Source organism: Gossypium raimondii, chromosome 6 (assembly GCF_025698545.1).
Source record: "Gossypium raimondii isolate GPD5lz chromosome 6, ASM2569854v1, whole genome shotgun sequence".
Classification (NCBI taxonomy): Eukaryota; Viridiplantae; Streptophyta; class Magnoliopsida; order Malvales; family Malvaceae; genus Gossypium; species Gossypium raimondii.
In genome coordinates, this window is record NC_068570.1 from 1033866 (window position 1) to 1105954 (window position 72089).

General features: G+C 31.1%; 7 protein-coding genes and 1 non-coding gene across 9 annotated transcripts; 4 read left to right on the plus strand and 4 right to left on the minus strand.

Moving 5' to 3' along the window:
• The first annotated feature begins 1257 nt into the window (after positions 1-1257).
• LOC105773950 (allene oxide synthase 1, chloroplastic) lies at positions 1258-2923 on the plus strand. Its single transcript, XM_012596175.2, has one exon. It carries the CDS (start codon positions 1341-1343, stop codon positions 2826-2828), a length of 1488 nt encoding a protein of 495 aa, XP_012451629.1. The 5' UTR covers positions 1258-1340; the 3' UTR covers positions 2829-2923.
• Positions 2924-7842: 4919 nt separating this feature from the next.
• LOC105774726 (allene oxide synthase 1, chloroplastic) lies at positions 7843-9626 on the plus strand. Its single transcript, XM_012597281.2, has one exon. The coding sequence runs from the start codon at positions 7999-8001 to the stop codon at positions 9487-9489; it is 1491 nt and encodes a 496-aa protein (XP_012452735.1). The 5' UTR covers positions 7843-7998; the 3' UTR covers positions 9490-9626.
• Positions 9627-10001: 375 nt separating this feature from the next.
• On the plus strand, positions 10002-13967 carry LOC105774157 (uncharacterized). The gene is made up of 5 exons (XM_052632614.1): positions 10002-10082; positions 11073-11176; positions 11654-11739; positions 12093-12159; positions 12301-13967. Exons 1-5 carry the CDS (start codon positions 10002-10004, stop codon positions 12368-12370), a joined length of 408 nt encoding a protein of 135 aa, XP_052488574.1. The 3' UTR covers positions 12371-13967.
• A 3222-nt stretch (positions 13968-17189) lies between these two features.
• Positions 17190-21430, minus strand: LOC105774156 (wall-associated receptor kinase-like 14). Its single transcript, XM_012596536.2, has 3 exons — positions 20533-21430; positions 18665-18742; positions 17190-18587 (listed from the first exon to the last, which is right to left on the minus strand). The coding sequence occupies exons 1-3, from the start codon at positions 21263-21265 to the stop codon at positions 17293-17295; spliced, it is 2106 nt and encodes a 701-aa protein (XP_012451990.1). The 5' UTR covers positions 21266-21430; the 3' UTR covers positions 17190-17292.
• Positions 21431-40791: 19361 nt separating this feature from the next.
• LOC105773257 (protein JINGUBANG) lies at positions 40792-42570 on the plus strand. Its single transcript, XM_012594991.2, has one exon. It carries the CDS (start codon positions 40949-40951, stop codon positions 42329-42331), a length of 1383 nt encoding a protein of 460 aa, XP_012450445.1. The 5' UTR covers positions 40792-40948; the 3' UTR covers positions 42332-42570.
• Positions 42571-43483: 913 nt separating this feature from the next.
• LOC105773256 (inactive protein kinase SELMODRAFT_444075) lies at positions 43484-47505 on the minus strand. Of its 2 annotated transcripts, XM_012594987.2 has the most exons (8): positions 47211-47494; positions 47004-47137; positions 46076-46170; positions 44728-45728; positions 44487-44647; positions 44321-44400; positions 43908-44232; positions 43484-43825 (listed from the first exon to the last, which is right to left on the minus strand). In XM_012594987.2, exons 1-8 carry the CDS (start codon positions 47380-47382, stop codon positions 43676-43678), a joined length of 2118 nt encoding a protein of 705 aa, XP_012450441.1. In that variant the 5' UTR covers positions 47383-47494; the 3' UTR covers positions 43484-43675. The 2 variants fall into 2 exon arrangements, with proteins under 2 accessions (XP_012450441.1, XP_052488771.1); XM_052632811.1 differs by lacking the exon at positions 43484-43825 and having other exon boundaries at positions 43975-44209; positions 47211-47505.
• Positions 47506-56275: 8770 nt separating this feature from the next.
• LOC105774603 (cytochrome P450 CYP82D47) lies at positions 56276-58425 on the minus strand. The gene is made up of 2 exons (XR_008196706.1): positions 57420-58425; positions 56276-57009 (listed from the first exon to the last, which is right to left on the minus strand). It is a non-coding gene; the product is annotated as a cytochrome P450 CYP82D47 (transcript).
• An 8442-nt stretch (positions 58426-66867) lies between these two features.
• On the minus strand, positions 66868-69305 carry LOC105772632 (cytochrome P450 CYP82D47). The gene is made up of 2 exons (XM_012594025.2): positions 68293-69305; positions 66868-67576 (listed from the first exon to the last, which is right to left on the minus strand). The coding sequence occupies exons 1-2, from the start codon at positions 69235-69237 to the stop codon at positions 66941-66943; spliced, it is 1581 nt and encodes a 526-aa protein (XP_012449479.1). The 5' UTR covers positions 69238-69305; the 3' UTR covers positions 66868-66940.
• Between the last annotated feature and the right edge of the window lie 2784 nt (positions 69306-72089).

The following is a 72089-nucleotide window of genomic DNA, read 5'->3' on the forward strand; positions in this document are numbered from 1 at the left end:
AAGAAACACATTGTAGGTACGATGGAATTCAAAAAAGGTTGAATCAAATATGATTTCCGTAATGGTAAAAGTTTGAATTGGATGCAAAATAAGTCGAGTAAATTAAATGGTTTTTAAAATTTTCTTTAAAATTACCATTTAGAGCTATAAATAAAAATAAATAGAAACTTGAGTATCATATAAATTAAACACGGTATAGTTCAAACATATGAACAACTACTAACACGTGCATGTGGTGTAAAAGACCTTTGTTTTTCCTCATCAAGATAATCAAGACACCAGTAAAATATGTCATATACTAGTATTATTATTAAAATAGAAAAATATTTTCAAATGCTTATCATAACTTTTGGGTAAATTATACCCAAAGTCACTAAATTATTAGTAAATTTAAGTTTTAGTCTCTCAACTTCAAAAAGTAACAAAATGGTGAATAACCTTCTCTTTTACAATTTTTTTTTTATAAAACAACTTTGAACGTCACAAATCTGTAAACCTGTTATGGTGTTTGCCATTATCGACCCTACCTGATTACCTGACTGGGGTTGACCCGTAGCCTGCATAGTTCTCATATTGGGTCCGCACTTGATGAGTTCGCATCCTCCCATGAACTTGTATGGGGTGGGTTCGCACCATTATGTAAGCAAACTTGTATGTAGAGAACATGTGTCAATCCTAGAATAGAGTACGTGTTGGCATGCATAGGGGTCTACCTACGACGTCACATCTGGAAACCATATCATATAAATAGAGAAATTAACACCCTTTAGAGACAGACAAACAAAAACACTCAACAAAACCAAAATCCAAACAACTTGCTTCTACGATCACCGGCACTAACTGTAAAATCGACCTAGATCTAAGGTACATTCTTCTACTCATTGATGGGTACTAATCTACCGTTTTAATTTTCAAATCGTCGCTTGGAGTTTGTTAGCTAGGCTTTTAGAAGAAAAAAAAACCCTTAACAATCTAGTGACTTAAGTAAAAATTTTCTAATATTTCAATAATCATTTTATAACTTTATAAAATTAAATGACCAAAACGTAAATTTATTTATAATATAATGATTTTAGATGTAATTTAGCTGAAATTCTTTTAATAATCATATATCTACCATGTAGATTTCACAATCCATCATAATTTTAACTCCAAATAATGCACACATTTCCCGAGTGATCAATGTTTTTGTCATTGCTTGGCCCTGCCACTACTATAAGTACATACTAGATTTGGCTCTCTAATTGCAATTCACATCACCTTTCCTAAGCCATATTTGTTTCTTTTAGCTAATTCCATACTTCTCTTTCAAGAAATCAGTAATTCTTTAAACCCTTCTAATGGCTTCACGTGATGCCACTGTTGAGCCAATTACAAGCTCGGTTTCCGATACAATGCTCCCGTCTGAAACCGGAGAAACCAAGCTTCCGGTGAAGAAAATCCCAGGTGATTATGGGTTACCTTTCATTGGTCCAATCAAAGACCGGCTCGATTATTTCTACAACCAAGGTCGGGACAAGTTTTTCAAATCCAAAATTCAAAAATACCAATCGACAGTAATCCGAACCAACATGTCACCAGGTCCATTCATCGCTTCGAACCCTAAAGTTATTGCTTTACTCGACGGAAAGAGCTTTCCAATCCTTTTCGACGTATCAAAAGTCGAAAAAAAAAACCTTTTCACTGGTACTTACATGCCATCAACCAACCTCACCGGCGGGTATCGGATTTTATCCTATCTTGATCCGTCGGAACCCACACACACTAAGCTCAAACAACTACTTTTTTTTCTCTTGAAATCGAGTAGTAACCGAGTTTTCCCTGAGTTTGAAGCGTGTTACACTGAGTTATTCAAAACGGTCGAAAATGAACTCAATGAAAAAGGCCAAAGTAGTTTTGAGAAACCTAATGAACAAGCTGCATTTAATTTCTTAGGTAGAGCTTATTTCGGTTCAAACCCGGTTGATACTAAACTCGGAACCGACGGTCCGAGTTTGATCGCTAAATGGGTATTATTTCAACTTGCTCCGGTTCTTTCCCTTGGTTTACCCAAATATATAGAAGACCTTTTAATTCATACGTTTCCATTACCATCTTTTCTTGTGAAAAAAGACTACAAAAGATTATACGATTTTTTCTACGAATCGGCCGGTTCGGTTCTTGATGAAGCTGAAAAAATGGGCATTTCACGTGAAGAAGCTTGTCATAATCTTTTATTCGCTACGTGCTTTAATACCTTCGGCGGCATGAAAATCTTCTTCCCCAACATGTTGAAATGGATCGGTAATGCCGGACCGGACCTACACCGTTCATTAGCAAAAGAGATCAGGTCGGTGATCAAATCCAATGGTGGAGAATTAAGTTTGGGTGCAATGGAACAAATGCCGTTGATGAAATCGGTGGTGTACGAAGCTTTCCGTATTGAACCACCGGTGCCGGCGCAATATGCAAAAGCAAAGGTGGATTTGTTGATTGAAAGTCACGACGCCGTTTTCGAAGTGAAAAAAGGGGAGATGCTATTCGGGTACCAACCGTTTGCGACCAAAGATCCGATAATATTTGAAAGAGCTGAAGAGTTTGTACCGGAGAGGTTTATGGGTGTTGAAGGGGAGAAATTGTTGAAACATGTGTTTTGGTCGAACGGACCGGAAACGGAGCATCCGACGGTGGAGAATAAACAGTGTGCCGGTAAGGAATTTGTGGTGTTGATTTCTAGGTTGTTTGTGGTGGAACTTTTCCGACGTTATGATACGTTTGAGATTGAAGTTGGGACATCGACGTTGGGGGCTGCCATTACCATAAAGTCGTTAAATAAAACAAGCTTTTAAGTACACTGTAATTTTCGTCAATGCAAGGGCTTTGTCAAATGTGTCATGTTTTTTCTTGAATAAATAATGTATTATCGAGTGTTGAATTTGCACCATATTTCGTGATCAGTTATTTATAATTTCGAAAAACAATCACAGTGAAAAGATTAATTATTACTCTTGACTATAGACATCTTTGTTTCGATAATTAAAATATGTAGCAAATTCTTGTATTATTTGAATAAAATTGGTTAAATTTTACTATTAGTTAATATATTCATTTAATTTGATTTGATTATTTTAAGTTTCTATATATATTTTTTCAATTTTAAAATTTTGGGTAAACTACACTAGTAGTCATCTAATTATTAGTAAATTTTTGTCACAAAAGTTACAAAATTATAACTCAACTATTCAATTTTATTTTTTCTAGTAATTCAATTTTTTGGCACCACTGGTTTAATGGAAAATCTTAGAGGTCTCTAAATTACTCTAGACTTCATTAGAATGTTGATAGATAGTCTTGTTATTGGCTACTTTAGTGGGATTAATATTATAAATAATTTGTATTTCGGCAACTGCAACAATATTTATATATGAGAGACTTGTATAAGTTAACGAGTAACTTAATTTTATAAATTAAGTTTTTAGAGAAAAAAATTAGAGGAGAGTGATTTAAATATTCAATGCAAGTGTGAGGTCGTCACATCGACGAATGGTCGGATTTAAATCCTTCGTTGTACGAAATTAAAAATAATGCATTAACTTTCTAAATAAATTCCCCTAAACATAGATGATTATCGAACTACTTCTACCCATTAAGGTGTACAATTAAACAACTAGTTTTTGGCCATAAGATCATGGATATTTAACTATTAAAATATTACATATTAAAACTATTTTTTTACTAACACATAATGGTTAAAAAAAACTGGTGTAATTTGACTTGAGACATTCAATTTTCTTCGATTTTAGTTAATTCAATAAATTTTACTAAATCGATATAAAGTTAAGTTAAAATGGTTAAATTAATCGATTATTTGTAAATAAAATCCAAAACGGGATTAAACGATTCAATCGACTTTGGTATATATAATTTTATATATTTTAAATTATTATTTGTGTTTAATTTAAATTTGGGGTGAGTTAAGTTGAAACAATTGGCCAAATCTAAAATTAAATAAAATTTAAAAAAACTAAAATTGAAAATCATAAAAATAATTTTAACTACCAAAATATATATCTATAATTAAGAATTATCACAATAATAAAAATAAAATTTAAGATATTATTTGGTACTTAAGTTTGGTTTCAATATTCAATTTAGTACCTAAGTTTTTTATTTTTATGTTGATACTTGAACTTTTTTGTCCCAATTAAATATCTAAGTTCGACTTCAATATTCAATTTAGTACACAAATTTTCTTTTATCTTAATTAAGTGTTTGTGCTTTTTATTACTAGAGCACACGTGTCAAACATTCATTGAACTACGTGATTTTGTTTGAGCTGGATACCAAATTGAACATTGAAACTAAACTCAACTACTAAATTAAAAAAAATATATGTATCAAATTAAACAGTAAAATAAACCTCAAATACCAAATAGGAAATTAATCAAAATAAATAAAAGAGTTGAATATTGTTATAACAACTAAAAATTAGTGCAAGAAATTGAAGAATTGGAAAACTTGTACAGATTGAGTTCTATATTATTCTTATGTTACTTGTAAGACATTAAGACATGTGGGTTTTGTTTGGTTTGAGGCTGTCAAACTTGGACTTCGGGCAAACAATGTCAACTTATAAATCATGCTTTTTTTGGGTTAACAAATAAAAATCAATGTCGTCTACTACTACTGCTTTATCAAAATAAATATTTTCATTTAAAATTAAAAATATTTATCAAAATAAAAATCACTTAATATTAAATATTAATTAATTTTTATTTCTCAAGCATCAAGATATCCATCCGATCCATTAATTTGTCAAAGGGGCGAATGTAAAATTTCAATTTCGTGCTTAATGTAAATATATAAAATATGGTAAATTAAAATTTGTCCACTCTAATTTTTTAAATTTTATTTCCTTTTACCCAAAATTTTAAAATTGACTTCCATATAATATTGTCACATTCAAATATGCATGTAATTGGAATAAATTGGTGTATTAAAAATAGGATTAAATGTCATTATCTCTTGTTTGAATGTTCTGATAATTGCTGCAGAATCTCAAAATTCGAATTCATCGACCAGATTGAGTGAAGAGTATTATAATCGGCCTAACCCGACTTATAATCAACAAGAAGATGTGTCCATTAGCCCATCCATTAACAACACCTCTCCAAATTCTTTCATCATTAATCGAAAGCCCTCACTCTAGCTTTCAATATACATAATCCCATTAACAACAACTCTTCAAGTTCTTTCATTCTAGCTTTCAATATACCTAATCGGTTGCTTCAATCAAGAAAGGTGGTTGTGATATTGAACTCCCGCTAAGTAAAAGATTAATTACGATAAAACCAATTAAGAGTGATGTATAACCTCATGATTCTCTAAGAATATTTACTTTCCTTTTTATGATCATAATCCCATCATGTTAAGATTCTCTAAGGATATTTAGTTTCCTTATTATGATAAAACCAATTAAGAGTGATGTATAACCCCGTGATGTTAAGATTCTCTTTAGAATATTTAATTTCCTTTTACGATATAAATTAACAAGTAGTTAGGTGTAATGGTAATATATATTGTACTCTTAAAAAGAGGACCCAAATTTGAATATTGGGTAAGCTACGCTAGTAGTCACCTAGCTATTAGTAAAATTAATTTTTTGGTCATCCAACTATAAAAAATTATAAAATGATAACTCGATTTTTCAATTTTGTCTTTTTTGGTTACCAGCTAGCTAATGGTGGTAACTTTGAAAATTGACATAAAAGTAACTTTAAGCTTCAAAATTTACACATTTTGCAAATTGGCCCTTTTGCAATTTTGTCTTTCTTTATGACCTTTTACATAAAAAACTAAAAATCAAAATTATCAACTAAATTTGGTTTAAAATATACAAAAAAAAATATAAAACCAAAAATCCAAGATAATAATTTTATTATTTTAAAATTAACCCACAAAATGCAAAAAGGAAAAGGTAAAAAGAAACCAAATTGCACAATGTGTAAATATCGAGGGTCAATTTTTTTTAAAAAAGTCAAGACTAATTTGGCATAATTTATAAATGCTAATGGTTAATGTTGCTATTATTCCAATTTTAAAAGCTATCACCGATAGTCAACTAGTGACAAAAAAAATTGAATGATTGAGTGACCATTTTGTAACTTTTTATAATTGGATAGCCAAACAAAATTTACTAATAGTTAGATGACTACTAATATAATTTATCCTTAATTTTTTGAGGGATTCAATTGATGAAATGTATTGTGTGAAATATTCAACTGGATGCCCTTTATTAATGGTTTAACTTTTTGTCATGGGTTCATTGTACCTTTAGTGGTGTATTTAACAATTATAACTACAAATTCTTGCAAGGACCACAAACAAATAACTTATTCAATTTATAATCATTACGAAATGGAAGGCTTGGAATTTTAATCCAAATTGGGTTTTAACTCATCCTTAAATTATATTTTGCTGACATGCATGCATTTATTTAAAGCATGGTGGTGAGAGTGTTGAAGAGAATGGGAGCTATGTATTTATTTAAAGGGGTTTTGCAGAGTTGATTTTATTGGCTTTGGTAGCAAGCTTTTGAAATTGGAAAGATATTTTATTAGTCAATTGAGTCTTAAATTAATAAAGGTAAACCTAGCAAATTTGTTCTTTTAAAAGTTTCAAATTTCCAAATATAGAAAAAGGAAATTTTACATAATTAGAAGTATGCAAATTAAGAAATTTCCTTTAATACATGTATAAGGAAATATTTTCTCATATAATTGAACCAATTTTGTACTCTTCAACCCATCAAGTTTGAACAGGATAATTTCAACTCTAATTAACTATCTAATTAACCAATAAAAATAAGATCCAAGAACAACCCATACATTAACAAAGAATGCTGAAAATTTTTGAACAAATAAGAAATAACATAAATAAAGAAAATAAAATATTTCAAGGTGAAGGGTTGCTTATCTACTTTATGTTTTACTTAAAATTATAATTAAGATCGTTAATTGAGTCTTAATTTGATTGATAATGGTGTTATTGTTAATACAAAAATATGTAAGTTCGATTATGTTAAAGTACATTATCCTCAAATTTAAAAATCAAAGAGAGATGTAAATAATTTTAGACATTATATCTACTATATATATATACTTTTGGTCGTCAAGATAAGTACTACAAGACATCATTAAAATAATATATAAATAAAGAAGACTTACGTAACATGATTGTGCTAATAGTACTGCTAATATTTAGCTCAAAATAAATAGGTGCCAAACATTAATTAATGAAAATGTATGAGAGCACTTGCTGTTATATAAAAAGTTTGGATAAATTATCTATTAGTCCTTATATTTTGCAAAAGTTATAGATTTAGTCTTTGTATTTTAATTTGGTCATTTTAATCCTCACCAATCGTTAACTATTAAATTCATTCATTCAATTGCGTTATGTTATTTCCAAATGCGGCAAACATATTATCATTTGTGTAATGATATGTCAGCTTGTTATTTCCACATATTACTCACTAAAATTCAATTAATGGATTAATGATTGACATTTGCATCAAGATTAAAATGTTCAAATTCGAAAAGTATAAGAACTTATAATGATCTAATTGCATAATATGGAATTAAAATTATAATTCTACGCGGAGTACAAGACTCGTAGTTGACTTTAACCAAATGGGTTTAATTGCTACTGTTTAAATCAAGACTAAAATTTTAAAATTTGAAAAGTATAAGGACTAAAAGAATAAATTTAACCAAAAAGTTTGTAATGAAGATAAAAATGACAGCAAATAGAGAATAAATTTCAAAAGCCCATATGTAGAATTCAACTCAAAGACATTGTACAACGTTGGCGCCTGAATAGTTTATTTATCGTTGTCGGCCGGCCATGCCATTGTGCTATAAATAAAGAGACTTATGGCTCTCTTTTTTGCAATCCATTCCATCTTTTCAAAGCTATATTTATCTTTTGAAGAAATTTTATCACTATTAAACCCTCCTAATGGCTTCTAGTGCTACATTATCTTCTCGACGTGCTAATGTTCGCAGTCGGCTGTCAGTGACGGTTTCCGAGCTTGAAAAACCCGAGCTTCCTTTGAAGTCAATTCCCGGTGATTATGGACTTCCTTTCATCGGTGCAATCAAAGACCGGCTTGATTATTTCTACAACCAAGGTCGAGACGAATTTTTCAAATTCAAAATCCAAAAATACCAATCGACTGTACTTCGAACAAACATGCCACCAGGTCCATTCATTTCTTCCAACCCAAAAGTTGTCGCTTTACTTGACGGAAAGAGCTTTCCAATTCTTTTCGACATATCGAAAGTTGAAAAGAAAGACCTTTTCACTGGCACTTACATGTCTTCAACTTACCTCACCGGAGGGTATCGAATTTTATCATATCTTGACCCATCAGAACCCAAACATGCCAAACTCAAACAACTTCTCTTTTTTCTCTTGAAATCAAGTAGAGACCGAGTGTTGCCGGAGTTCAAAGCGTGTTACACCGAGTTATTCAAAACGGTGGAATATGAACTCGCGGAGAAAGGTAAATGTAGCTTCCAAACACCTAGTGAACAAGCTGCTTTTAATTTCTTAGCTCGGGCTTTCTTTGACTCGAATCCAGTTGATTCTAAACTCGGAAGTGACGGTCCAAGTTTGGCTAACAAATGGGTTTTGTTTCAACTCGGTCCGATTTTCACCCTTGGTGTACCCAAATATATAGAAGATCTTTTACTCCATACATTTCCATTACCATCTTTTCTCGTTAAAAAAGATTACAAAAAATTATACGATTTCTTCTACGAATCGGCCGGTTTAGTTCTTGATGAAGCTGAAAAAATGGGTATTTCACGTGACGAAGCTTGTCATAATCTTGTATTCGCTACGTGCTTTAATTCTTTCGGCGGTATTAAAGTGTTCTTCCCGATTATGCTTAAATGGATTGGTTTAGCCGGAGAAAACCTACACCTTTCATTAGCAAAAGAGATCAGGTCGGTCATTAAATCAAACGGCGGAGAACTAAGCTTGTCCGCAATGGAACAAATGCCATTGATGAAATCCGTGGTGTATGAATCGTTTCGTATCGACCCGCCAGTTCAGTTTCAATACGGAAAGGCGAAGAAAGATCTTTTGATTGGAAGTCACCATGCCGTATACGAAGTGAAAGAAGGGGAGATGTTGTTCGGATACCAACCGTTTGCGACGAAGGATCCGAACATATTTGACAGAGCCGAGGAGTTTGTACCCGACCGGTTCATGGGTGTCGACGAGGAGAAGTTGTTGAAGTATGTGCTTTGGTCTAATGGACCGGAGACTGAGCATCCTACGGTGGCGGATAAACAATGTGCCGGTAAAGATTTCGTGATGTTGGTGTCTAGGCTTTTTGTGGTGGAATTTTTCAGACGTTACGATACGTTTGAAGTCGAAGTCGGACCGGCACCGGTGGGGGTGGCCGTCACTATAACGTCGTTGAAAGCTGCAAGCTTTTAGAGACGATAAAACTTGTTAATGCAAATGCTAACATTTAAGATATTATTGTAATTTCTTTTTATCGTTCGTATGATATTATTGTAATATGTCAAATCATTTCTAACGTAGATTTATTAAAAGTCAATATTATAACATAAGTTGGTTTGATTTATTATTACATAATATATTTCTTCGGATAAATTTTAAAATTATATATGAATTTTGATTCAATATTTAATTTAATACATGAACTTTGATTCGATGTAACTATACATATAAAATTTTAATTTTGGTTCAAATGAATACATAAAATTTTTTTGGTGTAAAGAAAACAAAAGTTACACTAACTTAAAACATATGAAATCGATCCATGGGGAGCTGCAAGTAATACCAAACCCTCCTCTCTATCAAAAGCCATTTTTGTTATGTAATCAACATCATTATTTCTTTCTCTAGAGATATGCTATATAGCAGCCATTGACCAACCTTCTTCAGGAGTGAATGAATCCACGTAGTTAAAACAAAGTTCGAGGATGACAAGAAAAGGTCTTGAATGGCCTTCACAACCTCCACAATATTGGTCTGAATCAACACTCTCTCATAATTCCAACTCTGTAGCATGTTCAAACCATCAAATGTTCCTCATAGTTCAGCAAAAAAACTGAGCACTTTCCCAAGCACCTATTAAAGCCTAAAATCTACTTTCCTACATGATCTCGCAAAACTCCTCTTGAAGCAGCGACTTCGGTTTCCATCTTGACAGCATCGTCTGTATTTAATTGAACCCATCCATCCTTCCAAGGGATTGCCTCCCTTACTTTTTGCCACATGAAAATTTAATTTTCATTCAACTATACACATTTAACGAATAAATGCATCACTTTCTTTTCATATTAGATAAATATAATTATTTATATATGCAATATGTAAATGTAAAATAGTGTTATATTGATAATTGTTTTAGTGATTTGTAAAATTGAATCAAATAAAAATTCCATATATAAAATTACACAAAATCATAATACAATATATAATTTTAAGATTTATCTTCTTTCTAGGCTGGTGGGTGAATTTTTGACCTTCCAAACTCTCTTTAAATATAATAAATTTAACTTGATGAGAAAGAAATTAAAGTTATTTAATTTATAATATTTTATTTTGAAGAGTTGGAATCTTAGTTCTATCTACTTGTATGAAATAGAAGTAAAAGTATCATAAAACTTTTGTATTATATATTAATGTAACAACCCAATTTCGATCTTAATCGGAATAGTGATTTTGAAACCACAAATTCGAGTCAAAAATTTTTTTAAATATTATTTTCTGTATTTATAATTTGTGAATTAATATGTGTGAAAATTTCGTGATTTAATTTTACTGTTTGTGTGCTTAATTTGAAAAAAAAGGACTAAATCGCATAAAGTGTGAAAGTTCTATTTTACAAGCTAAACGTGTCTAAAAGCTATAGAATGTTAATTGGAGGTCCCTAATGTGCAATTAGGCCTTGTTTAGGGTGGTGGCTGGCCATAGGGACAAAGAAAATATTTGGTCAATTGGTTAGGTAAAAATTTGGTGACTAAATTGATTTTTATCATAAAATAAAGAAAAGAGTGATACCATCTTTTCTTCTCCACCTTCACCACCGAAAATTAGCAGCAAAAGAGGGGTTTGAGAGCTCAAAAATTTCAGCAAGCTTTTCTCCCTACAAGTAAGTGTTTTGATGATCATTCTTTGATAATTTTTGTATTTTTGGAACCCTTGTAGCTTGAGCTAGCTAATGAGGGGACTATTTTGCAAAATGGTTGGAAGTCTAGGGTTTTGCCATGTGAACCTTTATGTTGGTTTCTGCATTTTTATGGAAGAAAATGAGTCTTAGTTGTTAAATAAACAACTTTTGTGAAAGGTGTTACCATGAAAACACCTAAAAGGACCTTTTTTTGTAAAGGTTATAAAATTGGTGTTAAATATGTGAAATAAATGACATGTATGGACTTATATGAGTCTAAGGAATATTCGGCCAAGCTATAGTGTGGTCAAATATGAAATATTTTGTATTTTGTGAAATAGGGACTAAACTGTGAAAAATGTGAAATGTCAGGGGAAAAAGTGAAATTTACTTATTTATGCGTTTTTGACTGAATTGAATGAAATTATGTTTGAATGAGTTTAATTTGAATATGTTTAGATCAAGAATTAAAGAAATCAGACTTGGATCGGGGGAAAACAAAAGTCGTCGATTAATTATTCTGTTCCGGTTTATCGTTGTCCGAGGTAAGTTTATTAGCAAATAGACGATATAAATTCTAAATAAATATTAGTTATATATATGTTGAAATGAAAACATGCAAATATATATGTAGCCGAATGTGTGTAAGTTCGGGTAACAGAAATAGACGTGGATGTGATTTACCGATATTTAGCACTAAGTGTGCGAGTATGGAATAACGGGCACTAAGTGTGCGAGAAAAAAATGGCGATGTCGAATAATGGGCACTAAGTGTGCGATACCAAGATCAAATTGGTTAAATAAGAGAGAGCACTAATTGTGCAACGTCATTATAGTTTCGAAAAATTATTTAGCACAAATTGTGCGGATCCAATGAATTATGAATGTGACATTTTAGATCAAAGAAATCGAGATTTGGACCAAGTACAGGGAAATGTCAATCAAAATGATCGATTCGCGTTGAGGTAAGTTCATATGGTTAGTTTATAGTGATCGATTATTAAATTTGGATTGAGATGATGTATTATTTTATATATATTTGTTATCTAATCATAACTTTATGCAAGTACGAGATTAGATTGAAGAATTAATCGTGAGAAATGCAGGGTCAAGTACATTCGTACTACAACTCGTGATGAATTGATGGAAAAGACCATGGTTGGACCATGGCAGTGAGTGTGCTAGTGTAAGACCATGTCTGGGACATGGCATCGGACAGACCGATGAGTGCTGGTGTAAGACCATGTCTGGGACATGGCATCGGCACAGACAGAGGAGAGTCAGTGTAATACCATGTTTGAGACATGACATCGGCTCGAGATGAGTGCCAGTGTAAGACCATGTCTGGGACATGGCATTGGCACCGACATGTGATCCCATGTAAGACCATATTTCAGATATGGCATTAGCATCCTACCAGGTGTATGAGATATCCCGAACATCCCTAATATTACAAGTAGTTCAACAGGAAATTCAAGGAGTATGCTCAAGATAAGTAAGAGTAGGATATATGAGTATTATGACTAGGCACAGGTATGTATACGAGACTCATAAATAATGTGCTCAGATTATGATGCATAATTGACAAGGATGCAAACGAGTAAGATGTGTCTATGATCACTTGATTGTTATGTGCTAAGATATAATATGCTTTGGTGTAAGTGTGTATAAGTGAAAGTGAACACAAAGAATTAATGAATGAGTGAAATTGACATTAAAACAGTTGTGGGCAGCAGCATTAGTATAAATTTGAAAAATTACCAAAAATGGTGTAAATTGAATTAAAGACTGGGTGAGATATGAAATTAAAGCTTAATGAGTCTATTTTTCTATAAAAGAAACAGAGTAAGAAAAAGAAGTGTGAATTATGAGATATTTGAATTTTAGTGAGACAGGGTTAGAATGAGTTTCGGAATCCCCTGTTCCAAATTTGAAAAATCATTAAAAATTATAAAAAAATAATTATGGAGTATAATTCATATGCTTGAAATTCTTAATAAGTTTATTTTCAAGTGAAATAAACGAGAACATCATATGAATTTTGTACAAGGAGAAAATTGATTTGTAGTGAAGAAGTGTCAGAACTGTTGGACAGCGAAATAGGGGTAAATTTAATGAATAAACTGTATTAATTGGCTAGACCAAAAATTTTGAAATTTCTATGGTAAGAAATTATATGAGTCTAGTTTCAGGAAAAATTAACGGTTCTTCATTCGGAGCTCTGTAGCTCGAGAAATAAATAATTTAGTGATAGTGACTCAAATAGACATATTAATGTGAACATTAGTAATAAGGTGTAAGCATGTGATATAATGATTATATCATCTTAAGAAATTATTGTGAGGATTTGTCCACACAAGTTTATTAATTTCTTATTATTTGCATATGAACTTACTAAGCATTTATGCTTACTTCCCTTCTCTTTTCCTTTGCCTTGTAGTATCGCCAAGTTAGCTCGGGGATCGGTGGATGTTGGAGATTTGCTCACACTATCAATTGGAATACTTGGTATATCTAGATGCATTAATTTTTGGGTTATGGCTTGTATAGTAGGCTTGGTCGTTTTGTCATATATGTCATATTTCTTATGGCTTAAAATATGATCCCTGTTTTGACAAAAATTTTCTAAATTTTCCCAAAAGTTTCCAAAGATCTCGGTTTAGTCTCGAACCATCCTAGAGGATGTTTTGGGCTTTATAAGCCCATATAAGAGAAAAAATGCATGTGTTAGAAAAGTTTTAAATATGACAAAATTTTATGACTCGGTTTTACATGTTCAAGAAATTTAAGTCTGGTAACGCCTCGTACCCCGTTCCGGCGTTGGATACGGGTAAGGGGTGTTACAATTAAATTGTGTTTTAGTTTTTTTACTTAAAAAAATAAGTAAACTATAAAATTTTAGAATCGAATTGATGGTTGAATTGATTAGATCATTAGTTTTTTATTTTACTGGTTTGTCCAGTTTAATTAAATGATTCAATATTAAATGAATCAATAAAATTCATAAAATTTTAAAATATAAAAAAATCGGTTTAAACTATTCCGAACGATTTGTGAGTCAACCAGTCTAACCCCTCTCTTTAAACTGATACTTTAACTGATTTCCGATTCAACTAGTCTAATTCGATTTAAACAATATTAATAATTCATTAAAATTTCACATAATAAGCAGACATTTCTTTTAACACATTAGCTTTTTGTAATCAACAGAGATTAATTTTTTTTCAAATAAAAAGAAGAAGAAAACTATAAACCTACCATTCCTCGGTTGACTAATAAAATTAGACCCATACTTATCCGAATTATTGTTTATTAATTTAAATACTATTCTTTTGAATTTAATTATATAATTTACAAATAAAAAATTATTTTAAAAATTCTTTTATATAAAGAGAAATGAATTTAAATTTGAATCGGGCAAGTCAAATTGAAACTTTGAAGACCTCTTAAATCTTATTATAAATTCTTATTATATCTGTTTTTTTTATACAATATCTAGAACTACCTATAGTTCCTCCCCAATCATTAAATAGGAAGATAATGAGTACTGAAGTACACTCGAATCTATGTCCTCATGCACTAGTAATAATGTCGATACCAATCGAGTTAATATTCAATCGACAATTTAGAGAAGATTTTAATCAGAAAGATAAATGAGTAAATGGATAAATATATATAATGGATTTAAGGAAAATATATAAAATACTTTTTAATCAACATCAACATCAACATCAACTTCCACTTCATTTAATTAAAAAAATTTAAAATTTCACGTTATAACAAATGACCTTTCATTTTTCTTAGGGAGACTGAAATGCAACTTGAGTATATAAAACTTTTACCAACCCTAACCTACCATTTATGGGTTTTACCAATAAAATGAGGACAACTGAATACTTTATTAAATGGGTTTAAACATGCTTCAAGAGATGCTCATGGTCAGGCGGCTCGGCCCGGCCCGACGGTTCGCCCGAAATATGGGAGGGTTTGGGTAAAAATATAAGTCAGAAATATAGGTTTGGGCAAAAAAAGAGGCTCGTTTAGAAAATAGGCTGGGCCTCGGGCACCACTTTTTGGCCCGGGCCCGGCCCGGCCTGGCCCAAATATAATAAATATATTTTTTTAATTTTTTAATTTTTCAATATTTTAAAATACTTTTTTTTATTTTTTTATTTTTAAAATAAATTTTTGGTGTTTATTAAAAATGGGCCGGGCCGGGCTGGGCTCGGGCTTAGGAATTTTTCCCAGGCCAGACTTGGACAAAATTTCATACCCATATTTCGGGGCGGGCCGGGCCCGAGCCTAGGACGCGGGCCGAAATTTTTTCCGGGCCCGGCCCTACCCGGCCCATGAGCACCTCTAGCTTCAACACGTAATTTTTTTAATTTAAACTTTTAATGAGAATTTATTGCTAAAAGTAAACATTGTATTAAAAACACTTAAAAATATTTATTAAAGATTGAATTGTTTAAAGATAAAATTATCGATATTTTTAGAGCGGAATTGATCAGGTCACCAGTTCGCTAGTTTGATCGGTTTGATTAAAAATATTAAAATTTAAAAAAAAAACATGATTTGATTTTTTTAGTCGGTCCATATCAATTCTCAATTTAATCGGTTCAAAGTCATTCTCTAGACTGGTACCCCAACCAGTTCCCAGTTTAATCCAATTCAAACATCATTGTAAACTATTATTCCGATTCGGTAAGATCAGTTAATTTAGGTTAAACTCGAACAATATAAATTTGATCAATGATGTTTAAACTAAACTCATTCGGAGAGAGAGATTAAACTAATTAAATCATGAACCACTCAAAACTGAATTAATCAGGTTAAAAATCGATTGAAGTGGTTGAAAAATTTCTTTATTTTTAATATTTATAAATTTTAATAATTTATTTAATTCAAACCATATCAGCTTGTTGGATTGGAAAACAATAATCTTACTAATTGACAATCGTTTTAGTTTTGAAACTCTTGAATTTATATTGGATTGATTGAATCTTTCTTTATTCAAATTATTAATTTAAATATGATTTTTAATTTAATTATATAAATTATAATCCTTTTAAGTAAAAAGATACATATATATAATTTATAAATAAGAAAAGTATTCTTTTTGGGTTATATTTTTCTAGAAATTTTTTTATATACGAAACGAATTTTAAGTTTTGAACAATGACAAGTCGGATAAAAACAGAGATAAAATTAAAAATCTCAAGTCGCCGCCGCCATCTCATCTAAACTCACTCATCGATATGGACTTAATGTAAAACAAAGTTAACAAATTTTCCCTAATTTAACGAGTATTAAAATATCCAATATCATATTAGTATAATATTCATTTTTTTAATGAGGGATTAAATGGAAGAATTTTTTTTAGGTTTGAACATCATCGAACTAAAAAATTGTTTGTTTGGATTCATCGGTAGGTTTACGAACAGTAATAATGGACTATCGATGGAATTTTGGTTCGTCTAAAGTGACATAAAACACGTCATAACATTAATTTATCTAGATAATACCGTCAGACCACTTGACTATTTGACTCTGACCTATGAGCCGAGTAATTGATGTTATATAAGGCCCAAAACACATACATAGAAGGATATCTATTTTCTTCTCTTACACTCTAACCCTGTATCTCTCCTCCTCCTCACCCTTTTTTCCAATCACTTTTCTCGACGACTCTCCGCCGTGTATTCAATCTATCATCAACAAAAGGCCCACATTTTATAAAAAGTAAATTATTTTATAAATTCTAAATTGGTCAACTTTAAATAATACGTAACATAATAATCTTTTCTAAAATTGCATGATAGATCTTAGAAACAAAAATATGAAAATTTCATTCCTAAAAACATTAAATGTTTATATTAAAAAAAAATAGAGTTGTCTATCAACTCTAAAATTATCTTTCATAACATTATCCCATATATCTAATATTTTACATATAACAAATTATCATATATATATATATATATAGAAACACAAATTATAATTTTATAATATTATAAATTAAAAAAGTTATCCATGAACTTAAATATTTTGAACATCCCATACAAAAATGGTGTAAAAGAAAGGTTTGACTTTTCTAGTTAATGGGTTACATTATTCAACAGGTAGCTTGAAGAAGGTGAGCTTTGTTCACTCAACCATGGATCTTGCACTGATACTGGTGAATGATCCTTCATTTTCTCCATTAAATTCATAAACCCAACATTACTCATTTGAAGCATGAACAAGCCATTTCTATTTTGAACTCCACCATTCTTATTAATTCCCTTGCTTAATGGTTGCTCACTTAGATTTGATGAAGAAGAACAAGGTGACGCCTCTAATGAAGCACCTTCATAATTGATTTCTTCTCCAAGTACCCATCTACTTAGCTTAATTTGTTCCAATTCCATTGCTACATCCATCATTGTAGGTCTCATGTCTCTATGAAATGCTAAACATCTAAAGGCTAGCTCCGCAACCTTGTGGATTGATGATAATGTCCATGGATCATTACTGTTGGGGTTTAAAAATGGGTCTATGATCTCATCTAAACGTCCCTTGCTGATTCTATCAGTAGCAATGGATGCTAAGTTAGCTTCATTTGGTGGTCTTGAGAAGTCTATCACTTTCAATGCTGTTATGATCTCGATTAGAACAACCCCGAAGCTATAAACATCGCTTTTATCGGAAAGATGGAAGTTTTGATGGTATTGAGGGTCAAGGTATCCCGGTGTTCCTTGTGGAGCTGTTGAAATGTGGGATGTCTCGGTTTTTCCGAGCCTAGAAAGACCGAAATCAGCTACTTTGGACTTGAAATTGTAGTCTAAAAGTATGTTGCTAGATTTGATGTCTCTATGGTATATAGGAGGGTCTATAGCAGAGTGTAAATAAGCAATGGCTTGTGCAGTTTCTGTAGCGATGGTAAGTCGAACCGGCCAAGGAAGTCCATCACCTCGTTCTCGTTGTAAATGTTGGCATAATGTTCCATTAGGCATGAACTCGTAAACGAGTATTTGTTCACCGTTTTCCATGGAACAACCTAATAAACGAACTAGATTCGGGTGACTTACGGATGATATTAGCTTGATCTCGTTCACGACTTGCTCGATACAATCGGTGTCTCTATGCTTGATCCTTTTAATAGCAACCCATGAATTGGTATGTAGTTTGCCTGCATAGACTGTCCCAAATGCTCCAGTTCCAAGCCTTTGTTTCTCTGAGAAACCATTTGTAGCTTTCTCTATTTCTTTGTATGTGTAAATCGGAATATTGATGCCCGATGCATCGGAAAACAGTCTTTTCATGCTGTGTTTGGTTCTCGAACTCGATTTCTTGCGCGCGAAGCAACATGTGAGAACTACACAAATCATTAAAGAAGCTCCAACTGCAATGCCTATGAAAAATGAGCACCAACAATTAGTGATGTGATGATCACTAGCATTAATAGGTTCAACATCAAATTAACATTACCTCCGATTAACATAATGACTCGAGCCGTTCCTCCGCATTCACCGGAAACGTACCTCGCCGGGTTACAATTGGAAGAGGCTGTTTAGTTTTACATATCAACAAACACAAAATCAAATTGTTAAAGACTATGGGGTTATAATGCTTAATCATTATCTAGCATCACCTAATATGTAAAAAGTACCATGGACTCTTATGTTAGGAGTCAGATTGCATTTTGCCCTTTTACTAAAAAAATTGGCATATTAGTCCTTGTACATTAGATTAAAGAGTAAAATTATCTTTTTGTTAAAAATTCCATTCATTTCTACTGTTAAAAACTGGTCTTTGTATGTCAGAATGAGGAACACGTGGCACACCACATTTAACTACCTAATTTTTCTGTCAACCACATTAGTTTTTAATAGTAGAAATGGATGTAATTTTTAACAAAAAGGATTAGTTTGCTCTTCTTTTTAGTAAAAGGGGCAAAATACAATCTAACTCCTAGTACAGAGTCTCCATGATACTTTTATCCACCTAATACCATATATGGATTTTATGTACTTATTTGATTGTTGTTTATAGATTAAGGTCTAATGGAGTCAAATTTGATGCAATTAGTAAAAAAAATTACAATGGGGTCCTCAATGATCATCCACTTGCTAAATGATGAAAGAAAATTTGGTTCCTTCCGAGCTAAATGGTAAGGGTTTGACACATTGAAAAGCATTTTTGCCTTTACAAAAATGATGAGTGTCCCCATAATTGAGCAAAGTTTAAGCCACCTTTTTGGCCTGAAAATCAGGGTATTATGTATCATTTTTAGAGCGTAGTGTGTGGCATATGCTATTATTTTTGCTGCCACGCAAAGCAATTTACATTCTCCACTATCATTAATTGTTTTCTTTCTAAGTCAATAATGCTTTGCAAGCTTTAATTTGTTAAAGTGAAGGTTGCTTTTATTGGATAATTACAAAGCTCAAGACCAAGTAAAAAAAATTTCTAGGAGACTCGAGATTAATTTATACATACAATTTCACTATGGTATCCACATATAATTTTATAGTTTTAGAAGAAATTATCATTTTGAGAGCTAAACTCAAGTTTTACTATGTATTAACTTAAAATTTTATAAAATTGGAAAGAACTAAAATTAAAATTTCCATTTAAGGGCCCTACTAGAGGCAAATTTCCTTATGGTTTATCATTATAGCCTAAACAAACTTCGATTAAAATTGAATTAATTAATTAAATTTGTACAATTTAATTAACTTGATTCAGTTAATTTAATTTTAATAAATTAAAATATGTTAAATTGACTAACTAACTGAATTTATATATTAAATCCATATATTTTAAAATACATTTCCTAAACTTAAATCCATTATAATATTTCTCAAATTCAAATAAATATACTCATTATTCAAACCTTAAATTATAAAATTTCCTAATATCAGCCGATTGAGTATTAGCTCGATTGGTATAAATATTGTTGTCAATGCAGGAGAACGTGATTTTAAGTGTGCTGAAGTGCATTATCCTCCTATTTATAGGTTCGGAGAGCTATGAATACTTCTAGGCATTGTCTCAAAAAAGAACAAATATAGTAAAAACCTATAGTGAGCACTTTAACTCTAAGAATAATAAAATTATAATTTAACTCTGTTCGAAATTTATAATTTAGTTTTCACTCAAAAAAAAAAAACTTTCTTTTAAGTCCTAAATCGATTTTTTAAAGTCAAAACTATAATTTATAATTTTTGCCTTTGAAAAATAGAATGACAATTTTAACTATATTAATCATTTGCAGCATCAATACGAAGAAAAAACATAACATGAACAACAAAAGCAAAATTTCCAAAGAGATTCGGTGAAACAGAAGAACTAACCTTTCCGGCAACCATCGCCGGCACGATATCCATCACCAACAAACCCATTTCGACACCTACAATACGATCCCGGCCGTCGATTAACCGGCGAAACAATTTCATCACAAACAGCATTCTCAGAACATAACTCCGAGCACTGTCCTTCAATCCACCACCTTAGCTCCACCACTTGTACTTCCAACACACCCGATTCATTAAAAGATTCCGTCGATATCGACGACAAAAACGACCCACAATTCGTCCCAATCACCTTATCATAATCAAGAAAACCATTACTTTTCTTTTCCGAATAGCAACTAATGTTACTATTATTAGGAGAACAAGTAAGGGACTCAAAATGAGTGTAAACCATGGTAGATGGTATCATGCATGGTGATGGTAAGGAGCAATTTTGTAATAAGATTGCGTTACGAGATGTTGGGGCGTAGTTTTGGCTATAAAGACGATGGAGAGCTTGAAGTGGACGATCACAAGTGGCTTCAATGCTGATTTTTATATGGTTTTGGTTTATGTTTAGGATTGGGAAACCGGCAATATGGTGGTGGTGATGGTGGTGGGCGGTGGTGGTGCAATTTAGTGGGATTTGGCAGGTAGGGGAGAAGCCAAATGGGTAAGGAACATGGTTGCCACCACATGATCGGTTGCAATTTGAGGATTGAATTATAAAGGGGAATGAAAGTATAAGGATTGATATGAAAATAAAATTGGGTTCTTTGGGTTGTTTGTGAATCATGGTTGGGATTGTTTTGTTGATGAGATCATTGAAGGGTTTCTTGTTTCTCAAGTGTATTGCACTTATTAAAGAAAAAAAAAGGAACTTTATTGAATAATAGTAGCAATATGAAGCTTGTGAGATTGAAATTTGGTGTGATCAACAGTTAAATTGATTGCAAAAGGAACACTAGTTACCATCTTGGGTTTCAATATATATATAAGCAATGGAGATAGCTAGAAATTTTATATTATGGGGTTTGATATCTAATTACAAATTTTTGAAAGGATTAAAATATAATTTTATTAATTAATAATAAGGGTCCAAGCCCTATCCAATGGAAGGAAATTACTTTTTTTTTAAGTAATTATATGAAAAAAAAAATCTGGAAAAGAAATATATGACTCATTATTGAGTAGAGTGAGAAAAGAAATGCTAAATTCCCTTTTCCTTTTCTTTGTTTTCACACTACTCTTTGTCTTATTGCTCTAAACCAAACATTGAAAAAGACTTCTTTTTCCCTTCTTTATTATGAGTGTCCAAAGCATCATTTGAAAGTTAACTTGACATGAAACTATGGATGAGACTAGAGATGCTTGCTAAGGAATTTCTTTCCTTGGAAATTACTACCTAATTTGATGAGATATTGGTAATTAAGATTATGGTAAAAATACTATGGAAACTCCTGTAGTAGGAGTTAGATTGTATTTTGTTCTCTTTATTAAAAAATGGGTAAATTAGTTCATGTATGTTATGTTAGGCAGCAAATTGGTCCTTTCGTTAAAAATTCCATCCATTTCTACAGTTAAAATTTGATCCATGTAAGTCAACATGATGTACACATGGTATAAACACCGATTTTTAACAATACAAATAGATGATCTTTTTAACAAAAATAACTAATTTACTGTTTAATTTAACGTACAGAGACTCCTACTATAGTAAATTTTTCATTCAGATTACTTGTTAGGACTTGAAAAATAACAATTGAAAGTGGTCAATGCATGATCTAATTGGTAAATAAACCTTTTGCATTTTGTTTGTTACTAATATGAAATTTACTTTTAGGAAACTACAAAGAAGTTAAATACTTACATGTTAAACTAAGGAGGTTTAAGGGGTCAATTATAGTTACTTTTTAAAACTTTTAAAAAGTGAAAACAAAGTGCAATACTAGTGTTGGATTCACACCTTGGTACCGGAAAGCATCTCATGTTTGCCATTGTGCCTATTCAATAATGTTCTAAAATCATTGGAATATGTTTTTTTTATATAATTAAGATATCTTTAATGTTTATTTTATGATATATGAGAATTAAATTTTTTTGGGTTCGTGATTACTATTTTTAAAAATATCAATTTTAGAATTCAAACTTAAGTTCTCTTTTACGAATATAATATACTTAACTATTATACCCATTCACCCAATACCATGGATGCAATAAAAATAATATAAAATTTATAAAATGTCTTGAAAAATAATTTTCATAAGGGTAAATGTACTGTGGAGGCCCTTGTACTAGGAGTCATATTGCATTTTGCCCCTCTATTAAAAAATGAGCAAAATAGTCCTTGTACATTAGATCAAAGCGCAAACTGGTCATTATGTTATAAATTTCATCCATTTATACTATTAAAAATTGGTCCATGTACATCAGCATGAGGTACACGTGGTACACCAAGTGTAACTGTCTGGTTATTCCGTCAGTCACACTAGTTTTTAACAGCATGAATGGATTAAATTTTTAACAGAAAATGACTGGTTTGCTCTTTGATCTAATGTGTATAGAATATTTGCCCATTTTTGTATAAAGAGGACAAAATGCAATCAAACTCTTTATAAAAGAACCTCCATGATACTTTTACTAATTTTTAAACTAAAAAAAGTTCGGAATAGACCAAAATACAATCCGTATTATAGTATAAAACCTTTGCAATATTTTTACCACCTAATTAAAAATACTGTTGTATAAAGTCAAAATTACTGAAATAATGTATAAAGTCCCCCATTGCCAAATACATACATATATATATGTTCATACCATTGTCAAATATTAGTCAATAGGGGACCATCCACTTGTATATATTTAAGGAGAAATGAAGAAACCCGTGATCATGATAATTGATCACACGTTTGGACCCATAATTTACAGTATTATACACGGCAAACCAATCTCGTGATCGTATATTTCAACATTTTCCTTTTTTATATATTCAATTTCGACCATATCTTTGTTATTTAATTAATTAAAAATTTTAAAGTTGTTGATTGAATTTTAATTTAATTAATATTATTTGTTGTTGTAATAATTAAAAAAATATGGATTTGGGGTATGGGTAATAAGAGGATAAAAAATCTTTCAAAATTAAGAATATATGTTTTAATTGATAGTTTGAACATTTTCATTGAAAAGTTTAAATAAGTGATTTCTAACCATGACATATCAAACATAAAAAAATGAAAAACATTGAATGCTATTTCTTTTAATCATTATAAATTTGGATAAGGAGATGGAATACTAGGATTTAAAGGAAAATAATGGGTCGTAGCTCGAACTCATATCCTTCTACATTAATTATCAATAATGTTCATGCCAATTTAGCTAAGACTTAATTAGTTTAATAGCTCATAATTAAAAAAAGTCTAAAATTATTGGCTTTGGGGAAAGATAAAGTCACTCTCAACCGTCTCTAACTACATCCAAGAACGTATTGAATCTGAATACGAGAATATCTTAAAATTGCTTCAAATTTTAACAGACGGAATAAAATTACTTTTCAAAGAAAATATTCTTTCATACGTACTCGTTTATTCAATGTTAAATAATCAATAAAAATGTATCAATTTTACTAAAATTTTCGGTAATTCTTTTTAAACCTTAACTTATTTTAATTGATCTCAATAGAAATAATGCCAACATTAAAAAAAAAAAAAAAAAGGGCAAGAAAAGATTGCATAGGACAACAAGCGTGAAAACCGCGGGAAACAGAGTCAATTCAACACAACCTAAATAATGCATTTCAAGTCGTGTTGAATTTCCACCTTTCAAATTAAATAATGGTTGAATTGAGTAATTGTGAAAATGTATATTTAAATTTTGAATATCATATTATTAATAAGAGTAATTATAAATTTTGAATATAAATCGTAAAATAAAGATGGAGAACACTAAAAATGTCGCATTCTACTTTTAGTTAAGTTCTAGATTTATTATTTTTAAACTTTAATTTGATCAATTTTAATCTCTATATTCTTTGAACTGATCACTTTTAGTAATTTTACTTTCCAAATTTTAAAATTTTAGTCCTGATTCAAACGGCAACAATTAAATCCATTTGGTTAAACTTTGCTATTAATTATAAACAATGCGTAAAGTTATAGATTTAATTTATATTCTACAATCGAATCCTTCTTAATTCTTATCCTTTTGGATTAAAATTTTCAATCTTGATACAAACTAAATGAATTTTTGTGAGTAATGTATGAAAATAGAAAATTGTTATGATATTGTACAAGTGGTAGTATATTTGTCACGTCAAATTTTAGAAATAACAGAGTTTAATGGATTTAATATATAAATTTTAAAAATCAAAAATTATAAAAATTTCAATAATCATAATTACCATGCAGACAAAATCAATACCAAGTGGTTAATTTGTTTCCCTTTTTCCTTTTACCGAGGAGTGGAGTTAATTTATTTGATTTAGATCACATCCAACAAAACTTATACCATATACCCTCTGTGGACCTCTTAGTCATAATTAACTGTCCAAAGCTTGGTTATATCAAATCATGAATGGGTTCATGATGTACTCTTAGTGTGATATCATAATCTTTGGTTAAATCAGATTTTGAGGTGTGAATACATAATGTGAGACCAATATGTTGCTTCCAAATATGAAATACCGGAAATGTGATGCCACGTATTCATGTTATTTGGACTAATGGATACAAATCGATTACAAGATATAAATCATGGACATATATTGGTTGTATGATTTGGACATGCCACTTGGGTATGTACATGCAAGAGTTCACAATGAGTCATTAATTTTGTTAGACACGTAATTATTTAACGATGGAATATAGATAAGTGACACATAAAGAAAATTATTCTAATTGATCTAAGCATTAGAGGGTATCTTAAAGTATCAATCCTAATGCCCTCTTGACACGGACCTTAAACAACTCTATGCTTAAGAATCTATCTAACGATGATATTGACACTAAAAGGAAGTTTAGAAAGAAACTATACAATCAAATCAAACACGAAAGTTCCAACAACAATAGAGTTAAATGTAGTATTCAAATGCCCCATATAAAGTTGAGAATCTAATGATGTTATCATAGACAATTAAAAGGCTTAAAAAGTGAAACTATTCTTTGCTTTTAAACCCCATTATCATATTGGGTATTAAAGGCCCATATTCTACACCAACGTAACACGAGTGCTTAAACGGTACACTAAAACATCAACAACTATACAAAAAATAATAACATTACAATCAAAGAGCTGCAAAAGCATCATCGACCCACTTTAGTTCATTGCTAGAACCTTTGCCATTCTCGGTCATTTTCGTCGATGATGAAGAAGAAGATGAAGAGCCAATGAAAGATTGAAATGCGGACCTGAAATTATTCATACGTTTACGGTGACGAATCCTTCTCAAAACCATATCTTTATCCAATGTTTGCTTCGAATGGCTTGGCTTTATGTAAAGATGGCTAGTGATGGCATCTAACTGCTCTTGCTCATCTTGGTTATCTTCACCACAATTGTTGCTGCTCTCGTCGTTGATGTTGATGATGACGTTGTTCTTGTCTGGTTTAGTGAGTGGCATTTTTTTTGAAGTAAATTACAAAGAGTATAAAAGAGATGATGCTTATCGGTTTATAGAAGTGAATGGGGGGACAAGGCAAGGGTGATATTTATAGAGGGGTAGAAAGAAAGATTCTTGAGGATTTTTATATGATTTTGGTCGGTTTTGTGGGTTCGAGATGGCACAGAATCCATAGATTCTGAGGTGGTCGGTTGCTGAAAATAATATAGTAATTTATGATGTTTTTATGTCAGATCTGGGTTTTGAGATGAGTTTCATCTTGGATACGCATGATAACCTTTTCCCTCCAGTTTTTAAAAATTATTTTATTTCCTCATTTAATTTTTTTTCTTTCAATCATTGAATTTATATTTTCGTCAAATTATTTCAAAATAGAAGAAAAAGTTAATCTTTGGTACCTTTGCTGATATGTTATAATTTTAAATAATTTTAATGATTTTAATTTTAATTTTAAAATATTTTTTATAGTTATTTGAATTTTTAAAATTTTAAAAATTACTTAAATACCAATGTGTTATCCACGTGTATGCAACGTTAAGAAAGTTAAAAATGTTAACTTCTTCATTTATTTAAGGTGATTTGAAAAAAACTCAAGTTTAAGAGCTTAAAAGATGAAAAATTAAATAAAAAACTAAAATGATCATTTTATAGAATTGAAAAGCTAAATAAATCATTATACCTTTTGGATAATGATTGGAAAGAATAATTACAAACATTAAACATAGTTTACAAACATATATGAAAGAATATATTTTGATTTTCTTTATTAAAACTATTCATAGCTCTTTCTATTTCTTTAAATATGAGAATAATACGCTTTAGCGCACTCAAATTTACATCCTCCTACACTGACAATAATACCAATACCGATGAAACTAATAAAAAAATACTTGAATAAATATCAACAATAAAACTTTCATGTCTAAAGAATCAGATTCCAAACAATGAAATGCGATTATTCTAAAATAAATAAGCATCAATCTATCGATAAGTAGGGTTATGATTCTTCGGGGTATCAGCTGATCAAGATTATAATATCTTTAGTAGTCGATTATCAAAATTCTAATAAGTGGTTTTAGGTTATAAGCAGACATGCCTAACTCTATCCCAATTTCAATTTTTTTAATAATTTTTTTATAAGTTTTAACATATTATATCTTTTTAAGACAATAATCTAGATTAATTACTTATAGCTCCTCTCCAACCCGTAAATAGGAGGATAATGCGCTTCAACGCACTCGAACCCACGTGCTCCTGCATTGACAACAATACCCATATCAATTGAGCTAAGACTCAATCGGCTATCCCAATTCAAAAATTAAATCTCATTAGTTAAAATTAAAATTCTAATAAAAAATTAATAGCTCCAATTTGTTCAACCCACACCTAAAATGATTTAAATTCAAATGATCTGCCCAAATTTAAAATAATCAAAACAACTAACTTAAGTGACTTGAACTCAAATGTTAAAATCGAATTAATAAAAAGTTTAAAATAACCCAAACATAAATTGAAATCATCTGGAAAAAGAAACCTGATTAGTAAACCGAAACACCTTGAACACGAAATGACACAAAATCGAAACAACTCAAACCTAACATCGACTTCAACATGAAATTATAATCCTAAGATTTTAATAAATGAATTAATCTGACTCGTATTAACCCAACTCAAAATCAACCCCACACATTTAATTGATGGATCCAAAGTAGAGTTATCTATGGGTAGGGTGATCTGCCCAGTTTGGTTTGACTGGCTCAAGGACAAAGCTTTTTTGTTGTTGGGCTAGATTGGTGAATTCAAAAAAAAATTAAAAATTAAAAATTAAAAATTAAAAATTAATTATAAAATTATAAATATAAATAATATGTTTGATTTTTTTAATTAGTAACATATTTTTTTGGATGGACCGGGTTAGACCCAATCTTAATTTTTTTAAAAATCAAGTCTCGGTTTCGACCCGGCCCAATCCATAATCCATAAAATGAAATAACTTCTGGATTTGGGCCCTACGAATGCCAAAAAAACTCAAAATTAGAGCTTTTCCCTAATTGGCCCAATCCACACTAAGGCTAGCTTTACTTTTGTCCAAAATTATGCAATGGAAAGTTACAAAAAGGCTTAACTTTCAAATGAAAACATTGCATTTCGTCAGCCAATACGTAAGAGAAAGCACATGGAAATGTAAAGTGGAAAAACAACTTGAAACGTAATTAATTGAATACTGAGAAACTGATAAAAGTGAATGCACAAAGCCATAAATATAACTAAGCATACATATTGAAGATTGTTTTTTAAGTTTTTATATAGTTTATGGAAACATGCGTCATCTCATATGAATAATACCATCTTCATTAATTATATATAAAAAGAACATCATTATTTAGGTTTGGGGTTGAGGTATAGAATCAAATGATGGTATATTCAAACTGATTTATTCATAGATTTGTTTAATGATTGGATTATCTGTACCAACCTGAATCTTAACTCATATTAGAAATGATTTAGATAACCATATTGAGTTTTATAAATGAGTTTGGACAAAAAAAATTAAATAGTTTGAAAGATTGATTTGACATTCAATACTTGACTCGACCTGTTATTAGTATTATACTTGAGAAAAAATAAATTATGTTAATATCATATAATCATTTCATATTGAATAAGATAGCGGCAGGGGTAGGATAAAATTCAATGTGGCAAGGGTTGTTATGAATGAGATAATGGCTTGTGGAGGAGTGTTGGGGGATCATAAAGGGGTGGTTTCGACTTTATTTTTTGGTAGATGTGTAGTGGGGGATTGGAAATGGCAGTTCCAATGGCAATTAAAGAGGCTGCAAAGGTGGTTATAGAGTTGATTCGGAAGGAGCAGGTTCCTTTAATCATATAATTTGATTCAATTACTGTTTCGGATTGATTGAAATATAGTTGTCTTCGGCCATTGTCGTTTAGGAATTTGTTCACGAATATTGAAGGAAGTTTAAGGCGAATGGCTGAGGTTTAGATTGAAGTCACAAATCGAGGTAGGAATGGAATGGCGAAAGCCTTGGCTAAAACAGGTTTGTCGAGGAATACCTTGTTTAGAGCATATTGATAATCTATTTTGGGTTTGCTGTTTTTCTGATTGTTTGTGCCCTGTTTTGGCATAGTTTGGCTGCTTTTTGATTCCTTGTTCGAACTGGTATGAGTTGGGTGATCTTAACACCTTTTCTTGTAATCAATTAACTGAGTAAAAAAAAATCATACTGAATTCAAATTTGATCCGATTCAACCTCTATTCATCTTTAAAGATGTGTGGATATAAAATTATATAACTTAATTGCATGTTTATTTTTTAATTTTTGTCTTGTGAGTTGATTGGTTTGTAAAATATCTTTTTCACCATAAATTATCACATCAACTTTAAACGGAAAAAACCAATGCCCAAATTTTGTTCTTGTTTACTATAAATAAGGCAAAACTCATTTGCTTTAACAAGGGGTGAAAGTGAGATATTTTTTTTTGAAATTACAACACAAGTATTGAATAATTCAATTTTAGCTAACTAATTAATTAGTCACAACAAATGACTAGGAAAATTCAAGAGTTAACATAGAATAAAACTTAAAGCTAACAAATGCTGGGTACAGTGATAATACATTATATTTTTAAAAGAAGAATTCGTGTTCAAACATTGAGATGACATTGTTGGAAGAGGTAGCTACAAACTCTAAATATAAACCGTAAAACAATAAAAGTGCCATGGATGTCCTTATACTAGGAGCTAGATTGCATTTTGCCCCATCTAATCAAGAAATGGCCAAATTAGTCCCTGAATGTTAGATCAAAGAGCAAATTGGTTATTTTGTTAAAAATTCCTTCCATTTCTACTGTTAAAAACTAGTTTTTGTTTGTTAATATGAGGTACACGTAACACTTCACGTGTAACTATTTGGTTATTTCGTCAACCACGCTAGGTTTTAACAGAAGAAATGAATGGAATTTTTAGTAGAAATGACCAGTTTACTCTTTAATCTAACGTCCATTTTTAAAAAAAATCAAATTATATCTCTTTATTCTATATATTTTTTTGCTTGGACTTTCTTGTTAATCAATAAACTTTCTCAAAAGCAGTAGTGTTGGGGCGGCAATAATGATTTATTAAATTAAGTTTTTACGTGTTGAATACTCGAGGATTTACTATTTATCCATCACTTCAAAGTTCTAATTTTAGTACTTAATTTACACCATTGAAATTGAAAGTTTCAATTTTGCTAAAGTTCATCTGAATCATAAAAAGGAGTACATCAACAATTCAACATGATGTTGTTAAATGGATGATCATATAAATCCACTCTTTGTCCAAAAAGTACATTTTCATTAAAACAACATCAACAAGAGCATCTAAATTAATGTGAGACATGAGAATTTATTGGAATCACGTATTTATAATTTGCCCCATAAAACCTAATTCTTTGCATCTAGTTAAGAAAATTGTTATTTATATAGAAAAATATTTAATAGATTTGTGTTTGATGTATTATCAATAAGTACTAATAGGAATTCCACACTTTGAGGTATTCATGGAATGAATTATACTTTGATTAAAAAGGACTTAAGCTCGAGCTCGACTTAATTCATTCAAATGATTTGTTTTACTATTTTAAAATAATAAAATATTAAATAACATGACATTTTATGTTAATACTTAGAAAATTATCCTATATGTGATTTTAGGGTTTTTAAAGCTTCACAAATGAGTTGACGGTGTGATGGGTGTTCTATAAGTATAGTAAAAATAATTAAAATTTTAATATATAGACAAATGAAACACTTATCATGTTTTTTGGTGCAATAATGAACATTCGACAAGCTACAACTTAGGTTTATACTTGTGGAATCTAAAAACTCCATAAGATGTGTATCAAATAATCACCCTTAATATTTATATATTTTTATAAGGGTGAGTATTTGATACACTGTGTACTTTTTTATTCCACAAGTAACTTCAAAAAAGTGCCACGTGTCTCTTTTTCTAAATATTTGTTTTTTAATATTTTACTCTATCCCTATTCGATATTTGTCAACCTCCTAACTATAATTGTGGTGTTTAAAAACTCAACTGATGGTGTACCAAATATTTTCCCTTTATATAGAGTTAAGTTGACCCAGAATAAAATAAATCCTTACTAAACCCGACCCGAACAAAATTACCGTATCTACGAATAGATCTAATTCACACCATTTTAAAAAATCGATGAGATCATAAATAAATACATGTTTGCCCTCTACCAATTTTGAGAAATAAGAAGGAAAAACTCTCTGTTCCTTTAGCTTGGGGATAATACCATTTATCAATTTAAAGCAAAGAATTCACGTGTCCAATGCTCACACTGTTTTGCCAAGAAAAGGAAATAAAGAGAAAAACAATGAATCTATTTCGACAAAAATGTTATAAAATCTAGTCTTTGTGATCACATTATATCTTGGAATTGATATAATTACAAGTAGAATTTGAACTCATTTCAAATAATTGATCCTCGACTAATTTGATCAATTTTAGTTTTTATATTTGTTAAATTTGAAAATTTTAGTCCTAACCCAAAAAAATAGCACTTATTATGTTTGGTTAAACCAAGTCTTAATTTTGTTAGTATTGATATTATTCTCAATTTAGAGGATGCGGATTTGAGTACATTGAAGTGCGTTTATCCTCCTAGTTAAGGACCGTGGAAGGGTTATGGGCAGTTCTGGACATTATATTAAAAAATATTTGTTCGGTTAACTTCAATTACTAGTCATGTACTATGTGCACAGTTGTAGATTTAGTCTATATTCTTTAATTGGATCTTTCTAAGTCTATACTTTTCGAATTTTGAAATATCAATCTTGACGTAAATGATAATCGTTAATCTATTAACTGAATTTTTAGTTAGAAATATGTAAAAATAACAAGCTGCCATAATATTACAAATATGATAATATATTTGTCATATTAAAATTTGAAAATAATAAAACTTAACTGAACAAATTTAATAATTATTATTTTATGAGGTGTAAAATTTGAAAATTTAAAAAGCGAAAAAAATAAAAATACTTATATATAGTAGAGATCTAATGACACTAACATCCTCGTTGATTGATAGACAAGTGTCCCAGCTATCACAGTAAACAACCAACACCATTTGCAAAACAAGACGTAATGTCACAACCATTGTGCCACCATGATTGATTACTACATTTAAACTCAAAAATTTCCTGGCTTTCGTTCGTTTCCATGGATGGTAGGCTATAGGGTTGTGTTAGACACGGGAGCGACCCTAGTACACAGGGTCTAAAAATGAACCATTTCCCAACCTTTTGTGTAGTGCCCCGGGGACATGTGGCCAACTAGTAGTGGCCTAGCGGTTGGTCCCTAAGCCATTGGCTATATTGAACTGTAGTTAAAGGGCAGTGGACAGATAGCAGGTGACTAGGTGAAGGTACCATGAACATTGATATTCAGACAAACAATCATGCTTTTGTCCATTCTACGTGGCGGTTTAACAGTTGGTGCTGGAATTTGTAAAACACTTGTCGTAATGCGAGTGGGGTTTTTCCTTGTTTCGTCATTGTTTATTGCTTTGCACCTTTTGCTTTTCTTTTATAACATTTTAGGCAAAAGTTGTAACAGAATTGGTTGAAATTTATTTCAAATATATTTCATATATATTATTTTAAAGATAAATAAAATTTGATTTGATTTAAAAAATAAAAAATTAAATATTTAGTTAATCAAATCGAGTTATTCGAGTCAACTCAAATAAGTATTTCAAGTTTTGAGTTCGAGTCGAGTTGAACTTTACAATTCGAATAACAGATTGGTTAAATACCCATTTGGTTCTTGTCAATTTTGAAAATGAAAAAACTGATTTATCTCTCAACAAAAATACAAAAATAATTAAAAATAATTTTTAAAATTCAAAATATTTATAAAATGTTAATTCATATTCTTTAAAAAATAAAAATTTAAAAATTTCTAAAGAATATATAAAAAAGTTAAAATTTAAATTTTTCTAAAATAATAATGATTCAAGTTTATCATATTAGAGTATCTTATTTTTTATTATTTTGATTTGAAAAAGTTTTAAAATATATATGATTTCAAATTTATATGCTCTAACATGTAATTAGTTATATTGTAACAAGATTTTAATTTTACATATTTAATTTTTTAAGCTAACTCGAACAATTTCACTCGATTCTATTTGACTGAACTCGAATTTCATTTCACTCGATTTTATTTGAAAAAAATTTCAAATTGAGTTAGAATGATAAAATAAGACTCGTCAAGTACTCGATTAATTCAAAAAATTTTTCACTCGATTCGATTAAATGCTCATTCTTATCTACCTTTTATGTTTGTAGGGAATTTAATTTCATAGTAAGCAAATGTTTTACCATGTTATCAACATAACCCATTACCATGTCTTGTTCAATATAATATAAAATGACACTACACATTTGTTCTATTTGTACAAGGCACTAGAATTCAACAAGGTAGAAACATACTTCATCAAGATTTGTTTGATTGATAATGTGATGGTTATTTCGGCTAAGTATTATTTAAAGATAATTATATCCCATAGTGTTGGTCTAGATAAAGCAATTTCGAATGGATACTACTTGAAGACCTATTTAATTTTGGTGAGTGATTTAATTTGATGATATATTGTGCCATTTGGTGATAATATGAAGCAATGAACATTTATCAATTTAATTGAGAATTAACCCATTTAGAGGTGAGGATGTGATGCTCTAAAAATAGAGAGTTTGACATGGGATTAGGGAGAGTTTAGTGTGCATAATTCAATTACTTTGTAAGGAACATATTATAAGCTTGTATTTTTCACTTTTGAGTGATTTGTTTCTATTTTCAGTATGGAAGATGAGTGGGAGAGAGTTTCTACCCAGTGTATTTGGGTGAGGATGCAATTATCCAAGAGTTAGGATAGGTTAGGCTTCAAACATTGCTTGTATAGTGAGACTTAGTAGTAGAATTCTTCTTTGGGTAAGGCCCCATAGACATAGGTTAAGTTCAAATTACATTAACAACTTACTGTGTTCAGTCTTTTATTGGTTTGCCATTTTGTATTCAATATACACTTTTTTTTTTTACAAACACCACAATCAATTCCATATTTTCAATTAATATCAGAGCTATACACTTAAAGTATCTGTGAAATCTTAAATTTGGTGGTTGTGCAATTGAAAGTATAAAAAAAGACGATTTAATTATACATTCACCACTCTTGGATGAATCTAATTATGTTGGTGGAAAGTACAGATGCTGGCTTTCATCATATCATTGATGAGAAAGCATGAAGATCAATTTTAAACAGATGGTGTACCTAAACCAAAGCTTGAAAGTAGTGAATTTCAATTCAAAAGAATTGTATGATATTTTTCATGGGGTAGACTAGCAAGAGTTTATAAGGAATTCAAAATGTGTCTTATGAAGTGTGTACTATTCTAGAAGACACCCATGAAGGAACTTATACAGTCAAGCTATCAAAAGAGTGTACAAGGAATTCAAAATGTGTCTTATGAATTGTGGACTATTCTATAAGCCACCCATGAAGTAACTTATACGGTCAAGCTATCAAAGCTCCACATGTTTACCATCAGATTTGAATCATTACGATTTTTAATAATGAGACCATCTCTATATTTTATGCTAAAGTTCGTGACATAACTATTAAAAAAATCAGTTTAAAAAATGATTATTTTAGATACAATAGAAGTTTTAAAATTTTTTAAAGTTGAGCCTGTTGTGCTATTTATAACAATTAATTTTAATTGAAATATACATGTGCTTTGTGCAAGGTAGATTATACTCAATCCTGCCTTTCAACTGAATGACTTTCTCTGCTATCCTCGAACCATGATTTGTTTCGAGTGTGGGCTCGAGCAACATGAACAAAATCACAAAATGAAAACTTTTAATTAACTTTCAGTAGGAAAGTCAGTTCTCTCTATAACCGAAAACTATACATTTTTCTCATAAAATAGAATTTATTCTTTGAAATAAATTACTACTATGTTCTGATGGAATAATGACGTATGAGAAGTGTAAATTTTTTGACCTGTAGTTTCTATTTATAAAGAAAAATACAAGAGTTTTTGTTTGAATAAGGCCTCATTAAATAATAATATTTTAATAGAAAATAGCACTTCTACTCTAAGTAGAAGAGCTAGGGGCGATGACACCCTTGTATAATACCATAGGGTTGCCTCGTATATTACAATGCCATGTTGGACCTTTCTTGTATTGGTTTATTGGGTCCAATTATATGCACTTCATGAACTTTTATTCAAGACTTATAATTTATCCAACCCAATATTTATTTTCTATTGCCCAAAACGTTATTTATTTAATCAATTAATTTCATTAATTGGATTTAGCAATTTCTCAACTAAATAATTTTCTCAATCCAATTCTAATTTTGCTAAAGTCATAGGAACATTATCATAATAGATTCTATGAGGAAATATATTTAATTTCTTTATTCAACAAATTCACAATGACTAATTAATTTAATTTCATTTTGAACTTCAATTATTTAATTTTAATTAATTAGATAATAATTGAAAAACTTAAATTAATTCTCAAGTCATCTTTTGTACTTAGCAAGAAAATGTATTCTTAAGCTAGTGGAGGGACCAATTGGATATATATATAATTAGAGCTCAAATAATTTGTAATTATGTTTTGGCTTTACACCTATTAATTAAAATATTATTTAGTCATGAAGTCATTCCACTAAAGTATCGTGATTGAGCTCTCCTTATTATATATTATTACAAAAGCTTATTAATAAGTGTTCGTCTAATGACCTTGTTATAAGTGTATTACCCTTATATGATATCCTTAACCTATTGGAGATAAAACTGCTCTCTCAATGTGATCCTATTTTGTCTCATTGTAACCATTAATCTTCCTTAATGAAAAATCAATTACTATCAAATAGTAATCAAAACATTTATCATAAAGAAAAATGACTCGTGGCCAATTTTACTTTTCATCTATAATGTAATGTTGATGAGAGGATATCAGTTACTCTTTATTGGGCTATGAGTTTCACTGTTGTGGAATGATATTACATTCTGCAGAAGTCATATACTCAAAATATCAACTTTCAATTTTTTATCTATTTGAACTCAAGCTTCCATTTATATCAAAGTATACAAATTACATATACGTACTCCATTATCCATTCAAGATTTAGACATGCCACAATATAAACATCACAAGTAAAAGAATCCATGGAGCGGGATAGATTTTGCTTCAATCATTGCTTGTATTGTGATATTTAGTAGTGAATTTTTTTTTTCTGAACAATACCCCACAAACATAAGTTAAATCTGAATTGCGTTAACAACTTTTTGTGTTAATTTTTTATTCTTTCATTGTTCACTTATCAATGTAATCTTCGATGTACCCATGGTCCACTTCACTACGAATTCTGCATTTTCAATACTTATATTCACTATTTGGTTACCCAAGAGGGTTGCTCGTTGATGTTTACTTGTCTGCTCGATTGGTCTCGGTAACCTGTTGGCCTAATTTGTACTAGTTTGTTGGTCTCGCTACTTTGGCTACTTTAGGTATCTTCTAACGAAGTAATTAATCCTTGACAACTACTTGTGACAGATGACTTGTTCTCTAATTGACAACTAAACATGTTGCATACTTAATCCCTCTTTGGTTTGTATTTTACTTACTAAAATATTAATATAACAACTTGTATTCCCTTGTTTTTATTCTTCTTTTTCAAGAATTTGAATGATACTCGTTATTTGTATACAAAATAACCTTTGATTTTTGTGAAGGTGTGGCATGCACAGTGCCCCAACAGTTGGGGCAAAGCAATGGATGTACCCTTCTTTCAATGTTGTTTGTGAAATGAGCGCATTGTTTTTGTGTGGGTGTCGTTAATACAATATTACCTTATCAAAATCAAATATGGCTGCCGTTAGACTTCAACCATGTTCCAGCATAAAGACAGAAAAAAAAAAACCTTATTGTTACATCATGGTTAACAATATACAATAACCAAGCATATATAAACGCTGGAACTCCATCATCCTCTACTAAATTATCAACAATTTTTTTGTGTCAAATTACACCATTAGTCATTAAATTATGAGTAAGTTCTCGTTTTAGTTATTTAACTAAAAAAGTTACAATTTAATCACTGAACTATTCAACAGTTTTCATTTAAATCTCTGGGCTGTTAAAATCGATGTTACATGGCTTTCTTTGTTCGCACTACTTGCACCAATCTAAAGCTCTCTTTCCCCCTTCTCTTCCATAATTTAGTTTTTTTTTTACGAAACAACTTTAGACATCACGAATCTGCGAATTAAAATTCAAACAATTGTTTTCTTCAATCTCCAAAACTGATTGTCAGATCAACTTAGATATAATGTATGTTCTTCTATTCTTCGATGTGTACTGATCTACCATATTGATCGTTGAATCATCACATGAAGCTCGCTGGCAGAACTTTTTTGAAAAAAAAAACTTAACTACCCAGTGATTTAAATAAAAACTTTTGAATAGTTCAACGACTTAAATGAAAACTTTCAAGTAATTCAGTGATTAAATTTTAATTTTTTAATTAAGTGACCAAAATAAAAATTTACCCATAATTTAGGGATTAATGGTGTAATTTACCCTTTTTTTGGGTATCCTTTGTGTTAGTTTTTTGGTTCATATTCGCGATTCTCGATCTTCGTTTTACAATACTTGTTCGTGATTCATAATTGTTGCATTATATATTTAGGGGTGCAATGTGTCTTAATATTACGTCCAATACTTGTTGATAATTATCTTTGCATTTACTTATATTTAAACAATCAAATTTTAGCAAAGAGCTAGCAAACCCAGTATTCTATAGTGGAGTAGAAGAGTTGATTTTTCTTTTAGAGTGTGTTTAGGTGAAAATTTTAAAAATTTTAAAATACTAGCCCTTTAGAATTTATCAATTGTTTTATTTGGATAAATAATTAATTTAGAAAAATAGATTATTGGAATTTTAAAATTAAAAAATAATTATAAAAGTAGAATAATTATGTTAAAATTTTAAAAATACTAAAATTAAATAAAAATAATTTTTGAAATTTAATTTTTTATCTTAGAGTGGGACCATGTGTATTAAATCAAATAAAATTATGAAGAATGATAAGTTTAGTTTTAAACATTTACCCTTTTATCACTTTAGCTGGAATTCTTTGTTCGAATCACTTTGGCCCTCTACTTTTTAAATTTAGTTAAATTGTTTTTTTTTTTGTTGGATGAAAAAGCTCACTAAACTCTTGAAACTTTAATAGCACCGACGTGATAGCCCGCGTGACTATCCACATAAACTTTGTTGAGGGGGATTGACTCCTTTTAGAGAAGTCACCGAAGTGTTGACCATCGAGTAGTCGATATGGCCCCTAACAGTCGTAAGTATTGTCCCGATACCTGGGCTTTGTCTCCCAACTCCGCGGAGGGCCCCAAGGGTTCACGTAGTGGAGCACCTCGATTGGTGGAGATAGTACGTACTTAAAAGACATGTAAATAATTAATTGATGAAGCTGCACACAATGTGGATCGAACCACCCACCAAAGCATAATTAGCCTTTGTTGGTGGTTCGATTCACATCTCGTGCAACTTCATTGATTAATTATTTACGCATCCTTCAAGTACGTATTCTCTTCACTAATCGAGGAGCTCTCACTCTATGAACCTTTGAGGCTCTCCGCGGAGTTGGGAGATAAAACCCAAGTATCAGAACAATACCTCTGATTGTCGGGGACCGTATTAGCTGTCCAACGGATGACACTTTAAAGACTTCTCTTAAAATAGTCGATCCTCCTCAATATACTTCATTACTAACTTGTATATTCCTTTTAAAGTTTTTTGATGAATTTTTTGAATTTTTGAATTTTATCAAGCACACTATGATTATTACATGGGCTATCACATTACTGTTATGAAAATTTTAATAGTTTAATCAGTTTTTATAAAAAATAATTTAATTAAATTTTAGATTTAGGGTCAAAACAATAATAAAATAATTAAAACCAAAATAAAAAAATTATTATTATGCTTTTTTTTTTTACATTAATTTTCATTGTCTCCACTTTAAACTCTGCAGTCCACACAGGCTTGAACTTTGATTTTGCCTTTGAATTGTTTATCCAAAAATAGAAATATGGAATAATTGTTGTCTTTTTTTTTTACCTTCAAACATTTAACTTTTTCACGTATAATAATTGATGCCATTGGCATATATATACACAAAAGAAGGAAATGAAAGGGACGAAGTGCTCCAATTATTTTTCAGTGGACTCAAATGATTAAATATTATGAAATGGAAACATGATGAACCCTTTTCCTTTACCCTTATATTCTAATATAAGTTTGAGTAAATCATATCTCAAATAAAAAACACCCACTTAATTATGAAGTATAACATAAATAGATTAAGAAACGAAAATCAAATAATTATCGAGACAAATAAATTAATAATTGAAATAATCTGAACTAAAAATAACTGATAAAACTAAAATTCACACGTAACAATAGCATAAAGGAGAACTCGAAAACTCAATTTTATAATAAAACCCTTTTTTCTTTATTGAGCAAATCAGATCTCAAATAATGGGAAAGGAATACCCCATCCAAAGCTTTTCTTTTAAAAAAAAGATAACATCGGAGTACAAATACATGTTTGTGCAATTATAAAGCGTAGAATTAAACTATTATAGCACAAATGGATTAAGAAGCGTAGCATCAAACAATTACAACACAAATAGATTAAGAATCAGAATAATGATCTAGACTAGAATTGACTAGCTGAATTAAAATTCACATATGGTAACACACATATAATTGTGCATGGTGAATTTCGAACTTGGATACTTAAGACCTAAGGCCTTTATTTTTGTCAATCGTGTCAAGACCTCATTTGCCAAACAAGGACAAATATAATGGAAGAACTATAATTTGGTCTGAAATTATAAATAAATATATGGTAAAATTAAACTTTGACACCTCAAAATGAAATAATTTTTTATATTAACTCCTTTAAAAATGATGAAAATATAAATTAATATATGATAAAATTATATTTAACCTCTAAAATATTTATAATTTAATTCTATCCCTCCATAAAAAATTTCTTAATTTGCCCATTGTCCCCAAAGTTAATTTTCTTTTCTCAACTTATTTCTTGAATGGGAAAATATTTTCTACATTGTACAAGTATCTTATAAGAAGATAGTAAAATATTAAAAGCAGATATTAAAAAAACACATATCGATATTTTAAACGAAATAAAAAATACAAAATTCCGAAAACTATAATCCCCACGTAAATTCAAGCTTTGATTAGTGTCAAAATACTAATCAATGTTGATCCAACTAAATCAATCAATATTGGCTTATGCCAACATTGAAAATTGTTTTTACTAGATATATTAAACGAACCACTCATATATACAAATATAAATAAATAAACAAAAACAACTCCCCAAATTGAAACTAATAAAACTACCAATCACCCTGATTCCTTGGACCCATTGTCAGTCTTTGTGAACCCATTTCTTTCATCCGAACACTTGTCGAATTTTGATAGCCACAAATATGCTGTATCTTTCCTATCTTTCTTCTATAATTGCAATCCTCATTATATATAAATATATGAATCCATGCATTTCAATTTCAATTGCAAATGCAAATCCAATCCGTTTCTATATACGCTTTTGATATTTGGGGTTTGGGGTTAGCTTGAATTTGCTATTTTCTTTGTTTTTCTTTCTTCATTTTCTTTTTGATAATTTGTCTTGGTAATGAGAGTGATAGGAGGCACAATGTTCGATGATCAAGCAGATGGCATTCGGAAGTCCAAGTTTGGGAAAACCATATATTCGGATCCCAACATGTCGATGACATCTCCGGTGAGCGAAGATGATTTATGTCTCCGACATAGCAGCGCGTCGGCTAATGGACCTTTGGAACCGAACCGATCGAGCGGGGAAGGTTCGCCGTTAACGATGTCGCCGTGGAACCAAACTACTCATTTCAACAAATCATTGTCTATGCCATTTGATAATGATAATGTTCCGGCCAATAGTCTCATCATGTCACTTACACGTGAAGAAGGTCATATTTATTCATTAGCTGCTTCAGATGATTTGCTTTATACAGGTTCTGATAGTAAGAACATACGTGTATGGAAAAATCTTAAAGAATTTACTGGTTTTAAATCAAATAGTGGATTGGTTAAAACCATTGTTATAGCAGGTGCAAAGATTTTTACTGGTCATCAAGATGGTAAAATTCGTGTATGGAAAGTATCTGTTAAGAACCCTGGTGTTCATAAACGAGCTGGTACATTACCATCTTTGAAAGAAATCCTCAAAAGTTCAATTAAACCAAGTAATTACATTGAAGTGAAACGCAAAAGATCTTTATGGATCAAGCATTCAGATGCTGTGTCATGTTTGAGTTTAAATGAAGAACATGGTCTTCTTTATTCAGCTTCATGGGATAGAACATTTAAAGTATGGAGGATTGCTGATTATAAATGTCTCGAATCGGTTAACGCGCACGACGACGCGGTGAATTCAGTAGTATCGAGGTCCGGCGGGGAGATGGTTTTCACCGGTTCGGCGGACGGGACGGTTAAAGTATGGAAAAGGGAACAACAACGTAAAGGGACAAAACATAGTTTGAACCAAACATTGTTACAACAAGAATGTGCTGTTACAGCATTAGCAATTGATGCACCTGGTTCGGTTTTATATTGTGGTTCCAGTGATGGCCTTGTTAATTTTTGGGAACTTGAGAAAGGATTAGCACATGGTGGTGTACTTAAAGGACATAAATTAGCTGTTCTTTGTCTTGAAGCAGCTGGGAATTTGGTGTTTAGTGGTTCAGCTGATAAAACTATATGTGTTTGGCGTAGGGATGGTAACATTCATACATGTCTTTCGGTTCTAACCGGACATACAGGACCGGTTAAGTGTTTGGCATCGGAAAAAGACCCGAATTCGACGAATGAACAACGATGGATTTTGTATAGTGGCAGTTTGGACAAGTCGGTGAAAGTGTGGAGTGTGTCGGAATATGCTCAAATAGGGTCGACCATGCAACCAAATACTACCAGCTATGAAGAATCACCAGTTTCTGATGGGAGTTATTCGTCTGCAAGTAATAATGGGAGGTACTGAAATGCAAAAACTGATTGGATTCTTTTGAAAGAACAGGGATGGGTGTAGCTTTTTATTATGTTGTTGTTGTGTTGGGATGGGATCAGTTTGAGGGTTTTAATTTGGGGTATATACTATATAGTAAATAAAAGAATGTTGTGGGGACTTTGATGAAATATGGGTAACCATGAAAATTGCAGACAGTTTTTATGTATAAAGCTTTCTTTTAATAAAATTTGCTTTGTTTTTTTTTTAAGCCATTATCATGGAGATGCATGCATACATATATGTATATATACCAGCAGGGGTGAATTTAGAATTTTTTTTAAGGGCTGGAATGGAATTGTAAACTTTTGAGAGGTGAAAATATAATTTTATCATGTATTAATTTGTGATTTTACCATTTTTAATGAGACTAAACGTAATTTGTTTTCATTTTTGAAGGGCAAAAACTTATAAATTTATTATTTATAAAAGGACTAAATTATAAAAGTTTCATTTTTGGAGGGCAACGCCCTGCTTGCTCTCCTTTATATTTGCCCTTGCAAAGCATTCACCCTTTGGTTCTTCCTAGGAAAGGTCAAGGTTTTAATATTTTTTAAAATTATAAATTAATAAATGATTAAATTATTTTTAGTCCTCTTAAAATGATAAATTTTTAATTTAATCCTTTAAAAATTATAAAGTTATAAGTTAATATAATTATGAAATTACATTTTAGCTCTCATAAAAATATACTCAATTCTGACCTCCTAAAAATAATTTTTGGTTTTGCCCTTGGGAAAGGTTGCCTTTACAATGTCTATTTTGGTTCTTTTTTCACAAATCATTCAAATTGAGTGACTTATTGAACTGGATCGAACTGGTTAAATTAGAACTTAGCTAGAGTACCAATTCAATTAGAGAGGTTAGATCAACTGACCCACAAATCAATATGGACAGATTGAATCGATTTTCTTTATTTTTTTAATATTTTTTATTTTTAATGAATTTTTCAATGATTTATCAAACCAAAAATCGATGATCTAACCGGTTCCACCACTGATTCAGTTTTGAAAACTTGAATCAGTCAATAAACAATTAAATAACAAGAACAATAAAAGTGATTATTATTATAGAATTTTATTTTTTTAGTACAAAATACTTGTGTATACTTTGGTATATACGGACAAATTTGAGCAAACAAATGAAATCATATTACAAGTATGCAAATTCCCAATATTACAGTTTCTTCAAATAAAAGCAAATAATGGTAGTAGATTGTAAAAAAGAAGAAGAAATTACATGAAAAGGGGAAAAAGGAATCAATGTGATGATACTCTCAAACTATACAAGCATTGGTTTCGGTCTTTCGAAACGATTCGGTCAATGCGAAAGTTTTCGAGAATGCCGCCTCGTAGATTCGGGTTGTGTTTGAGTTTTCAATCCACGTAAATGGCCGCTTCGATTGCCGATCGAGTTCAGGTCTAAACTCAAAGGAACGTTGGTATCTCCTCCTTCAAGAATTCTAAGTATCTAATAAATTTGCAAATGACAAACAAAGATTATGAAAAAGGATTACGAAATGAATTAGAAACTTGCAGGACAAGGTATGTACCTTTGACATCGGGGGTCGAGATTCCGGATCATGACTTAGGCACAAGAAAGCGGCTCGAGCCATGGCTTGGAGTTGATGAGTATAGTCCCGGACTCTGCCGGAGGCTAAACATGGATCAAGCAATTGATAAATATTTGTCATGATTTGATTCAAGTCTAATGCAGCTAGAGGATGGAACCAGTCCGATAAGAAATTCCGGCCCTTGTAATATTGTAAGTCACTGATTCTTTGACCTGTTAGTAACTCTAATAACACTACTCCGAATGCGTAAACATCGACCTTTTGCGTAATCCTTCTGCCATCTGAATATTCAGGGGCAAGGTACCTGGATTTAGTCATTGTTTGAGGTCCCTTTAGAATGATAGAAATGTTCACAAGTTGAGTAAATATTAGAGAACGAATACAGAAAGTACCCTGAAGTTCCAACGGTTCGTTCTTCGTTTCCAACTGTCCATTGATCGGAATGCCATCTAGCGAGGCCGAAATCAGTAACCTGAGGCTCAAAATCGTGAGTCTATCGTAATGAATACGCATAGAATCTAACACTTTCAGGAATGTCCAAAAATAAATTGAAAGTACCTGAGGCTCGAAATCGTGAGTTAGGAGAATGTTTTTAGGCCGCATATCTCTATGTACTATACAACCAACTCTACAATCTTCGTGTAGGTATCGTAAGCCTCGTGCTGCTCCAATTGCTATTCGCAATCTTGATTGCCAATCTAACGAGGCTCTGTTGCTTCCTGTCAACCAGATATGTAAACCGTAAGAGAGAAATACAAAACATGATCTCGAGAGAAATAGAAACGAGAAAAAAGGATACCGTGTAAATGGAAATCTAAGGATCCATTGCAGATGTACTCATAAACCAAGACTCTCTTGTTACCATCGATACAGAACCCAATTAGCAACACGACATTCCTATGTTGCGCGCAGCTCAAAACCTGTACCTCCCTACAGAAATCGATATCTGCTTGACAACCAACAAATTTTAACAACTTCACCGCTACAACTTGACCGTCTCGTAAAATCCCTCTATAAACAACACCGAAACCACCTTCTGCCAAGAAATTCACTTCTGCAAATCCATCAGTAGCTTCCTCTAGCTCCTCGTAAGAAAACCGTCTTGGCGGTTTGCCAAAGACTGGTGCTTTGTGTTGACAAAACGAGCATAACGGTGGAGGTACCGAGGATGCTCGACCTAATGCAACCGCATCTCTAATGTCTGAGTTAACCATGTAGTCTGTATTGACAAGTCTACCTTCCTTTGCATCTTGATCATATTGAGCAAACTTGTCGAGCAAGGTTCTCGAACTAGGAGGGATGACTATATTTCGACCACTTCGGGTTTTGCGAGGCTTTTCGTCATTGTGATTTTGGGGTATCCAAAATATACTCTTGTCATTATTTTTCACAGAAGACGTCGAGTTTGCTGATAGATTTATAAGCTTTTCTCCAACTGAATCAAGAACAGTAAGTTGGTTACCCAACTCGTTCTTATCATCCACGAAAAGAGGGTTTTCTTGATAGACAAGGAAAAGTGATGTTGCTGAATCGGAACTCGGTAACAATCTCTCTTGGCTTGTTCTTGAATAGGAAGTACTCGGTTCTTCAGGGCTAGTAACTGGAGTAGAATGCTTCATCCTATGTCCTAGGTGATCTCCAACATCCATAACTGGTGAAGAAGCAGCCGAGTAATAAGGAGTTCGAGGTTCATTCGCGCATTGCAAATTAAGCCGAAGAACTTTTGCTTGAGAACCTTTCATTACTACAATGTTGCAATGAAGTTCGTCCATGCAATGTTTCAGCTCTTGCTTTAGTTTTCTGATTCAAAACACAATGACAACAAGTTCAAGATACTGAGTTTCAGCCAGGGAAAATCGATTCCGACATATTACAGACCACAAAGCATTCAACCAGATCATATTCCCATTTGTTTTTCCTTTGAATTGGTTAACAATGGTAGCATAGAGTAACATTCTATATATGAATAACATCAAAAGTAGCATTATAACAGACATAATCAGTAATATAGGAGCATATTCTATAATAAACTAGTATAAAGCATGGATATGCAAAGGGGATAAACCACAATTATGACCAAACCAATTAAACTAATAGCTTAGAAACAAGAAATAATACTTTTTTTTTGTTTTGTATGGTTAAATTACTTGTCCAGTATGACCCAATTGGCACCATTGTTGTTTGCTTCAGCCACCACTGAACTGCCAGTTGTACAAGACACCACTTTAATCCTCACAGTAACCTGCAATTAAAAGAACTCATTATTTGTTTGGCATTTAGTCCCTATAAATAAATGAATCATTGCAGAATTCAGCTACCATTCATGAACATAAAAAGAGGGATGAAACAAGCAAAGAATTTTAAAGGACCCCACTTCATGTTCATGGGGGAGTTTATTAAAACTAACTTTAATAATGTTGATTGGCAATAATGGTCATCATGCACATGGCAATGCCATTCAAATTCAACCACCCCCTAAAGTCTAAATAAGCCCTCTAATCATTAATATATTTTTGTTTCCATTTGACAGTAAAGCTTAAACTTTAAGTCCTGTTAGGTTTCCATGAATCTTCTAAAGATTCTTTGCATGTTACTTTGGGAAAAGTTGGGTAAAAGTATCATAAGAGATAAATTGTTTATATGAAAAATGAATAAATTAGTCTATATAGATTTAATCAAATAGTAAATTGAACTTTTTTATTAAAAATTCTATTTATTTTTACGGTTAAAAACTGATATGATTGATGGAATAATCAGACAGTTACATGTAGCGTGCCACATGAGAAGGGACGATTTTAAAATTTCTTTTAGCTGGGGCAGGAATTGAATTATAAATTTTTGAAAAGTCAAAATATAATTTTATCATTTAGTAATTTATGATTTCATCAATTTTAAATGGACTAAACAGATGAATGGTTGGCTATTTGATCTAATAGACATAGATTAATTTACCCAATTTTTTAAATAGAGGGAGCAAAATGCAATTACTTTTGCCTGAAAAGATCTTAGAAACAAATAGACCAAAGACCTCCATTAAAGCTAAACTCAACTGAGAAATTAGATAACTTTAATTACCTCAATTTGATTATGAAACTGAAGTACCATCTGAGAACATGATTCAGAGATCTGACAAATTTTTTCCGGCAACTCCTCCTTCATATTGCTACCACAATCACCGGTCAATATCGGGAAATTCCAAAATCTTTTACCTTTTCAATACAAATTCAACAAAAAATCATGACTTGAACAACCCCATACAAGAAAATTAAGCAAAAAATTTACCTTTTTTTTCACTAGGGAAGATAGCAAGCAAGGTAACACAATCACCAGGACGAACAACATGAGTGAGTGCCCAAGCTAAAGCAGTTTTAGAGATGACCCTTTCTGCTTTAACAGCAACCACTACTTTTTCTAACCTGATAGTGGTGGAGCGTTGCCTAAGGCTCAACTCCATGAAAAAAAAAAATTAAGGACTAAAGCCAAATTCTAGCTCTGGGGGTGGGCAAGAAAACAGAGAAAGTAAAGGGGGTGTTTTGAGATTTTTGGGTGTATGTGATCAAGTGCTGTGATGGGGTTGGTTTTTCATAAAGAAAGGTAAGACAGGGAGGGACAGGTTTGGTTTTCGTTGACTGTTTATGAGCTTGCATGTTGGGGTCCCATAGACAAAGATTGAAACTTTTTAACACTGTGATCATGTCGTTATCGACCCCCAAAAGAACATGGGTAAATTGTACCATTAGTCTCTAAATTATAGGTAAGTTTTCATTTTGTTCATTTAATTAAAATAAGTTACAATTTGGTCACTAAAGTTTTTTATATTATTTTTTTGTCAGCCGGATTGTTAATTTGTATTTTTTAGTTGGTATAATAATAATTTTAGATCTCAATTTTATTTTTCTGTCCATTTGACTTTGATTATACATAAAATGATAAAAAAACTCAACATTATTTAAAAATAGGAAATATAATGAAAAACTATGTCAAGAAATAAAAGAGGTAAAAACATAGAAATGTAATTTTGCTTAATGTTTTTACTTTTTTTCCTTTTAAAAAAATGGGTATTGGGTATATATATTTATACAAATAATATAGTGAGAAAATTTGAAAGGTTTAAAATAATTTTCCTTATTTTATTTTATTTTAATTTTAATTTTTATCATTTTATATTTAATCAGGTTAAATTGACAAAAAAACATAAAAATTAAAGACTAAAATTATTATTATATCAACTAAAAAGTGCTTCAATTTTGAAAACTGTAGTGATCAAATTCTAATTTTTAGTTAAGTAATCAAAATGTGAATTGATCCATAATTTAGTGATTAGTGATGAAATTTACCCAAAAACCAAATACATAAACAAAAATTGTTCTTAACTTCAAAGTTAAGTTTTTTCTTCTACAGAAATTGTTAATTAATCTATTTTTAATTAGGATCACGTTAACCAATATGGTTGCTTTGTAGACCAAGTATTATTATTCTTGCATGTAAAAATAATTTTCGATTGAGTTTTAGTTCAATTAGTATAGGTATTATTGTCAATGTAGGAAGACGTGAATTTAAGTGCGCTGAAGCACATTATCTTCCTGTTTATGAGTTAGGAAAGACCTATAGATAATTCTAAATGTTATGTCAAAAAAATCAGATAAAATAAAAACTTATAAAAAATTATTAAAAAGACAATTGTTAATTTCTAGCTTTAGCTCGGGGATAAGAAAACAAAACATTGAAACGCACCTTTCAATGATTTGGGTGAAAAAGACCAATGATGCAGAGAGGGTTTTTCTCTACAAATTCAGTCTAAGGGTGGATAGGGTCGGGTTTAGATTTCATCAGTTTTGGATTGGATAAATCTTTAATTTTTAAAACATTATTTCGTATTCTGATCATGTTGAGTTATTTTGGGTATGAATTATTCAAGTTTTAGGTATTAAATCATGTTAAGTTTCGTCATTCAAGTTAAATGTTCGAATTTAGATCATTTTGGATTACTTGTTGGATTCATTTTAGATATGTATTATTTTGGGTTTAAATCGTCTCTTGATTAAGTTAGACGAATTATTGTCAAAATTAAGTTTAGTTTATATTGGTGCAAAGATTACGATATATCATGATATGTGGGAATTGATGTTGGCATATTTTATTGTCAAATTCAATTGATTTGCGAGTACTTTTCATTTTTAAGTGATTTGTTTTTACTTTCGGTAAGAAAAGTGAGTGGAGAAGAGTTTATATTAATTGTACTTAGGTGAAACTATAATTATTTGGGGAATTAATATGAGCTTAGAGTGCACAATTCAATCCATTTGTGAGCAATATTTTATCTATTTGTATTTTTTTCACCTTTGTTTTTACAAAGGAAACATGGGAGAAGACAAGGAGCAAGTAAGGGCTTAAGCCCATGGTAAAATTATATTGTAGCTCTTTCAAAAATTTAAAAATTATAAGTTAGTATAATGGTAAATTTACACTTTGGCTCTTAAAAGATTTATGATTCATCACTAGCCTCTTAAAGTAATTTTTTAGCTTTGTCCCTGGTAAGAAAGGCGAAGAACGGAGAATTCATACTAAGTGTACTCATGTGAGATTGCAATTATCCAAAGGTTAAGATATATTCAGCTTAAATCACTGCTGGTATTGTATAGTGAAATTTTCTCTAGGTAAGGCCTTGTAGACGTAGTTTTAAGCCCAATTTACACTTTTTGTGCGTAATCTTTTATTCTTTTTGTATTTGTTTATCGATGTATCATTCAGTGTACCCACATAATTTATAATATCTCACTACTAAACCTGTCCATGGGTCGAGTCTGGCATAAAAAATAGGCCTAAAATTTTGCCCAAACCCAACCTGGATAAAAATACTAAAACCTAAGCTTGACCTGCTTGAATTAAATTTTTTACATTATTTTTCATATAAAAATATTTAAAAATATAATAAATAAAAAATACTAAAATGTTAAAGTAAATGTTTCCCAACAAATTGAAAATAAATTAAAAAATATTTATACTTAAATAACACTAAAATAGGTTTAACTTAACAAGCAAATGCCTTTAAAATAATAATAAAATAAAAGTTATACAATATTCAAATAATAACAATAAAATAGTAGTAACATAACAATGAAATGATAGTAAAACAGTGAGAAAACAACAAAAAAAATAGCAAAAAAACAAAAAGAAAATATCAAATTTCTTTTGTCTTTTTGCTAATTCAAGCCGGACCCAAGCCAAAAAGCGTTAACCAAGGCCCAACCCATTTTTTCTACACAGGTTTTATTTTTTTTCCAAACCTATTTTTTAAACTTATATTTTTATCTAAACCCTCTCATTTTTCGAGTCCATGAACAAATCTACTTACTACTAATTTCAAAATTTCAATTTGTATTCAAATTAATTCAATCAAAACAACTACTAGGGGTCAAAAAGGAGTAAAAACAAATGAAAATGACAAGAAATACCTGTCTGATCAATTTAAGAAAGCTTAAAGTTTTCCCCTGATTGTAGGGTGACCAATTGACCATCATCCATGGATAAAGCCATCTTGAGCCTTAAGGGACAAAATCTTTAGATCCACTCAATGAAGCTACATCAAGATTGATGCATGGGCATGATTTCAAGGCTGAGATCTCGAGGAGATGATGACCTATTATGTAAGAACAACCAGTGAAGTGTAAGAAGAGGTGACAGTAGAAGTCACCCATGTGATGATAGTAAATGAAAATGGGGGGTTTTAATGCGATCCCATTTTGAAAGACCACGATTTTGATGATGATGATGATGATATGTAAGGAAGTTGGGTAATGGTCCATTAGGACCATTTTAGGTTGATGTTACATCAAGTACTCACCATGGTTTCACGAATGAGTCACCCTTATTTGGGTGCTGTTTTCAAATTGCCTTTGTAATTGAAGATTTTCTAGGAAAATTTTATGATGTTTGGATTCTCAAGGGTTTGGGGTTGTTGCTTGTTTCACTTATATTACTAAAATGGGTAACTTTTAAATTCAATTTTGGAAGGTTTTAAAGAATATTTGATTAGTAGAAAAGAAGGATAAACAAAGAAAGTGAGAATATAAAAATAAAATCGGATTTTAATATAACATTTATTATTTAATTTTAGTTTCAATGTTTAATTTGGTATAAGAGTTTTTTTTATTTAAATTTGGTGCTTGAGTTTAGTTTTGATGTTCAATTTGATACTCATACTAAATGATATCATATGGCTCAATAAATATTAAACACGCATACTCTAGTAAAAAAATATAAGTACTAAATTAAAAAAATTAGGTACCAAATTATATATTAAAACGAATTTAAATATAGGACAAAAACCCTTAAATATCAAATTAAAAAAATTAAGTATCAAAATAAACATTAAAATAATTGCATATATTATTTAATAATCATAATTTCACTGTTCAAATGACATGAGAAATTTTAGCTAAAAAATAGTATGCAAATTAATGGTGTATAGCCCAATAGGTTTAAACTTATTGGTTGATGGGCCTTCTGATTTGGGGTCCACGAAATATAAAGGGCTCATTTCTTTTTTTCAGGCTGAAGTGGGAATAAGATTACAATCGAATCGACTCAAGTTCAAATAGTGAGAAACTCGAGTTTAACTCAAAATTTGTTATTTAAAATTCGGTTTAAGCTTGACTGAATGCTTCAATTTAAAATAAAATTGAACTATTTGAGTTCATTTCAAAATAATAAATTATAAATGTATTTAATAAAAAATTGATTAAACTTAACTATTCAAATTGAGTATTAAGATATTTAAATTATTTTTCTTCCATAACTCAAGCTATAAGATCAATTAAAAATAATTAAATTAAATTTGATTTTTTTCAAATCAAATTAGAATAATTTAAGAATATAAATGTTTGATTTACACATATGGGGCAAATATTATAAAAAAAACTCATAAATGTTAATATAATGTTCAAAATTATCAAAAGGAACGCCACTTTCGAAGTTATAAAGTTAAACACAATAAAGTTATATTGTAGGTTGAAATACGTTGAAGTACATTATGATCCTCCTATTTATGGATTAATGAGGACTATGTATAATTTTAGGCATTATCTGAAAAAAAAGTATATGATCGAACTTATAATAAAATTATTCAAAAAGATTTATTAGCATTTAGCAAATTAAAAATTTAAAATTTTTCATTGCCGAATACATTTTTTTATACAACAATGATTAGATTGTCATCCACAAAACACGCCTGCATTTATTTTAATTTAATGTAGTTTATTATTACCTTTTTGCATACCAATAAAATAAGCCTTGGAAGAATGTGAAAATGTCGTACCAGCCTTCAATAAAATAAGAGAATGTATGTAGGGCTATGTTCTTAATTAGCATACTGGAAACTGATTCTTAGATTTCAGTTTTGTTTATTTTTCCCTCTTCTATTTTGCTCAGAAATTCACTTTTTTTTTCTTGAATTCAGTAAGAGTACTGTAATAAATAAATAGATAAATCCTAAAATAGTTATAAGATAATCCTTAATCAGTGATTAAAGGCACCGCTTACATGTCTGTTTCCTGGTAACCTTGTTGAATGGCATCCACTCTATTTTTGTTGAGTTATGAATAGGTGTTGATTTTGTGGGTCAAAACATGGAAATATGGACCACGAGCTGTCTGGTTGTCTTATGGCCATGTGAAGATGATTCGTAAATTGGGTGTCGGAAGCCTAAAATATTGTTTAATGCAACATTTTGATACTAGTTTTATTATGTTAAGGCAGAATTACATTGTAGAGAATAAGTATGAACCGTCATAGGCCTTTTGAATAGACTATGGCGTCTTAGTTATAATCAGAGTGGAGGAATGGTGTATTTTATTCCGGAACTTTTATTACTTTGGGTCCATGGTCAATGTTGTTTTACGACAGTATGTTTGGGGTTGAGAGTTTAGCTCATCAAAAAGGAGAGACTTGCTAGAGAGACCCAAATCTCTTCATGGTTTTTTTTATAGAAATTCTACTTATTCTAGAAACCAATAAAACTACTGAAATAAAAGCACAAGACATTAACTAAGGAAAGAAATAAAATCACTAGAGAATCAAAATTAGCAGCCTTTCCTAACATAGATGCACCCCATAGCATGTTGCTTGATTTTCCTTTACATGTTAACCTCTTCTTTTTTTATTTTGTATATCGGAATGAATCATGCCTGCTTATATATTTTGGTTTTGTTTTGTCATTTTACTCTACATTTTTATTGAAGCTGGATTAAGCTTAAATATGTCAATATTTTATTTTTGGACGGCAGTCCTGTCACTCTTTTTCTGATTTGAGCAAGTTCATTCCTTGATAGCTTGCACCACTTCTGAAGCCTCTTAATTATCTTTCTGAAATTTCTTTCGCCTTTCTTTTGAAATATACTGCTTAATTATTCCTTTGGTGAAAATCTTTTAACCTAGAAACTACCTTTGAGACACGGATTCAATTGAGATACATTATCTGAAACTCCTTGTAGCTATCATTTTCCTCCCCTCAGTATATGTATACTTCTTTCCTTAAATTCTTGTTGCCTCTGTGCCTTCTTCAGAATTACCTTGCAAGCCTGTTTAAATAGATTCATATGATGCCAAAGCCTAAGGCACTTGTTGGAGTAGTTACTGAGGTGCTTTTTTATGCTATTTGTGAAGAACATTTAGTTTTTTTTTTCTTGAGATAAAGACTTACACATCATACTCTATGGCAACAGGTTCGTATTATGAAAGGCAAAGATTCAACTGAAAACAAGGGATTTGCATTTGTGACCTTTAGAAGTGTAGAATTGGCCTCTAAAGCCATTGATGAGCTAAATAATGCGGATTTTAAGGTAACAAGTCTTCTTCTACATTATGTATATGTTAACATTGTCCAAACTAAAAGTGCTGCATTGCCCTCTTAACCTGAAAGGAACTTACAGATTATTAGCTGTAATTTCGGTGATTATGTGAAGATCATTCGATGTGAGGCTTTTGTTTTACCTTAAATAAAAAACATGGGCGTAGACAATAGGGCAAGTGGTGACCTTAGCCCCCAATGGCAAAATTACCCTGTAATTCTTTCAAAATTTCAAATATTACAAATTAGTATAATGATAAATTTATAATTTGATCTTTAATTGAATGTTATTTTCAAATTGTCTTGGTAATTGAGGATTTTCTAGGAAAATTGTATGATGTTTGGATTCTCAAAGTGTTTGGGGTTGTTGTTTGTTTTACTTATAAATATTGCTAAATGCTAAAATGGGTAACCATTGAATTCAAGGAATGTTTGATTGAGTAGAAATGAAGGATAAACAAAGAAAGTGAGAATATAAAAGGAAAATAGGATTAATATAACATTTGTAATTTGATTTTAGTTTCAAATTTTAATTGGTATATGAGTTTTTTGTTTCAATTTGGTGCTTAAGTTTGGTTTCGATGTTCAATTTGGTACTCATACCAAATGACATAATGTGACTTAATGAATATTTGATACATGTGCTCTGGTAAAAAATATAAGTACTTAATTGAAAAAAAATTTAGATACCAAATTGAATATTAAAATAAACTTAGGTACTTAAGTGGGATATTAAATTGAAAAAACAAACTGAAATACCAAAGTAAACATTAAAATCTAAGGTTGAAGGTTCTCGTTGTGATTGCACTGATACCTTTAAAAAGATTGTTAATGTACTAACGTGTAATTTTACTTTTTAAAAAATTTAAATTATAAGGCCATGAAAAATTCATAAAAATAATTAATTTAATAATCACAATTGACCTAAGAAATTTTAGCTGAAAAAAATAGCTTGCAAAGTAAGGGTGTATAGCCCAATAGGTTTAAACTTATTATGTGCTCATGGGTTGGGTCGAATTTTTAGAAAATGAGTTTGGGTAAAAAATAAAGTCTATTTAGAAAATAAGCTAAGCCTCGGGTAAGATTTTTTTTATCCGACCCTAACCCGAATATGCAAAAAAATCTGCTATTTTTTACTGTTTTATTGCTGTTTTTTTTTTCCTGTTTTTTTTCACTATTTTGCTATCATTTCACTATTATGTTGCTACTACTTTGTTGTTATTGTATAACTCTTGTTTTATTGTTAATTTTGTTACTACTTTAGAGGAATTTGCTTGTTAAGTTGCACCTATCTTAGTGTTATTTAAGTATACATATTTTTTAAATTTATTTTCAATTTGTTGGAAAACATTTATTTTTAATATTTTTAGTATTTTTGATGTATTATATTTTTTAAAAAAATTATATAAAAAATTAATACGGGGCTGGCCAAGCCGGGCTCGGGTTTTAACATTTTTATCCGGGTCAGATTTGGATAAAATTTTAGGCCCATTTTTTGGGTCGGGTTGATCCTAGCAAATGAACCTAAACTTTTGATTGGGCCCGACTCAGCCCAAGAGCACATCTAGTTGATAGGCCTTGTGATTTGAGGTCTACGAAATATAAAGGGTTTTTTTTTTTCAGGCTGGAGTGAGATTTAAGATTACAATCAAATCGTTCAAATAACGACAAACTCGAGTTTAATTCAAAATTTTTGTTTGAAATTCGGTTTAAACTTAAACGAATGCTTTATTTGAAAATAAAATCAAACTATTTGAGCTTGGTTTGGTTAAGCGCATATATATATTCAAGTTCAAATTTAAGCTTATTTCATAAAAAATTTTTTGGATAAAATAATAAATTACAAATATATTTATAAATATAAAACTCGATTAAGCTTTATCAATTGTTTGAATTGAGTATTAAGATATTCAAATTATTCTTATTCAATAGCTCATGTAAGATCAATTAAAAATAATTAAATTCAATTCAATTTTTCTCAAATCAAAGTAGAATAATTTTCAAATACAATGTTTGATTTACACCTATGGGGAAAATATTATAAATATTTTTTATAAATGTCAATATAATGCTTGAAATTATCAAAATGAACGTCACTTTTCGAATTTATGAAATTAGATATTATTGGCATTTAGCAAATTAAAAATTTTAAATCTTTTCATTGCCCAATACAATTTTTGATACAACAAAAATTAGATTGTCATTGGCAATAATGTACTTGAACACGCCTCCATTGAGATGGCAAAGTTGGGTAGCTTATTATGGCTATAAGGGGTGCGGTGAGTCGCAAGGAAGGATGGTTTTTGAGGATCTCATAAATTTTGAGATTTCTTGGGAGAGATTAGATAGCGTTTTGGCACCATATGAAGCCTCTCTTTCTTCTTGTGATATGGAGAAAACTTTTATAGAGAAAGGGGAGGGAGCTTTCACGATTATATATAAGGTTGCTGTAGAGGCATGATGGGTTCATTAGAATATGATGGGATGATTTAATGGTAGTGTGTGAGAATGTTTATAACAAAATTAAATTTTAGAAGTTTATTAGAGTATAAGATAATATTATTTTTTCATTATTACAAGTCAAACTTAGCAATCCAATTAGTTGTTGGAGTCATAAACAAAAGTAGGTAGGCGAGGAGTTATATGAACTTCCAATGGAGTTGCTTTAGGACTCGTCATTCCAGCTGCTTCACGCATATCGACTGCTTCATTCAACGGGGTCTCAAACTCGAACCAATGCAACAAATTAGCTAATGTAAGTTGCATAATCTGAAGTGCAAATGAAACTCCAGGGCACATTCTTCTACCACTACCGAATGGAATTAGTTCAAAATTATGTCCCCTCACATCAATGTTTTTATGGGTAGTCATGAATCTTTCGGGACGAAATTCAAAAGGGTTTTCCTAGATGAATGGATCACGATGAATCTTTTGAAGATTGATAATAAGCCAAGTGCCGATTGAAACATGATATCCATTAACAGTGCAATCTTCAATGGATTCACGCATCACAGAAAGCGGAGCAGCAGGGTATAGGCGAAGAGTTTCCTTAATGACTGATTGAAGGTACACTAAGTTTTTGATATCCGATTCTTTCACTAGCAATCTATTGTTGCCAACATGAATGTCTAGTTCTTGTTGAACCTTGTTTAATGCATCACGATTATTGAGTAATAAAGATAAAGCCCATGTCATTGTAATCGATGTTGTATCTTCTGCCGCTAAAATAAGAGCCTATTTATTCATGTACCATAGATATTCAATAGCTTATCATAGATCTTCAACTAAATATAAAAAAAAAATTCAATAAAAAGTGTTAATAGAAGAAAAACTAATTATAACTTATCATATTCAATAACTTTAAAGATTGTCAAAAGGCAAAACAATCTACTTTATATTATTTTAAAATAGAACAGAAATTTGTGGATTGAGTATTAGTTTGATTAGTATGGGTATTATTGTCAATATAGGAGGATGTGGTTCGAATACGTTGAAGCGTATTATGCTTCTATTTATGGGTTGGAGAGGGGTATGAGTAATTCTAATTTTTGTGTCACAAAGAGTTAATACGAATTAGAACCTATAGTGGAATTGTTAAAAAAATAATATAAACCTTTATATAAAGGTAAGAGAAACGAACGTACGAGACTGGTGGCTTTGTTGATGGTATCAGCATCATGCTCCTCTGCATCACGAAGAATAGGTAGCATCACTCCCATGAAATCTTCCTCACTATTTGCCCCATCTTCACCTCTCTTGCACTTGTGCTCTCGTAGCCATCCCTCGACAATGCGGTCTAATTCTTTCGCTATCTTCTTCATCGACTTCTCGTATCCACCGACATTCAACCATTTCAGGAACGGTAGCGTATCCGAAATTACAAACTTGCCCGCCATTTCAAAGAAATCTTCCAATAATTCCTTACACTTCATGGTTTCACCACCTTCACTTGAACTCGATATTCGCTTCCCCACAATAATCCTCATACTCACGTTAAGAGTAACATCCCTAAACCATCTCTTCATCTCCACCAATACTTTGTCACAATTAGTACCTTTCTTCTTGTTCCATATCTGGTACAACTGTTCCAGTGATGTTTTCACCTCGGATTCCCTTACATGTTTAAACAAATCGAGTCGGTGAGTTGAGAGGAGCTCAATGGTGGCACACTTGCGCACTTGACGCCAATAAGGTCCATATGGTGCAAAGACAATCATGGCATTGTTGTAACCCAAAAGTTCCATGTTTACTACCTTTGGACGAGAGGCGAATGCTTTGTCATTTATGGTGAGACATTCTTTAGCAATTTCCCAATTGTTCACCACCAAAGTTCTATGCACACCTAACTTGATAGTGAACATTCTTCCATATTTGTCAGCCATGTTAGCCAAGCTTATGTGAGGTGGTTGTGGCCCTGCTAGGAGGTGAAGATGGCCAATAATAGGCCATGCTCCACCTGCTTCTGGTGGTGTTTGCTTCTTGTTTGTGTTTGTTGGGGCATGTTTTGATATCCATAGGAAAGAGAAAAGAAAGAGTAACAGTAATGGAAAAGCAATTATTGCGATGGTTGAAGTTGCTGGGGATGAATGAAATGAGTCCATAGCTATTGCTACTACAAGATGAGATGTACCGGCAATTGAAGATGAAGGTGTTGGATTTATAGTGGTTGTTAACGTGTACTGGCTTTAAAGTACAATGGAGATCTTTCCTTCTTCAGGAAGTGTAATATTTTCGGCAATCTATTATAATTTATTGGTTAAAATATGGTAATACTCTTTATTAGAATTTGAGATTTAGTCTTTGTATTTTAAAATATTGTATTTTTAATTTAAAAATTCTAGTTCAATCAATATCATTTTTAATAGTTTTATCAAAATTTTCTACTCATTATATTTATTTCCTATCAATCATATACCACGTCATATAAGAGTAATTTAATAAAAAATTCAAGTTGACAAATTTTAACAATAAAATTACAATTTTAATAATAGAACTGAGTTTTAAATAAATAAAAATACAATTTTAACTTTTAGGTAAATTTAAATCTCAAATTTTATAAAAAATATAATCACTGACAACGTTTTTGTTGTGAACATTTTTTGTTGCGAAGAAAGATAAAATTTATTTCAAGTTAGGTCCGCTAACTTTTCCGACTTGATAGTTTTCTTTCATTGTCTTAATTAATGGGATGAAAATTAAATTGTGTATTTTATTATATATAATTTTATAATTTTAATAGTTTATATTTTATAATTTTAAATTATTAAATTAATTTTTATTATTTTAGAGGTTAAAATATAATTTTTATTAAAATTTAAAATTTTATAAATTATAAAGTGAATTAAATAAAAACTTCCATTTTAGAAACTTTTCATAAGGGAAAATTTTAACAATTTTGAAATTTTATGTGGAAATCACGATAGGTTTTGCCTTAATATTTAATTTACTGTTTGTGTATAGTATTTTTATATATTAATTAGACGTAAAATTTAAAATTTGATTTTTTTATGATTGCACAAGAAAATTTATGTTTTTGTTGAAAAATTTTATGCACTATTAATAAATCAGATAATGGCACATTATTAAAATGAAATTAAAAAATTAATTTTAAAAATTTTTTACTATGCATTTGAATTATACATGATAATGAAAACTAGTTTTGGAGTCTCTTAGAATAAGGATAGCCTTTCTCTGCACTCAAATGTGATTAGTGAATTTTTTTTTTCTCAATAATAAAATCTTTGTATTATGGGTTAAAGTGAAAGTTTTGGATTTTTGAGTATTTAAGTTTGAGCCTCATCATTTGTAATTGCTATGAGTAGGTTATTAGTTCTATACATGTGCTTTGTTTGGATTCTTTTCGTTTCTTCATCCACTGTAATTTGTGTTGATCTAATTTTATGTAGTAATTATTTAGACATATATTTATACTTGTACTTAGGGGTGTTTAAACTGTTAATTGAACCGAACAGTTAACCAAACCGAATAAGAATTGACTGAATTTTTTAATCCTTTAACCGTTAATTGAACCGAAATATTTCGACTAATTCGGCCGGTTAACCGAATTAACCAAAATTTATATGTTTTATTTTTTTAAATAAGTATAAAATATATCAATAAATAAATTGATAATGTTCATTTGGCCGAATTATCCAAATTAACGGAATTAGTAATAACCTATTACATATAATATATAAAATTATTTATTAAGTTCGATTAATTTGATTGATTATCCAATTTCGAACCGAATTAACCGTTAATCAAAATTCTAAAAAGTTATCAACTTTCGTCCAAACTAGATTAATTAACCGACCGATTAACCGAATTAAACCGGTTCAATCAATTAATTCAATTTTAATCAAAATTTGAACACTACTACGTATATTGTACTTATGAATATACTCTATTCATAGTAGAGGTGCTTATGGGCCGGGCCGGGTTCGGGTCGGGCCCAAAAAAAAATTTTAGGGCCCGGGCCCGACCCGGCTCGGGAAAAATTCATAAGCTCGAACTGCCCTGGCCCGCCCGTTTTTAAATAAATACCAAAAATTTATTTTAAATATTTTAAAAATATTTTAAAATTAAAAAAATTTAAAAAAAGTATTTTAAAATTAAAAAAATAAAAAATAAAAATATTTATTATATTCGGGCCGGGCTGGGCCCGGGCCAAAAAAGTGGTGCCCGAGGCCCGGCCCATTTTTTAATCGGGCCTCATTTTTTTGCCCAAGCCCATATTTCGGGCCTATATTTTTATCCAAACCCTCCCATATTTTGGACGGGCCGTCGGGCCGGGTCGGGCCGCCCGACCCATGAGCACCTCTAATTCATAGTAATAAAACTTAATTAATAAATAAATGAGTAATTCCGATATATTAGTCGGATTCGGTTGAATTTATAGTGGCTATCAACGTGTGGGATTTCATGTCATACGCATGAGGGCTTCAACGCCAATCGGGAAAGAAAAAAGAAAATCTTTCTTTTATAAGAAATTGAAATATTTTTGGAAACAATTATGATTTAATACTAGCCAAGCCTAAAAGTGGTTGCTTTGGTTTGACTTGGAGAAACATGTATATATTTAAGTTAGGTGACCGGTCTTTCCTACTTCCATTATTAGTTTCCTTTGCTTGACACTGAGTCTTTCGCTTAATAATGAGAATACATTGAGTATTAATCAATGATGCATTCATTAATTTTAATTATACTTATAAAGGGAGTTTTTTTATTGCAATAAAATATTATTGGCGATTAGTGATTTTTTAAAAGACTCTAAAAATGTAATTGTGATATGAAAAGATTTTCAGATTTATCTAATCGAGGGAATATAAGTGATGGTAGAACGTTAGGTCTCATGAATGACATTTGATAAGATGCACACGACTTTAGTAGAATTAGACAACTCCCGAAGTTATTAATTTTATGATTGATTCCCCAACATATCTCTTGGAAAAGGTATGCTAATACCCCAACTCATTCCACGCATACGCTCTAAATCGAATAGCAATTTTAGGTACATAAGTGGTACTAAATTGCCAGATTTGTCTGTGCTGAGGCAATTATGTGAGCAGTGACTCACACAGTGCCAATTGCTTTTAGCCTTACGCAAGTCACATAACTTGTCTTATTCCATGATTGATAATCTTTTGAAACAAAATCATTGGGTTGTAATTCTTTTTCATATTTTGAATACATGATAACCCGTCTTTGAAGATCGATCCATTTGAAACAATTTATCTTGATGATTAAATCAAATCGGATCAAACAATCGGATCTCATGAAATAAGGAGATTGGATTGAGACTACTTTGAAGACTTATCTCCAATATTTCCTTAGTATATTGGCTTTATTATTATATTGTATCTACTATTTTAGTTGCTTTTTAGGTAAGGAGATTGATTGTAATTGATCTAGTATGTTAGTTAGTTGAAACTAGTATATATGTTTGAGACTTCTATAGGTTTTATTCCGAGAGTTGTAATACTTATCCGTTTATTAAGGAACTCGTAAGTGTGAGTAAATTGAGAATGTAAAAAAGTGTTTTACTTGATATACAACCGATGAATGATTTAAATTTTTAGGTATGAAGGTGAGGTTGTTAAATTAATGTATGTATGTTAAGACTTGTTTTGGTTTACTCCCATGATTTACCAGATGTGGACCAAAAACATGTGGCAAGAAACTGATACTATTAACATTGGCATTCCACGCTTGCATACTCGCAAGGCTCGACTTGCTGATTTGGCTCGAAATTCGAAAACTGCTTCTTGGTGTGTGTGGGGAGCATGCTGACAAAAAGGGGGAAAAAGAAGATAGCAAGTGCATTCTGATCTTCAGGTTTTGGGTTACCGCAATATGTGTTTCTGTTTTGTTGTTCAGCTCCCTCACCAAAAAGGGGGGGAGCTGCACAGTTATTCGGAGTTTATAAATAGATATGTTGAAAAATCATAAAACATTATTAAAATTATATCATTATTTAAAAATTATAAAATTAATATTTTGGCGTTTTAAATTTTATAAATTTTAATTAACAATTTTTAAGAATAAATAATTGATGGATATGGTAGCTAGAGAATATTGTTGTTTGTGAGATATAGAGTTATTTAGAGGATATTTTGTTATGTATCATATAAAGAGATTGTGAATTTATGACGTGTTGGTCAATGTGTCATGTCATCGGTTCACGAAACTAACTAAAAATTTGACTACGACAAATATACATATCAATTAATAGTATAGTTACGGTGAGCAAAGATATCGTTCTCACGAAGACTAAAAGTACTAGTAATTATTGTCTTTCTATTATTTAACCGAATAAATCGAGTGTGATTAAAAACTAAAATTAATTAAATTAATTAACTAACGAAGACAATAAAGAATAAAATACGAAAATAATCGAGTAAAAACCAAGAAGCGAAACAATACTCAGGAAAGAATTCACCTAAATTTCATCTGTTACTATCAATTTAAATTACACAATTTCTTTATTTAGTATCTGGATCTGTAGAAATCCCTAAATTATGCTAATATCTCTTTCGAGAGTAAGAGCAACTGACTCTAGGTTGATTAATTGGAATTTTTTTCTAATTAAAACCCTATTATCGCATTAACTCGATCTATGGATTCTCCTATTAGACTGACTCTAATCTAGTAGATTTATATCGTCCTATTTCTAGGATTGCATGCAACTCCACTCAATTACACTAGATCTACTTTTAAACAGGGTCTATTCCTCCTCTGATTTAAGCACATCAAACATGGATCAATAATCTAGAAATACCAAACCAAGAATTAAGCACACATAATTGAGAAATCTAAGTATTTATTGCTTAAAATAAAAATCAAAATATAGAATCATCATAGGGTTCATCTCCCCTAGGTATTTAGAAAATTAGTTTATGCTTGCAAATAAAAACATCCAAGAGACAGTATAATCGAAAGAAATAAAGAAACTCATGATAATCTCTTAAGAAATCAACTAGGAATCTTCAATCTTGACAGAAATCTGCTTTAGAATCAGCTTCAATAGTATTTTTCAAGTTGTTTTCTTGAATATTCTATGACAACCCACTCCTTTCTTCTTATTTTTATCATATATACATCTTAGAATGCTCGAAAAATCTAAAAAACGCGATTTCTCACAATTTAGGGTGCAAATTCGCGAAATCGACACGACCTACCACATGGCCGTGTGGTCATCGTGTGGATCACATGGCCGTGTGGTTGCCCATGTGGATCACACGGCCGTGTGGTCGCCCGTGTGGCTCCTATGGCTTGTTCCGATTTTTCGATTTTTGCTCTTTTTGCTCCCAAATATTTTATTAAGCATAAAAACATGAATTTAAAGGATTAGGAGTATAAAATTCACAATTTACATCGAATAATCACCTAAAAAAGCATTAAGAACAAGATTAAAATATGTTACTTTTGACAGTTATCAACAAACTTGGATTTTCAATAAGACTTTAAGTATTTGGTTAGAAAATTATGTTTTCATTAAGAATTTAAGTAAATAGTTAATGATTTTAATAGTTGTTAGAAGTTTATAAAAATAACCGTTAAAATTTATCTTTTATCAAAGCTAATGAAAAACTGGTGATCGGTTCATAGTAGACAGACTACATGAAAAACTGCTGACGATATAAAGAAACCAAATCAAACAAATAGAAATGAGCACCAAACATTGACAACAAAGAGGGAATCATCAATTATGTGCAGGCAATAGAAAGATTAAATATGAATTATAATTAAAAATTTTGGTTAAGAAATGAACATACGAGACTGGTTGCTTTGTTGATGGTATTGGCATCATGTTCCTCAACTGAACGGAACTTAGATAGCATCACTCCCATGAAATCTTCCTCACTATTTGCCTCATTTTCAGCCATCTTTTCCCTGTGTTCTTGTAGCCATCTGTTGGAACTAAGAACAAAGATGAATGAAACAAGCAATTTCTTGAGCTTGAAGGCTCGATACTTGCTGTGCAAACAAAAACAGAATCGGGCTTAAAGAACTAAAGAATGCGAAGAATTAAGAGAGCATTAGATGAAGAATTCTGATGAATTTTCATTAACCTTGAAAGAAGGCTTAATGCCAATACATATACCAGACACAAGCTGGTAAAAAATAAGCAAATGTCACCTAAACATTTACCTAACTCCACTAAACTACATTGAAACTTGTTAAATATAACTTGTTAAACATTGGAAGTTTCCATTGATAAATATTAGATGTTTTTGATGAATAACATAGATTTAGAGCTTTGATTTTGTTGTGTGGTGACTTTATAAAGTGATTTTGTTAAATATTGATTTTAAGATTAAATTGTGAAAAGGTTAAAATATTAGGGTTTGATAGTGAATTTTGGGTTTATTAGGGCTGTATGAAGGCCTAGAATATATGGATAAATTATTGATTGAAAAATTAGTTAAATTGATAGATTTACTAATTAAGGGATTAAATTGCAAAAATTGTAAAAGTTGGGTAATTGTGTAAATTAAAAATAAAAGGGTATTAATTGTAAAGTGAATTGGAAATGAAATATATGCTAATAAGTGAGTAATTTAATATTCTAGATCAAGATCCCGTAGATATTCGTGAAAAATAAAAATAATGAATAGCCCTAAACTTCTACAATTACTACAATTCAATCCAGGTAAGTTCGTAGGTTAAAATTTAATATTTGTATAAATTTGATGAACGATATTATGCATTTATTCTATTGTTGGAAACGAGTCATTGTTGGAATTATAATATTAAATTGGATATTTGATTTAAATGGAACGTGAGATTTGAATACATTCGTATTTTGGTGTATGATGGTATTGGAAGGAGACAACGACATTTTTTCCAAGTAAACCGGGGTTTAGCATTTGTTGTGAACTCTCGTGTTTTACTTTCTGTTAAGCTTTTACGAGCTTCTATTCAGGTTTCGAGCTTTTGTTGCGTATTCGTGAGGATAAGCTTTTATGAGCTTCTGTTGACGATGTACTCTTATCCGTAAGTCGTTCTTCGAATGGAAAATTTTGGTAAAGTGATTTATTTAATGAATTTGAAAGACATATTATGTATTTTTGTATTGCTTTGAATACGGAAGTATTTATCAATTGAAGTTGTGAATGACAGAGAGTTGACATGGATGATTTTATTTATTTGACTTTTTATAGTAGGTTCGGTAAGATTTATGTTTAACCCGTCGAACTTACTAAGCTTCATTAAGCTTATTTATATTGTTTAATGTTTTTGTAGATTTTCAAAAGGTTGGATGATCGGATCAGCACTCAAGTCACACTATCTAGCTTATCTCGGTAGTTTTTGAAAAATTCAATACGGTTTATATGACATGTATAGGCTTTTGTTCAATTTTGGTCAAAATTTAGCTTATGTAAATATTATGAATAATATTTTGTTTATATAACAACTTACATATTGATATAAAATTAAGGTATGATTGTGATGTTACTATAAGTGATATATGCATGTATGTAATTGAGTTGTAGTGAACTTTGGTAACTTAGATAAATTAGATAGGTAAGTTTGGATATTAGTGGACATATTTTTAAATTGTCATTAGAGGTACTTATGGGTATATTGGTTGTATGTGATAAAAATACATGTTTAAGACTTGATTTTAGCTTGTGTTGAATGCCTTGTCATGGCTTGTTGATGTGTAAATTGTTGAGGCTAGGTTGGTATCAATTTGGGTGAGAAATGTGGCTTAGAAAATGACCTATTTTCATCCACAAGGGTAAGACACGGGCATGTGTCTCAGCCGTGTGTGACACAGGGCCAAGAGATACGGCTGTGTATCCCCTGTATCTTTTAGGAATGTAAGTCAGTATGCTCACACGGCCTAGCACACGGGCGTGTGACTTGACCGTGTGACACAAGTTAGAGAGTTACACGGGTATGGACACAGGTTGAGACACGACAGTGTGTCCCTATGTCGAATGCTCACACGGCCTAAGACAAGGGTATGTCTCCTGACCGTGTGAGTCACACGGCCTGGCCACACGACCGTGAGACCCCTGCAGTGTTGAAAATTTTAAATATTTCTGAAAAATTTTCTGAGTTTCCGATTTAGTCCCGACTTGTTTCTAATATGAATTTCGGGTCTTGAGGGCTCGTTTAAGAGACAAAATATATGATTTTGATTGGTTTTATTATGAGTATTGATATGTAATGAAATGTTTGAAATTTCTGTCTGATTGATCTGCAAACCCCAGTAATGCTCTGTAACCCTGTTCCAGCAAACGGATATGGGTTAGGGGTGTTACAACTTTAGCAGCCAAACATTTTAATTCATTTTTTAATTAAAAATGATGTGATGATAAAAAACAATTAAAACATAACACGCATACACATTACCATCATACTGCAAAATTTGAAATTATTTTATAGACTATTCCTATCACATTATCTATGGTTCTTTTTAATTAAAATACGATATATCATCTTTTTTTCCACATCATATGTATATTTGGACTAAACTTCCAAATCAAAGATAATGTGTTTTATTTTAACTGGGAGGAACCATAGATATGTGATGAGAAGGCTCCATAAAATAATTTTTCATGCAAAACATACAAAAAAAAATTTTGTATGATAATTATATTTTATTGTATAACGGGTAATTATTATATGATGTAGAAATTTGGATACAACCAAATTAGGTAGTGGAAGTGTAAACAAAAGCAGGGAGGCGAGGAGATATATAAACTTCTAATGGAGTTGCTTTAGGACTCGTCAATCCTGGTGCTTCATGCATATCGACTGCTTCACCTGATGGGGTTTCAAACTCAAACCAATGTAACACATTAGCCAACGTAAGCTGTAAAACCTGAAGTGCAAACGAAATTCCAGGGCACATTCTTCTACCACTACCAAATGGAATCAATTCAAAATTTTGTCCTCTCACATCAAAGTCTCTGTGGGTGGTCATAAATCTTTCTGGTCGAAACTCAGATGGGTTTGTCCATATGTGGGGATCACGATGAATCTTGTGAAGATTGAAAATAAGCCAAGTGCCAGCTGAAACATCGTATCCATCAACTGTACAATCTTCAATAGCTTCATGGGTCGCTGAGAGTGGAGCAGGAGGATATAGACGTAGCGTTTCCTTAATGATGGACTGAAGGTACATTAAGTTCTTAGTGTCTGATTCTGTTACTAACAGTTTGTCCTTGCCAACATGGATGTCTAATTCTTGTTGGACCTTGTTCAATGCATCTCGATTATTAAGCAATAAAGCTAAAGCCCATGTCATTGTAATCGATGTGGTATCTTCCGCAGCTAATACAAGAGACTGTTACATCATGTATCATAAAAGGATCAATATTGAGTGACTTTAAAGCTAAAATAATTTTATTAAAAGAAGAAAGAACTATACTTTTTTTACGGTATATATATTTTGGTATCTAAATTAAGTTTAAATGTTGAAATCAATTCTTTGATTTCTGTCGCACGTTTTATCTATTTTTTAATAATTCTATTAAAAGTAAATGATATGAACTAATAGGTTGTTGCACATGGTAAATACATCAGCTAGATAATGATGCGGTTTTTGTGTCACGTCTCTAAATTTGATCCATATCACCCAATTTTAACATAATTAAAAAAAACAAATTAAAATATGTCATAAAAATCCAACTAAAAAAAGTAAATATCAATTTCAAGATTGAAATCTAATCTAAGTAAATAGAAAATCTATCAAACTACAATTATATTCGATAAACTTAAAATTTGTCAAAGAACCCCACTTAAACTATTTGAAAACACAAGAGAAATCATGTAACAAGGCAACAAGTGTCCAATATTTTATAGGAAACAAAACTGGTGATCGGTTCAGAGTAGACAGACAACATTAAAGAGAGCAGAAAGTTAACGAAAACTGCTGATGATATAAAGAAACCAAATCAAACAATACATTGACAACAAAGAGGGAATCATCAATTATGTGCAGGCAATAAAAAGATTAAATATGAATTATAATTGAAAATTTTGGTTAAGAAATGCACGTACGAGACTGGTGGCTTTGTTGACGGTATTAGCATCATGTTCCTCAACATCATCACGGAGCTTAGATAGCATCACTCCCATGAAATCTTCCTCACTATTTGCCTCATTTTCAGCTATCTTTTCCTTGTGTTCTCGTAGCCATCCCTCAACAAGTTGGTCCAATTCTTTGGATACCTTCTTCATGCGCTTCTCTTCTCCGCCAATGTCAAACCATCTCAAAAACGGCAATGCATCTGCCACTACGATCTTCCCAGATAGTTCAAAGAATTCGTCCACCGACTTCTTCCATTCCATGGTTTCAACACCTTCGTATGAATTCGGTATTCGTTTGCCTACAACAATCATTAGTATCACGTTAAGAGTAACATCTCCGAACCATCTCTTCATCTCCACCAATACTTTGTCACTGTTACTACTTTTCTTCTTGTTCCATAGTTGATATAACTGTTGCAATGATGTTTTCACCTCGGATTCCCTTACATGTTTAAGCAAGTTGAGGCGATGATTTGAGAGGAGCTCAACAGTGGCGAACTTACGCATTTGACGCCAATAAGGTCCATAAGGAGCAGTGGCGATCATGGCGTGGTTGTAACTTAAGAGTTCCTGGGCTACTGCCTTTGGACGAGTGGCGAATGCTTTATCATGTATGGTGAGACAGTCTTTAGCAATCTCCCAACTACTCACCACCAAAGCTCTACGCGCACCCAACTTGATAGTGAGCATTCTTCCATATTGGTCAGCCATGTTACCCAAGCTTATATGAGGTGGTTGTGGCCCTCCTAAGAGGCGGAGATGGCCAATAATAGGCCATGCTCCACCAGCTTCCGGTGCTGTTTTCTTCGAGTTTGTGTTTCTTCTTGAGATGGATAGGAAAGAGAAAAGAAATAGTAGTGGAAAAGCAATGATTGCAACAATTGAAGTTGGTGTGACTGAATGGAAATAATCCATTGCTGAATTCCTACTTTAATCTAAGATCTGTATGCAATAGCAGAGATGAGGGAGTAGTATTTATAGGGTTAAGGATATATATTCCGTCTTTTTTTTTTTTGTTATCATTCATGGTGGAAACGTGAGTATATCGACCAGGAAAATTACTTTAATCGAGCGGAACTGCATCACTAAAAAAGTAAAATTATAAAATTAAAATATAAATATTAAATTCATCAATTTTGAAAATTGTATAATTCAGTGGCGGAGCCTAATGGAAACCCAGGGCCATGGCCTCCTAAACTAGTAAAATGACCATTTTACCAATAAAGGCTCATTTCCTGCTTTATTTATGGAAATGAATCACTTTTTTTGTTATTTACTGGAATGAGCCGAAAACACTGAAACGCGTCCATGTAAGAGTGTTTTAAGGGAAAATTCTAGAAAAACGCTTCCCTGAGGGAGCGTTTTGCCATGTCAGCACAAAACGCTTTTACATGGACGCGCTTTGCTGACGTGGCATAACGCTCCCTCAGGGACGCATTTTAGCTCGTATTTTTCTAGTGTTAGGGTTTTTTGCATGTTTAGTGCTTAGGATTTATGAGTTTAGGGTTTAAGATTTTGCCACGTCAGCTAAGCGCGTCCACATCAACGCGTTTTGTGCTGACATGACAAAACGCTCTCTCAAGGACGCATTTTTCTGAAATTTCCCCTTAAAATGCTACTATAATTTAGTGGGGCAGAATTCACATTGCGTAATTTGGAAATATGATACAGAATTTGAAGCTGTGTTATTTAAGTGTAATGTCACTACAGAATTCACCTGGTTAGGTGATGTCACTGCAGCCTTTGTTCAACGGATGGCGTCCCTTTATTTGTCTTTTAATATATGGTTCAAAAGTGATTAATTCTATCTTGACCGAGGAAAACCTAGTATATTGACCAAGGATAGTAATTTAGTGTAATATGATACAGAATTTGATGGGTTTATAGGTTGAAACGAAGTTTCATTCCAAAATTTTTTGTAGTACGAGCTTATTTTCCGCTTAGGCTCGATCAGCCAAAAACAACCTCATTTCATTATTAAAAGATTAATAAAATAACAAAAATATTTTTAAATTTAAATTTAATTATAAAAATATATGAAATTTCAATATACTAGGTTTTCCTCGGTCAAGATAGAATTAATCACTTTTGAACCATATATTAGAAGACAGATAAAGGGGTGCTATCCGTTCAACAGGGGATGCGGCCACATTACCTAACCAGTGGAATTATATCAGTAGTGGAATAAGAAAATTTATTTTGAGGAGTTGGAAATTCAAATTTGATTTTTAATTCAACTACCAAATTACAAAAACACTTGTCTGAGCCTGACTTTAATTTCTGCAACCTACTCATGTCATCCAAGTTAAGCTCCACACACATTTAGGATGATAATTGATAAATCATTAATTTTTTTCTCATTACAATCAAAATTTACCTTAGAGAATGTTAATGGTTAGATTTGAAACCTAAATTTTAAGATATTGAGAAAATCATTGCTTGTTTCGTGTTTTATTATAATGAAATTGTTTTTCTACTTAGACCATCGAATTGAGTCTTAATAGATTTCGTTTGTGTTGAATTCGATCCATTTGAATGTGGTATATTTGACAAAATTAGAAATATGGGTTGACTTGGATATTAAGCCTCTCAATCTACTTCCTTGAGATGATTTGATTAGCATTGAAGTTTTATTATATCTTGATGATTAAAAACCTATTTTTTAGGGATAAATATCATAATTATTCAAGAGAGTTTTTCAAGTACTTATCTACTGATTTAAAGGAGTTTATCTTGCTGCTATAAATGCCTACAAATAAGCTTGATTGTCCCTTGGTAAATAACGACAGAGAGAGCTGGGAGGTTTTCACTTTCTTGAGTTTTTCTCATTACTAGCCTTTGTTTCTTTCTTATGTTGAGAACAGTTTTTTGGGTGTCTTTGTTGTCAATTTTATTACGTTCTTATGGCTATTTTGTGACACTTTTAGATATTATTTGAAGAGATTTGTCGATTGTATTGTGAGGTATTTGAGTGAGTGATTTGTGACAATTGAGGTCAATATTGGGACTGCAATTACTTCTTTGTACAAGGGGTAGGTTGATTGTGTCAATTCTTTTCTTCTCTTATTATTTGTGCTGCCTATTTTTTGTTCTAATTGCTGTTACAACGAAACATTAAGCAAAATTAGCTTCTCATATTGATAAGCTAATTATTTTTTCACATGTCAACATAAATCTTTAATATTTAGATTTTATTTAATTTGTAGAACACATGCTTAAGAAGTAAAATAAAACTATATAAATGGTAATGAGTTTACAATAAACAGATAATATTAATATTTAAATATTAATTGAAAAAATAAGAAATAAATAAAATTTACCTTAATTCTAGCAATAAGTTAGTAGATGTGTTTACGAAGGCATATCGGTTGTAATATTTGAAAGGTTCATATATAAAACTGGAATGTACCGACCTAAAGATATTCGGTGATATTGTGAATAAGGGGAGTCCAAAACATCATGTACTCTTTTCCTTTAATGAAAGCTTTGTCTTACTAAATTTTTTTGGTAAAAGTTTTTAATGAGACAACTTACAATAGAAAGTTGTATACTCTTTTACGTTTATTAAATTTTTATTTCATAGTTTTTTAAAATAAAAGTTCTAATGAGCCACATTTGTCATTAATAGTAATACAAAGGAGACTATTTCCCAACCCCTAATTTGTGAGATATTTATAAGACTTGTATAGGTTTTATACTATGGGTTATAATATTTATTTATTTATTAAGGAACTTGTAATTGTGAGTGTACTAAGAAAGTAACAAAG

Excerpts from the sequence above, each read along its gene's own strand:
- LOC105773950 (XM_012596175.2), top strand. The coding sequence starts at position 1,341 with ATGGCTTCACGTGATGCCACTGTTGAGCCAATTACAAGCTCGGTTTCC.
- LOC105774726 (XM_012597281.2), top strand. The coding sequence starts at position 7,999 with ATGGCTTCTAGTGCTACATTATCTTCTCGACGTGCTAATGTTCGCAGT.
- LOC105774157 (XM_052632614.1), top strand. The coding sequence starts at position 10,002 with ATGACAAGAAAAGGTCTTGAATGGCCTTCACAACCTCCACAATATTGG. Across the intron at positions 11,177-11,653 it reads GCAAGCTTTTCTCCCTACAA|ATCAAGAATTAAAGAAATCA; the intron begins GTAAGTGTTTTG and ends GAATATGTTTAG. Across the intron at positions 11,740-12,092 it reads CCGGTTTATCGTTGTCCGAG|ATCAAAGAAATCGAGATTTG; the intron begins GTAAGTTTATTA and ends GTGACATTTTAG.
- LOC105774156 (XM_012596536.2), bottom strand. The coding sequence starts at position 21,265 with ATGATTCACAAACAACCCAAAGAACCCAATTTTATTTTCATATCAATC. Across the intron at positions 18,743-20,532 it reads CGGCGATGGTTGCCGGAAAG|CCTCTTCCAATTGTAACCCG; the intron begins GTTAGTTCTTCT and ends AAAACTAAACAG. Across the intron at positions 18,588-18,664 it reads AGTCATTATGTTAATCGGAG|GCATTGCAGTTGGAGCTTCT; the intron begins GTAATGTTAATT and ends CATTTTTCATAG.
- LOC105773257 (XM_012594991.2), top strand. The coding sequence starts at position 40,949 with ATGAGAGTGATAGGAGGCACAATGTTCGATGATCAAGCAGATGGCATT.
- LOC105773256 (XM_012594987.2), bottom strand. The coding sequence starts at position 47,382 with ATGGAGTTGAGCCTTAGGCAACGCTCCACCACTATCAGGTTAGAAAAA. Across the intron at positions 45,729-46,075 it reads AATTGGGTCATACTGGACAA|AAAACTAAAGCAAGAGCTGA; the intron begins GTAATTTAACCA and ends GTTTTGAATCAG. Across the intron at positions 44,233-44,320 it reads CGAACCGTTGGAACTTCAGG|GTACCTTGCCCCTGAATATT; the intron begins GTACTTTCTGTA and ends GACTAAATCCAG.
- LOC105772632 (XM_012594025.2), bottom strand. The coding sequence starts at position 69,237 with ATGGATTATTTCCATTCAGTCACACCAACTTCAATTGTTGCAATCATT. Across the intron at positions 67,577-68,292 it reads TCAACAAAGCCACCAGTCTC|TCTCTTGTATTAGCTGCGGA; the intron begins GTACGTGCATTT and ends ATGATGTAACAG.